The following is a 72,089-nucleotide window of genomic DNA, read 5'->3' as shown; positions in this document are numbered from 1 at the left end:
GTCATTCAAATAAATGTATAATGTTAGGTTTAAAGCAGATTCCCCACAAATACTCAGTTAATTTTCTTTTTACAAAACTGTATTAGGGCAATGTAATACTTCATAAACATTATTACCAGCTGACATTTATTGGACTTTTAAAGAAAATTTTAATCACTAGCTCTGTACATAATTATAAAACTGAAAAAGTTGAGAATGAGAAAACTTTTCATTGTGACTAAATCATTAAGTGAAAAAATTACTGTCTCCTATCAACTGTTCCATATTAATCTGTTTTGATTCCCCAAAGCCATTTGCCATTTCCTTAGACTACCAGCTGCTACAGCCATGTATCTGTCACATGTCCCAAGATAGTCTAATACCCAAAACAAATAGATGGAACAGACGATTTAGGCACAAAAACAAAAGCCCAAAAGGGGGTCAATCAGAGAGCTATCATTATACATTTTGTAATATGCAAGCATGAAAAATATTGCATTCAAGGGTTTCAAATGAAAAATAAAGAGAAATTTAGAGAATAATGAAAGCTATTTCCAAGATTAAAACCATCAGATCTCTGCCAACTCTTTCTCTTACACTAAAGTAAGTTTTCATGAGACTGTGTATCTCTGTGTGTGTTTCTGTGTGATGTGGTGCCATGTGGTGTAGCTTGGTGTGGTGTGTGTCTACTGTGTAGGAGACTGTCTTATATCCATGTATTTGTATCTCTGAGTGCATGTCTGTATGTCAGTGTTGGTGTATCTGTTGTGTCTTGGGGCAGGATCCAGGAAGCGGGATTTATAGTGGTATAAAAGAAAGAAAGGAATCCGTTTCTACTGGAATCCGTCTTCCATTGGATAAGAAAAGAGAGGTATATATTTATTACCAAACCCCCCACCCCGGACATTAGGTGAAATAACTGAATAATTTTATGCCTATAAGTTTTATACTTTTTAATAAAAATTTATTACAAAAGAAATGCATGTTCATTATTTTGTTTCAAATAAACACCCATTGATAACCACTATATATATGTCCTTCCAGATTTTTTATGTATATATACATTTTTTCAAGGTGGAATTATCCTAAATAAACCATTTTTTAGCAATATGGCAGGAAGTCAATAAATACTTACTCATTCTATCCCCAACACATAGCAAAATGTAGGGTATATGGAAGGCATTCAGAAAATAGCTGTTAAGTAAATGGAGGACTCCTTTGTGGTTGTCTTTGCCAATATTTTTTCTTTTGGCACGTATATATTTATTTATGAATTCGATATGAATTGAAGATTTTAGCCCTTTGTTATATATGTTACAAATGCTGTTTTCCCCTATTTTACTTAATTTTAATTTTCTTTTTCCAAAAAGTAGAAAATAACATTCAGTTTAATTTAATTGAATAAAAAAGTCATCTGATTTAATACAACTGGTGCTTTATTGAGACTTCTAAGTAAATAAATAAATGCAATATACAGGAGCAAAATGCTGAATGCTCCCTAACAGAAATTCTGTTGTTTATATAAGTAAAGATATGGGAATGATTTATAGATATTAGCATAGAATATGCCTGAAAGCAGTAAATGTTTGCGTCAGACAGACTTGGTCCTTATCTCATTTCTGCCTCTCAGCAGCTGTGTGGTAGGGGAAAATCACTTAAGGCCTCTGAGCATCCGTAAATTGGGAATATTCAGGCCTCCCTCCCTGAGTTAGTAGCATTCCTCGCTTGATGGGTATTTCCAAAATGGATACTTATTCTTAAATATGAGAGTAAACTAGATCTACAGCCCAAATTGGGTTCAGGTTCTCTGCCAAAAATTTATATGTGCAGTAAAAAAGTAAAACTTTACACTTATTGGAGAGAAGTTTTTTGTTTTTTTTTTTTCTCTACCAACTCTGTTGATTAAAAGCAAACACTTTGTGTTCGTAAGTTTTCCCTTGAGAGAATCTTGGTACCATGAAATTGGAACTACTAGTACAGTTTTAAATGGAACAAGCTACTGAACAATTCTTTAAGAATTTAAATTACTCCATTAACTTTAGTCCAGTGAAAGTAACATCATGAAGTGCTTTAGTTCACTGTTTTTTTCCTAGAACATTACTGAATTAGAAATCTAACTTGACTGCTGTGTTTTGCCATCAATACGTAAAACATAGGAAGTCTGTCAAGCTTTCTAATGTGACCACTGTACAAAGTCTATATCTCATGGCCATTTTTACAAAGTGGTGTTTACTCAGCCTACAAATATTTACTTTAACCCTGAGCTTCCTTACATGGATCTTCTACTAACACTTTTGCCTAAGCACAAAATCTTTTACTATTTTTGTGAAATCAATTACAGATCTTTTTGGGAGGGATAAAGGGGATCCAGTTTACAAATATTAATTTTCTTGGTAGTTGGTCTAATACTATTGTCTTCCTAAACAGAGGAGGCCTCCCACTTGTCTGGCCCAGGTCAGAGTATCACAAATTTTGATGATGTTTTAGTTAAATTATTATTAAAAATAAGCAGGTAACAAATATTTTTATTCAAAAATATGTTTTTGAACAATTATTAGTTTATTCTCCTATTACCTAATATATGCAAGCCCTTCTGAGGCAGCAGCCACATGTGGAAGCTATGTTAAAATCTTTCAAGCTAATAGGGTCTTATTTACAATAAGACAACGATGAACTGCCCCACTGGTCACCTGTCTGATAAGGTATGAGACTGACCCTGACTCAAAAGAATTAATGCAGTAATCTCAAGTTTCTGCTTTATGTCATGAGAACAAGTGATCTTAGAATTTTAAAATTGTAGAACTGCAGGGTTATAAAGGACTTCAGAAATCATAACGCACATTTTACTGATACAGAACTTGGGGAACTGTGAGTGACTGGCTAAAGGTCTCAGAAGAATCTGGCTCAATATATTCAACAGTGTAAAATATTTACAAGTTCCTTGCTAATTAAATGTTTTAAAAATCTTTATGATCTTTGCTATCCTTGGCTGTTTGAACATTAGGGAATATCAGTAAACTACCAAAAAATGCTTTAAAAAAATTTCTGTGGTGTGGATTCTTCAAGTTACATAAGTAACTGGAATGAGGAAAAAGAAAAAAATTTTAACAATTGATGAAATACGACATGAATCCATACATGGTGTAATAACATGGCATAGCATTATACACATATAGACACACAAATGAGTGCATGTAAACCTGGTGAGATCTGAATAAAGTCAGTGGATTATACTGACTCCACTTTACTGGTTTTCATATTGTACTATAGCTATGTAAGACGTAGTCATTAGGGGAAACTGGGTGAAGGGCAAATGGAACCTTTCTACTATTTTTGCAAATTCCTGTGAATCTATGATTATTCCAAGATAAAGAGTTTAAAAAATATGAACAGCTACTATAGAACTCCTTTTTTTGTTCATAATTAAATATTTATAAACTGTAGATGGTTAAAATTTAATATAAAAATAATTACAACATGTGATCCTGATTATTTCTCACCCATAGGCCATTTCTTCTGTCTCCTTAACTGTGAATATACCCAGAAATTATCTCCTCTTGACGCACTCCATTAGAAAGTTGATTAATACTCATGGTTTCAGGGAATAGCTTTATGATAAAGGCCCCCAAGTCTGTCTGTCTGGCCCAGATGTCCCATTTAAACTCCAACTCTTTACCAGGTTGTTCTCCTTAGAGCCTAGCATGGTGTCTGAATCTAATTAGCCTCTCAAGACAGATGAATAAATAAATAAATGACTTTCCAAATATCTATAGGATATTTGCACTTGGAAGTCCCACTGTCACCTAAATTTGAAATGTAACAAAACAAATATTTTCTTCCCACCACTCTTATTCACCCAATCATGCTCATTGTGCCATGGCTCTATTCCATTTCTATTATTCTCCCATCTAACCAAGCTTTAAAAATTTAAGCTGCTTTTGACTCTTCCTTCTCCTTTATTTACCATATTATATCTAAGCAGGTACTTCTTACATTCATTTTCCTCTCAAATATCCCTTATATTTGTCTATTCACCTCTTTTTCATCCCTATGTTTACCACTCTAGCCTCATTTTATTATTCAATGTTCCTAATTTTTCTCCCGGATTCTAATCTTGACTCACTTTCAATCTATCTCACATGCTAATAGCTGGTAAATTTTTCTAAAATAGTATTTTTGGTCACTACACTGACTAAGATCATGATGATCGATTCACTTTGTTATAAAGCAGAAACTAACACACCACTGTAAAGCAATTATACTCTAATAAAGATGTTTTTTAAAAATTTAGTGATAAAAGACTCTGGCTTCTGTGTTGCTTGCTCTGGTGGAAGCCACCTGTCACATTGTGAGCTACCCTACGGAGAGGCCCACATGGCAAGGAACTGAGGGCCACCTTTGACTAACAGAGAGCAAAGAACTGAGGATCACAATCCAACAGCCCATCAGGAACTGAAGTCTGCTACAAGAAGTGAGCTTGGAAGGAGAGACTTTCTCAATCAAGCTTTGAGCTGAAGCAGCCTAAGCTCACATCTTTATGTAATCTCATGAGGGACTGTGAGCCAGGGGACCCAGAGATGCCACCCCTAGATTCCTCGCCCATAGACACTGTGATACTAAATGTTGTTGTTTAAAGCCGCAAAGTTTGGGGGTAACTTGTTACACAGTAGTAGATCACTATACACATAGCCGAAAAGGGGGGAATTTTTTTGGCTCACTTAACTGAAAAGTCCGGGAGTAGAGTTTGTTTCAGGTCGGGCTGGATCCAAATGCTCAGAGGTCAACAGGAGATAGGGATTGACATATATACACTAATATGTATAAAATAGATAACTAATAAGAGCCTGCTGTGTAGCACAGGGAATTCTACTTCACTTTGCTGTACAGTAGAAACTAACACAGTGTTGTAAAACAACTATACTCCAATTAAAAAAAAAGATCATAATCATTGCTACCATTTATTGAGGGCTCACTATGTACCAGGCGCTGTGTTATGGCACCTGTATTATCTCCTTCACTCTTCACCACAACCCTGTGAGGTAGGCATTACTTATTTTCATTTTATAGATGAAGAAACTGAGAGTTCAAGAGATTAACAATGTCACATTTTTTAAGTAGCAGAGCTAGGATGTGAACTCTGGGTAGCCTGGTTCCAATCTCTCTGAAAACACCATTTTCCTAAACATAAATACATCTTGGCCATTCATTGAAACATGGCCAGCAGAACCTCAGCCTGCAAAAATAAGTGCTCAATAAATAGTTATTGTAACCACTTCGTTACAGGAGGTGAACTTAGTAGGGTGCAAGCTGAAAGCAACTATGTCCACTGTCCTTCAAACTTGCCCTGTCAATTTGTGCCAGCTCACTGTGCTCCACCTCTACTCCCTTGAATTCTCAGGTAGATTTTTAGTTTTGTGTTTGCTCTCAGGTAATAATAGTCTCTTTTTAGTAATTAGAGTCCGGTCCAGGATAAGAATCCAAACTCTAATCTCATTCCATTTAAAACTTCTTCCCTTTCGTACCTGTTTTGTGCCAGGCTTGGAAATCGACAGTGGAGAAGGGAGGCAGCTGTGATAAGCTGCGCTTCCTCTTCTCAGTACCCCTTTTCTCTCATCGGTTGCTGGTTTTGGCCCTTTCAAAGATGCAAGAGGGAAGGAGAAAAGATAAGATGGGGAAAAGCTCTTATTTAAGTGTATGGTTTTGACTAGCATTGGTGCCCTCAGGAGTGGGAAATAGAATAGTCAAAGGTGATTCTGTGTCTCATGGAAGCCTGCTGGGACCCTCCCGCTGCATTTCCCAGTAGATAACAATCCTGAGAAGCCCTTGGACTTCCAATAGTCCTCCTCTCACACTGCCCCTTCAGGTGGGGTCTATTTTATGAGGCTATCAGGCTGTTTCCCTTCACAGGTGCCTATATCAAGTCCACAGCTTACTCCCAAATTAGCCTTCTTTCCCTTTGTTCTTGAACATGACATGCTCATCTCATTCCAGTCCCACTGTTTTGCTTATTTCCCTCTCCCACCTTTCCTCCCCACTGCCAGTCTTAAAGTAGCTCCCACCCAATGTCAATATACACCTTTTTCCTTGAAACTTTTCTTGATTTACCTGCTCCTACGATGATTTTCCTAGTCAGAAGTTCTGAGTAGCCTAGTCCGTACCCCGCCAAAAGTCAGTTTTACCTAAGATGAAGCAATAAAAATGATTAATTTTATTAAATATTTACCCTTGAGTATACATCATTTTAATATTTTGTGTGATTTAATAGGAATTATGCATAAAGCTTTTCTGTGCATACTGAAATATATGATCGCCCCAAGGAAAAGCAATAGTATACTTGCTGGAGTTGTGAGCTAAAGTTGCTGCTTTCTCACAGAAGATCATTTTCACTTGAAAGAATGACTGACAGAAAAACTATGGTTATATAGAGTTGAGTGTTTGGCAAGATATTTTCTCAAAAATGAAAGAAGCCTGTCATTTCGAGAAAAACAACTGACAGTGTTTGTTGCCAATGATAAGCTTGAGCTTTAAAGGAAAAATTATAATTTGGGAGGAACTTGCATCCGGCATCATGAGTTTGGCAACTTGTGGTGGTTTTGTTGCTATGTCTCCACATTCTTTGATCCAGCTCCCCTCAAGAGGTGGAGCTTAGCTTCCCTCCCGTTGAGTTTGGCCTGGACCATTTCTAGTGAACAGAACGTGGCTGAAATGATGAGCTATCATATTGACACTAGTCTATGAAATGACTGTGACTTCTGTCTTGGGTTGGCTCTCTTATTCTCTCTCTCTCCGTGTGTGTGTGTGTGTGTGTGTGTGTGTGTGTGTGTGTGTGTCTCTTTTATCCCTGGGAAAGGGAAGCCAGCTGCCCTGTCATAAGGAGACTCAAGCAGACCATGGAAAGGCCCACATGGCAAGGAACTGAGGCTTACAAGTAACCATGTGAATGAACTTGGAAGTAGATCTTCTGAAGCCTGCCAAGCAGCATGTTGAATGAGTTTGTAAGTAGATTGTCTCTCAGTTGCACTTTTAAATGACTGCAGCCCAGCCAACAGCTTGACTGCAACCTCTTGAAAGACTTGGAGGCAAACCACCCAGCTATGCCACTCCTAGATTCCTGACCCACTGAAACTGTGAAATAATAAAAGTTTGTTGTTTTAAGTTGCTAACTTGGGATAATTTGCTATGCAATAGTAGATAACTAATACAACAAGCCCCCCAAACTTAAAGGCTTTTCTGGTAAGAATGGTGGTGATATTAACAAAGTTTTTTTTTTCTTTTTTTAGTGGGAGGCAGGGAGGTTGTTGTATAATGAAACTAATGCAATGTATCAATGGAAGATTTGCATAACTCAGAGAACCAATATTACTCAAATGATCAATACATGATGTTACAAAGTCATGCATTAGTAAATGATTGATTCAAAGTGCAAGACAGACCAATAAATTTTAATGTAACAAGAGTATATGGTTTCTACATTGAAACTCACCTTTAAGAAATTATCACTTGCTGAATGCTGGTATAAGACTAAAGAAGAATATCCACAGTTATCAGGAAAGACTATTAAAATACTCCCTCCACAACTACATGTCTGGGTAAGGCTAGGTTTTCTTCATGTATGTCAACCAAAACAATGTACTGCAACAGGTTAAATTCAGAAGCAGATATGAGACATCAGATGTCTTCTATGAAACTAGATATTAGGGAGATTTGAAAACAATACCACTCATCTCACTACATTTTTCTTTTTGGGAAAGAGTTATTTTTCATAGAATATGTTATTATTGTTATTTTAAGATGAATTGTATTAGTTATATGTTGCTGTGTAACAAATTGCCCCCAAATTTAGCAGCTTAAAACAATAAATATTATCTCAACATATCTTGGGTCAGGAATCCAGGTGTGGCTTAGTTGGGTACCTCTGGCTTAGGGTCTCTCACAAAGCTATAATCAGGATGTCAGCAGGGCTGCAGTAATCTTAAGGCTTGACTGGGAGGGGGATCTTCTCAGCTCACCTATGTAGCTATTGACAGAACCCAGTTCCTCACTGCTGTTGGCCAAAGATATCAATTCCTTGCCACATGGATCTCTTCATAGGACAACTTACAACATGGCAGCTGGCTTCCCTCAGAGAGATTGAGGGAGAGAGAACAAGCAAGGCAGAAGCCACAGTCTTTTCGTAACCTAATCCTGGAAGTGACATCCCATCATTTCAGCTGTACTCTGTGTTTTGAAAGGAGTCAATAAATCCAGGCTGCAAATCAAGGGGAGGGAATTTCACAAGGGCATGACTTTTCACAAGGGCATGACTATCAGGAGGTAGGGATCATTGTGGGCCATCTTAGAGGCTGCCTACCATATGAATTAATAAATATTTTATAAACGTATCAGTATTAATTTCTAGTAAAGTATTATCAGTAGGTACAACTCACATAAACAAAAGCTATCTGGGGTCTTCAATAATTTGTAAGAGTGTAAACAGGTTTTTAATAATTTGTTAGAGTGTAAACAGGTGTGTGTTACTACTGTTCTAGTAGTACAAACATTGGCTTCCCACGTGGTAAAGATTCAGGGCATTATTCAGGAGTTGATGATACATGTCTTATTTTTATTATTATGCATAGCTATAAACTCTTTTCCCCCAAACAATAGTATTTATAATAGCATTACAAGATACACAAATGCATATTGAAATATGCACATGCCTTTGTCACATGTATCTACACACTGGGTGTGATAAGACTAAAAAGTACTCAATATACTGTATATTAATCACATATCTGTGAATACTTCATTTTTGAAAATTTAATAATATTTATTCAATATATTAAGTGCTTAGATTTGTCAGCATTCAATAATTGGTGATTTTATTATTATTTTGTTCAGTAGGTATTTTGAAAACCCTGAACAGAGAATAGTATCAGAGTTAGGGATTTGTGAAGTTTCTACCAAGAAATAATAATTTAAGCCAATGTTCAGATGTGATTGCCATGGAAAAGAGTTTAATGAAAAAAAGGATAAAGTAGGAGACTTTGGAGTGTGGAGAAAAAGGGAGAGGAAGAAGGGAGAGAAGACACAGAGAATATCTAAGTAAATAAAATAGGAAATTATCTTATGAAGGAAAAAGGCTATCTTAAGAATTATGGGCGATCAACAGCATCAGCTACTATAAAGCTTGAAAAGGGTGAAGACTGAGAAAAGGCTTAGAGGTGGTGAGGAGACTTTATAAAGAAAATCCCCCACAGGGCCAGAATGCAAAGGATTAATCTAAAGAGGAAGTAAGAAAGCTGAGAAAGTAAAGGGAAGAGAAAACTTTGGCTAGTAACAAAAGAAAGTTGCAAGATCTAAGGAACAGGGAGATCTAAATATCTGTCTTCTTCCTGTTTGCTACTTTAAGCATTGAAGAATTTTAGCAACAGCCTGCTTTCTGTGTACAAACCAAGAATGGCCGGTTTCTAAATGTATTCGTTTTTATATTTTTAAAACCGTATGGTTTAATGAACTAAACTTTAGAGATTTTGCTTTGACTGAGAATTGTTTTGTTTTTTTTTCTTGCCAATATTTTATAGGTACGTCCTTATTTTCCCTGCACTGTGCCCTAATTTTTGGTTTTCATTCTGGGGAAGTTACAGCTACAAAAACATGTAGTCATTATCTGTGATAATGTATCAGAGTTGCTAAGGTCAGACACTCAAAATTTTGAAGACCTCTATTTCGACTCCCTCACTTTACTGATTAATAAGTTTGAGCTGAGGGATTAAGTGACTGGTAGTTCCTACAGGTAGTCAGATCAAGCCTGACACTAATATCCCAGGGTCTCTTGACTTCTAATCCTGGGGTCCCTTATTCACATCACATCATACTACATTATTTTTTTAATGACTTTTCCAAAATTATTACTGGTGTAATTTAACAAAAACTTGATACTTTAGGTTAGGGAGTGGATTGAGGGTGAAGAAACCTCTGAAAAAGGTTATTGGGTTGACAAAAATTAGTGTTAAGTCTTGGATTTAAATCTTTCTACTGATACTATTCTTGGGCTTTCTCCCTAAAACTATCATCCATTTTCTTCAAAATGATGTATGGCAGGACCCCTATCACTAGAGCCCGCGTTTTCATCGCAAATGAATCAACCGCAGTCAGCACCATTTGCTCTTCTCCACAGGCAGTTCCAAACCCCTGGGGCCTAAGTGTCTCTGATTTTAGGCAGAAGTGCAGTTCTCTGGGTTGGCATTTCAGTCTCCAAGGGCATGCAAAGTTCGGGGAGGGGTGAAGTGGAGGAGAAGCCAAGACAACCGATCGGTGCCTGCACCATAACAGGCCCTGGGGGTACGTTTGGACAGGCGCAGAGTGCGGCAACACCGAGGCCAGCGGTTCGCGAACCTCCGGGGTCCGGCGCCTGAAATCTATCCCAGGCTTCCTCACCCTATGCCCGGCTTTGCTACGCCCTGTGTGTGACGCGTTGACGTCACACGTCAGGGCACGTGCCGCGGGGCCTATGAGAACAGGCCCAAAGTTCTCCGTCACAGATAAGTGGTAGTAGTCAGGAGTGAGTGTGCCCATTTGCAGCTGGGTGAAAGAGGCTGCGGTGGAGGCGAAGGCTGAAACCCCGAGGCCAGCGAGGGCCCCGGGGAGATGCAGCAGTAGTGGCTGAACGCCAGTGTGAGTTGGTGGCCTCCGCCTGCCAACCTGCCCACTTGCCCGTGCTGGAGGTGCACCGGGAGCACAGCAGCCTCATCGGAACCTGCACTTCCCGGAGAGCTGGCCAAGGTGAGGACAGCCCTCAGTGCAGTGAGCACCAGGCCGCTGCTGGGGCCAGCCTAGCTGAGAGCAGCCCTGTTGATTGGGAAAAAACCGAGATTTTTCTTCTTTTTTATACTGAGGAAGGATGAAAATTGAATCAAGAGATTTTGAGCTACGGAGAAGTTATGCTATTAGGCTGAAGGTAAACTGTGTAGAATAAAGGTGCTGAGTTTTTATTTTATTTTATTAATTTATTTTTAAATTTTATTTTTTTTTTAGGCAGCGTTGGGTCTTCGTTGCTGCACACGGGCTGTCTCTAGTTGTGCCAGCGGGGGCAACTCTTCGTTGCAGTGAACGGGCTTGTTATTGCCGTGGCTTCTCTTGTTGCAGAGCATGGGCTCTAGGCACGCGGGCTCAGTAGTTGTGGCTTGCGGGCTCTAGAGTGCAGGCTAAGTAGTTGTGGCACACGGGCTTAGTTGCTCAGCAGCATGTGGGATCTTCCCGAATCAGGGCAAACCCGTGTCGCCTGCATTGCCAGGTGGATTCTTTTTTGCATTCTCTCATTTGCTTTATTTACTTATTAACATCTTTATTGGAGTATAATTGCTTTACAATGGTGTGTTAGTTGCTGCTGTATAACAAAGTGAATCAGCTATAAATATACATATATCCCCATATCTCCTCCCTCTTGAGTCTCCCTCCTACCCTCCCTGTCCCACCCCTCTAGGTGGACACAAAGCACCGAGCTGATCTCCCTGTGCTATGTGGCTGCTTCCCACTACCTATCTATTTTACATTTGGTAGTGTATATATATGTCCATGCCACTCTCCCACTTCGTCCCAGTTTACCCTTCCCCCTCCCTGTGTGCTCAAGTCCATTCTCTACGTCTGCATCTTTATTCTTGTCCCACCCCTAGGTTCTTCATGACATTTTTTTTCTTAGATTCCATGTATATGTGTTAGCATACGGTATTTGTCTTTCTCTTTCTGACTTACTTCACTCTGTATGACAGACTCTAGGTCCATCCACCTCACTACAAATAACTCAATTTCGTTTCTTTTTACGGCTGAGTAATATTCCATTGTATATATGTGCCACAACTTCTTTATCCATTCATCTGTTGATGGACACTTAGGTTGCTTCCATGTCCTGGCTATTGTAAATAGTGCTGCAGCGAACATTGTGGTACATGACTCTTTTTGAATTTTGGTTTTCTCAGGGTATATGCCCAGTAGTGGGATTGCTGGGTCATATGGTAGTTCTATTTTTAGTTTTATAAGGAACCTCCATACTGTTCTCCATAGTGGCTGTACCAATTCACATTCCCACCAGCAGTGCAAGAGGGTTCCCTTTTTTCCACACCCTCTCCAGCATTTATTGTTTGTAGTTCTTTTTTTTTCTCTTGTATGAATACTTTCTTGACTAGCAGCCGTATGTACTCTTTACTGCCCCCCCGATCAGTTTCAGAAATGTTATTTTTTAAATTTTTTTAAATTTTTTTATACAGCAGGTTCTTATTAGTCATCAATTTTATACACATCAGTGTATACATGTCAATCCCAATTGCCCAATTCATCACACCACCATCCCCACCCCCCACCGCCCCACAGTTTTCCCCCCTTGGTGTACATATGTTTAATCTCTACATCTGTGTCTCAGTTTCTGCTCTGCAAACCGGTTCATCTGTACCATTTTTCTAGGTTCCACATATATATGTTAATATACGATGTTTTTCCCTTTCTAACTTACTTCATTCTGTATCACAGTCTCTAGATCCATCAACGTCTCAACAAATGACCCAATTTCGTTCCTTTTTATGTCTGAGTAGTATTCCATTGTATATATGTACCACACCTTCTTTATCCATTCGTCTGTAGATGGGCATTTAGGTTGCTTCCATGACCTGGCTATTGTAAATAGTGCTGCAATGAACATTGGGGTGCATGGGTCTTTTTTTTTTTTTTTTTACATGTTTATTGCAGTATAATTGCTTTACAATGGTGTGTTAGTTTCTGCTTTATAAAAAAGTGAATCAGTTATACATATACATATGTTCCCATATCTCTTCTCTCTTGCGTCTCCCTCCCTCCCACCCTCCCTATCGCACCCCTCTAGGTGGTCACAAAGCACCGAGTTGATCTGCCTGTGCAATGTGGTTGCTTCCCACTAGCTATCTATTTTACGTTTGGTAGTGTATATATGTCCGTGCAACTCTCTCACTTTGTCACAGCTTACCCTTCCCCCTCCCCATATCCTCAAGTCCATTCTCTAGTAGGTCTGTGTCTTTATTCCTGTCTTACCCCTAGGTTCTTCATGACATTTTTTTTCTTAGATTCCATGTATATGTGTTAGCATACGGTATTTGTCTTTCTCTTTCTGACTTACTTCACTCTGTATGACAGACTCTAGGTCCATCCACCTCACTACAAATAACTCAATTTCGTTTCTTTTTATGGCTGAGGAATATTCCATTGTATATATGTGCCAGATCTTCCTTATCCATTCATCCAGCGATGGACACTTAGGTTGTTTCCATCTCCTGGCTATTGTAAATAGAGCTGCAATGAACATTTTGGTACATGACTCTTTTTGAATTATGGTTTTCTCAGGGTACATGCCCAGTAGTGGGATTGCTGGGTCATATGGTAGTTCTATTTTTAGTTTTTTAAGGAAACTCCATACTGTTCTCCATAGTGGCTGTACCAATTCACATTCCCACTAGCAGTGCAAGAGTGTTCCCTTTTCTCCACACCCTCTCCAGCATTTATTGTTTCTAGATTTTTTGATGATGGCCATTCTGACTGGTGTGTGATGATATCTCATTGTAGTTTTGATTTGCATTTCTCTAATGATTAAAGATGTTGAGCATTCTTTCATGTGTTTGTTGGCAGTCTGTATATCTTCTTTGGAGAAATGTCTATTTAGGTCTTCTGCCCATTTCTGGATTGGGTTGTTTGTTTTTTGGTTATTGAGCTGCATGAGCTGCTTGTAAATTTTGGAGATTAATCCTTTGTCAGGTGCTTCATTTGCAAATATTTTCTCCCATTCTGAGGGTTGTCTTTTGGTCTTGTTTATGGTTTCCTTTGCTGTGCAAAAGCTTTGAAGTTTCATTAGGTCCCATTTGTTTATTTTTGTTTTTATTTCCATTTCTCTAGGAGGTGGGTCAAAAAGGATCTGGTTGTGATTTATGTCATAGAGTGTTCTGCCTATGTTTTCCTCTAAGAGTTTTATAGTGTCTGGCCTTACATTTAGGTCTTTAATCCATTTTGAGCTTATTTTTGAGTATGGTGTTAGGGAGTGTTCTAATCTCATACTTTTACATGTACCTGTCCAGTTTTCCCAGCACCACTTATTGAAGAGGCTGTCCTTTCTCCACTGTACATTCCTGCCTCCTTTATCAAAGATAAGGTGACCGTATGTGGGTGGGTTTATCTCTGGGCTTTCTATCCTGTTCCATTGATCTATCTTTCTGTTTTTGTGCCAGTACCATACTGTCTTGATTACTGTAGCTTTGTAGTATAGTCTGAAGTCAGGGAGCCTGATTCCTCCAGCTCTGTTTTTTGTTCTCAATATTGCTTTAGCTATTTGGGGTCTTTTGTGTTTCCATACAAATTGTGAAATTTTTTGTTCTAGTTCTGTGAAAAATGCCAGTGGTAGTTTGATAGGGATTGCATTGCATCTGTAGATTGCTTTGGGTAGTAGAGTCATTTTCACAATGTTGATTCTTCCAATCCAAGAACATGGTATATCTCTCCATCTATTTGTATCATCTTCAATTTCTTTCATCAGTGTCTTGTAATTTTCTGCATACAGGTCTTTTGTCTCCTTAGGTAGGTTTATTCCTAGGTATTTTATTCTTTTTGTTGCAGTGGTAAATGGGAGTGTTTTCTTGATTTCACTTTCAGATTTTTCATCATTAGTGTATAGGAATGCTAGAGATTTCTGTGCATTAATTTTGTATCCTGCTGCTTTACCAAATTCATTGATTAGCTCTAGTAGTTTTCTGTTGGCATCTTTAGGATTCTCTGTGCATAGTATCATGTCATCTGCAAACAGTGACAGTTTTACTTCTTCTTTTCCGATTTGGATTCCTTTTATTTCCTTTTCTTCTCTGATTGCTGTAGCTAAAACTTCCAAAACTATGTTGAATAAGAGTGGTGAGAGTGGGCAACCTTGTCTTGTTCCTGATCTTAGTGGAAATGCTTTCAGTTTTTCACCATTGAGGATGATGTTGGCTGTGGGTTTGTCATATATGGCTTTTATTATGTTGAGGAAAGTTCCCTCTATGCCTACTTTCTGCAGGGTTTTTACTATAAATTGGTGTTGAATTTTGTCAAAAGCTTTCTCTACATCTATTGAGATGACCATATGGTTTTTCTCCTTCAATTTGTTAATATGGTATATCACATTGATTGATTTGCGTATATTGAAGAATCCTTGCATTCCTGGAATAAACCCCACTTGATCATGGTGTATGATCCTCTTTATGTGCTGTTGGATTGTGTTTGCTAGTGTTTTGTTGAGGATTTTTGCATCTATGTTCATCAGTGATATTGGCCTGTAGTTTTCTTTCTTTGTGACATCCTTGTCTGGTTTTGGTATCAGGGTGATGGTGGCCTCGTAGAATGAGTTTGGGAGTGTTCCTCCCTCTGCTATATTTTGGAACAGTTTGAGAAGGGTAGGTGTTAGATCTTCTCTAAATGTTTGATAGAATTCGCCTGTGAAGCCATCTGGTCCTGGGCTTTTGTTTGTTGGAAGATTTTTAATCACAGTTTCAATTTCAGTGCTTGTGATTGGTCTGTTCATATTTTCTATTTCTTCCTGATTCAGTCTTGGCACGTTGTACATTTCTAAGAATTTGTCCATTTCTTCCAGGTTGTCCATTTTATTGGCATAGAGTTGCTTGTAGTAATCTCTCGTGATCTTTTGTATTTCTGCAGTGTCAGTTGTTACTTCTCCTTTTTCATTTCTAATTCTATTGATTTGAGTCTTCTCCCTTTTTTTCTTGATGAGTCTGGCTAATGGTTTATCAGTTTTGTTTATCTTCTCAAAGAACCAGCTTTTAGTTTTATTGATCTTTGCTATCGTTTCCTTCATTTCTTTTTCATTTATTTCTGATCTGATCTTTATGATTTCTTTCCTTCTGCTAACTTTGGGGTTTTTTTGTTCTTCTTTCTCTAATTGCTTTAGGTGCAAGTTTAGATTGTTTATTCGAGATGTTTCCTGTTTCTTAAGGTAGGATTGTTTTGCTATAAACTTCCCTCTTAGAACTTCTTTTGATGCATCCCATAGGTTTTGGGTCGTCGTGTCTCCATTGTCATTTGTTTCTAGGTATTTTTTGATTTCCTCTTTGATTTCTTCAGTGATCCCTTGGTTATTTAGTAACGTAGTGTTTAGCCTCCATGTGTTTGTGTTTTTTACGTTTTTTTCCCTGTAATTGATTTCTAATCTCATAGTGTGGTCAGAAAATATGCTTGATATGATTTCAATTTTTTAAATTTACTGAGGCTTGATTTGTGACCCAAGATGCGATCTATCCTGGAGAATGTTCCGTGTGCACTTGAGAAGAAAGTGTAATCTGCTGTTTTTGGGTGGAATGTTCTATAAATATCAATTGAATCTATATGGTCTATTGTGGCATTTAAAGCTTGTGTTTCATTATTAATTTTCTGTTTGGATGATCCGTCCATTGGTGTAAGTGAGGTGTTAACGTCCCCCACTATTATTGTGTTACTGTCGATTTCCTGTTTTTTAGCTGTTAGCAGTTGCCTTATGTATTGAGGTGCTCCTATTTATGGTGCATATATTTTTATAATTGTTATATCTTCTTCTCGGATTGATCCCTTGATCATTATGTAGTGTCCTTCCTTGTCTCTTGTAGCATTCTTTATCTGAAAGTCTATTTTATCTGATATGAGTATGGCTACTCCAGCTTTCTTTTGATTTCCATTTGCATGGAATATCTTTTTCCACCCCTTCACTTTCAGTCTGTATGTGTCCCTAGGTCTGAAGTGGGTCACTTGTAAACTGCATATATACGAGTCTTGTTTTTGTATCCATTCAGCCAGTCTGTGTCTTTTGGTTGGAGCATTTAATCCATTCATGTTCAAGGTAATTATCGATATGTATGTTCCTTTTACCATTTTCTTAATTGTTTTGGGTTTGTTTTTGTATGTCCTTTTGTTCTCTTGTATTTCCCACTTAGAGAAGTTCCTTTAGCATTTGTTGTAGAGCTGGTTTGGTGGTGCTGAATTCTCTTAGCTTTTGCTTGTCTATAAAGCTTTTGATTTCTCCATGGAATCTGAATGAGATCCTTGCCGGGTGGAGAAATCTTGGTTGTACGTTCTTCCCTTTCATCACTTTAAGTATATCATGGCACTCCGTTTGGCTTGTAGTGTTTCTGCTGAGAAATCATCTGTTAACCTTATGGGAGTTCCCTTGTATGTTATTTGTCATTTTTCCCTTGCTGCTTTCAATAATTTTTCTTTGTCTTTAATTTTTGCCAGCTTGATTACTATGTGTCTCGGCATGTTTCTCCTTGGGTTTATCCTATATGGGACTCTCTGCGCTTCCTGGACTTGGGTGGCTATTTCCTTTCCCATATTAGGGAAGTTTTCGACTATAATCTCCTCAAATATTTTCTTGGGTCCTTTCTCTCTCTCTTCTCCTTCTGGGACCCCTATAATGTAAATGTTGTTGCGTTTGATGTTGTCCCAGAGGTCTCTTAGGCTGTCTTCATTGCTTTTCATTCTTTTTTCTTTATTCTGTTCCACAGCAGTGAATTCCACCATTCTGTCTTCCAGGTCACTTATCCGTTCTTCTGCCTCAGTTATTCTGCTATTGATTCCTTCTAGTGTAGTTTTCATTTCAGTTATTGTATTCATCTCTGTTTGTTTGTTCTTTAATTCCTCTAGGTCTTTGTTAAACATTTCTTGCATCTTCTCGATCTTTGCCTCCATTCGTTTTCTGAGGTCCTGGATCACCTTCACTATCATTATTCTGAATTCTTTTTCTAGAAGGTTGCCTATCTCCACTTCATTTAGTTGTTTTTCTGGGGTTTTATCTTATTTCTTCATCTGGTATATAGCCCTGTGCCTTTTCATCTTGTCTATCTTTCTGTGAATGTGGGTTTTGTTCCACAGGCTGCAGGATTGTAGTTCTTGCTTCTGCTGTCTGCCCTCTGGTGGATGAGGCTATCTAAGAGGCTTGTGCAGGTTTTCTGATGGGAGGGACTGGTGGTGGGTAGAGCTGGCTGTTGCTCTGGTGGCCAGGGCTCAGTAAAACTTTAATGCACTTGACTGCTGATGGGTGGGGCTGGGTTCCCTCCCTGTTGGTTGTTTGGCCTGAGGCAACCCAACACTGGAGCATACCCGCGCTCTTTGATGGGGCTAATGGCAGACTCTGGGAGGGCTCACACCAAGGAGTACTTCCCAGAACTTCTGCTGCCAGTGTCCTTGTCGTCAGGGTGAGACAGAGCCATCCTCCACCTCCTCAGTAGACCATCCTACACTAGCAGGTAATTCTGGTTCAGTTTCCTATGGGGTCACTGCTCCTTCCCCTGGGTTCCGATGCGCAGACTACTTTGTGTGTGCCCTCCAAGAGTGGAGTCTCTGTTTCCGCCAGTCCTGTCAAAGTCCTGCAATCAAATCCTGCTAGCCTTCAAGGTCTGATTCTCTAGGAATTCTTCCTCCTGTTGCTGGATCCCCATGTTTGGAAGCCTGACGTGGAGCTCAGAACCTTCACTCCAGTAGGTGGGCTTCTGTGGTGTAAGTGTTCTCCAGTTTGTGAGTCACCCACCCGGCAGTTATGGGATTTGATTTTATTGTGATTGCGCCCCTCCTGCCATCTCACTGTGGCTTCTCCTTTGTCTTTGGACGTGAGGTATCTTTTTTGGTGAGTTCCAGTGTCTTCCTGTTGATGATTGTTCAGCAGTTAGTTGTGATTCTGTTGTTCTTGCAAGAGGGAGTGAGAGCACGTCCTTCTACCAAACCCACATGGGCAGGCAGATTCTTAACCACTGCGCCACCAGGGAAGTCCCAGTGCTGATTTTTTAAAAACTTAATGATTTTGCCCCAGAGGTTAAGTGATAACGATTGGTAGCAGCATACACCCCTGACTTCTCAGGTGTTTCTCGTTGTCTCAAATGTTCTTCCTTGACATTCCAACTAAAGTGGTGGCCCAGTTGTCTCTATATGTTGCTCAATTTCCATTATGGCATTTATTACTACATGGAGTGACCTCATTTATTTGCTGTCTCTTCTCCTACTGTAATGCAAGCTCCATGAGAGTGACAATACCATCTGTTTTATTTATCACTGTCCCCAGTTTCTTGCACAGTGTCTGACGTGTTTCTCAAATAAAATCTTTTCAGACTTTGGCCACCCAAAGTTGGCGCCCTTTCTCTTGCTTGCATAGAGCACTTTGTGTTACTGCTTTTATAATATTTTATTGTAATTTTATTTGAAAGTGTTTGTTTTATATTGCCTGGTCCTTTATTTCGATCAAGGACTTTTTCTGTTCATTTTTGTGTCCAGGTCCCTGGTATACAGTGGACACTCAGATTTTGATTGAGAAGGTGAAAGCCTTCCATAATAGAATTTCTGATCATCTGAACCTTTTTCTAAATTTCTTAGACCATTTTAGAGTATTTCACCTGTTGTTATTCTCTCATTTTTCTTTCTGCTCTTGAAAGTCACTCACTCCATCTAAGAGAGGCCATATGCTGGTAAGGAGAATTCAAAATTTTGAAAGGGAATCTAGACAAGAGTCCTTGCTCTGCCACTTCCTGGTTTGGGGATACTTTCTAAATTCCTCAGAGCCTGGTTCGTCATTTGTAGAGAGATAGTAATACTCATGTACGGTCCACAAAACCATCCTGTTTTCTTAACATAAATAGAATCTGAAAAAATAATCTGGCTTTACTACATCCGTTAAAAGAAAAACAAAGCTTGATTTCCCAATCTTCTAATTGCCTAGATAACGCATATTAGACATGTTTAGTTTTGGGCTTTATCGACTTGTTTGTGTGAAAATTGAATACTAACTACAAATTAGGCAGAGGCAATGTAAATCATTGGTCAAGAGGACTTCATTTTAAAATAAAGGGCATTGTTATTATAATTGAATAATTTGTCACACTTTTAACTTGTAAGAATATTTTTGTACAAATACCTTAGAAATACTTAAGAGGATTGGTTGGTACTGGCTGAACATAAATGTAGTCTCATGGTAAGTTTACATAAATGTGCACGTGGTAAATTATATCTTGTCTGGGCTCAGCTTTAAAGACGTGTCATCAACTTGCTGTCAAAGTGTTGGGTCAAAGAAAGAGTGGACTGCATCCTTCAGTGTTTTCATTTTTTGCTCCTTTGAGTGAACATAACAATTTTCTTTTTTATAATTATATAGAATTATTTGGAATTCACCGGTTTTCTTTTTCATTATGTTTGAATATTATTGGTTTGACCAGGGAGAGCCGCTTAAGTATCTAGGCAATTAAGCTATACATTCTATGTCTATAAGGGAAAGGACCGAAATACAAAATCCATATTTTTAGTCATGCCTGGCAGAGGTTACAGCATAAAGTAGATAAGTCTGAGACCCTAACCAAAGGCCATAAAAATATGTGGACTATGGATACTTAAATGTGTTTAATATTGCTTTTCTTGAAAGGCTTCAATTATAGATTGCCTGTTTCCAAAGTGGAGATGTCTATCAGAAGATATGTAGCTGCTCAAAAACTCTTATTTCTGGTTATCACTACAGATTTGATGAGGGAGGTGTAAGAAAAGAAAGATTTTCATCTAAAACATAGATTTGTAACATAAACTTTTCTAAGGCTAAAATAAGATTTTGTCAATCAGAAGAATGTTTTATATCAATATATAGTTAGTTTTTTCATATTATGTAGAATATAGTTGTGAAACATTCACCTCAAAATCTGAGCAAGTTACTAATGAAAGAAATGGCTTTTCTAGGTCCATAGAAAATAGCAAATAGTTTGATTCTGTTCCACTGGATGTAAGTTCCAGTAGAGCAAGGGTTTTTGTCTATTTTATTCACTACCCTATTCCCAGTGCTGAACAGTGATGACACATAGTAGGTGCTCAGTAAATATCGAATGAATGAAAAAAGTCCCTTTACCGTTATTACTGGAATAGCTTTTAATGACAATTTTTTAACCAAAGTTTTTACAGCAATTTGTTCATCAGGTTATTTCCTTTCATTGTTTTTATTAAATATTGAGAAGATATATTTATATATCGTTGTAAGGGATAAAGATTATAGTCCTTCGGTACCCATACACATGATTAAGTTTTAGAAAAATTACACTACCATTACCTTCAAAATCCTTATGTGGCCTTGTCCAACCCCACCTCTTCATTCTTCTCTCAGAAGTAGTAACCACTATCCTGAATTTTATGTTTATGGTTCCCTTGGTTTTTTTCTCTATTTTGCCACGTATATGTGTACTCCTAATATATTGCTTAGTTTTGAGTGTTTTTGAACTTCATATAACTGAAATCATGCTCTGCTTTTTTTTCTGTATCTTGCTTTTTCTCATTCAAAATTATTATATTACTGAGATTTATTCACGATGTTGCATGTAGCTATAATTCGTTCATGTTTACTGCTGTAGAGTAACCATTATGGGTATATTATAATTGATTTATTAATTCTGTAGTTGAAGAATGGATGTTTGGGTTGCTTACAATTTCTTGATATTACGATTAGTGCAGCAGTGAACATTCACATGGCCTGAGTCTTCCATTGTAAAGGAGGCCTTTGTAGCTCCTTCCAGCTGCCTTCTGTGTCCTCCTAATAGGACCCCATTAATCTTCAAAAAGCTTTCTTCCTTTCTGTCCTGAGATCTCCCTGCTTCATCTTGTACTTCTGCTGCTGCAGACTGATGTCAGCTATTTCTTCAAGGAGTCCTGGCTCATGGTAGGGGAGAATTATATTAAAGCCCAAAGGGACTTCCCTGGTGGTGCAGTAGTTAAGAATCCAAATGCCAATGCAGGGGACATGGGTTCGAGCCCTGGTCCGGGAAGATCCCATATGCCGTGGAGCAGCTAAGCCCGTGTGCCACAACTACTGAGCCTGCACTCTAGAGCCTACAACTAATGAAGCCCATGTGCCTAGAGCCCATGCTCCACAACAAGAGAAGCCACCGCAATGAGAAGCCTGCACACCACAACGAAGAGTAACCCCTGCTCACCGCAACTAGAGAAAGCCTGCATGCAGCAACAAAGACCCAACACAGCCATAAATAAATAAATTAATTAATTAATTAATTAATTAAAAAAAAAAGAGTCCCAGAATCTGGGTGCTAGGGGTGCTCTTTTCTACTGAGTTGGCAATGTTTCTTGTTATTTCATTCTGTACAGCTAGAAAAAATGTATTTTTGAAAATCGTGAGTTTATGATGATATAGTCAATTCTGTTTAACATTACAGTGTTTTACTCTGTCCTTTGATTTTATAATTAGGTGGTTTTTTCTCTTATCCTGAAATTCTTGATGCCTAACATTATTAACCCCAAAATGTGTTTATACTGCATTATGAGGAAAATAATTTCAAATAACAAAACCAATATCAATACTTCCAAGGAAATGACTGAATGAAATCTAAAATGGCTTTTCTAGTTCTTTTTGTCCTTGGAATGTTCTGAACTGTGTTCTAAAGTCACTCAAAAAACTTCTAATTCGAAAAGATACATGCACCCCAATGTTCATAGCAGTACTATTTACAGTAGCCAAGACATGGAAACAACATAAATGCCCATCGACAGATGACTAGATTAGGAAGACGTGCTATATACCTACAATAGAATATTACTCAGCCATATGAACGAACGAGTATTGAGTTCCCTGTGCCATACAGTAGGTCCTTATGAGTTATATATTTTATATATAGTAGTATGTATTACAGGTATATTCTTTTGATCTCTACTGCATCATATATTTTCATTTACTCATGTTTTTATCAGTACTAAATCCATGAACTTGCTACACTTTTATTTTCTATCCTCAAATATATAGAATAATAGGCTGCAATTAATCTACTCAGTATTATCTAGCTAAAAAAGTGTAAAGAAAAATCAAAGACATGTTCTCTATTTGTGTATCTACTTGCTAGTTCTTACTGAGCTCATCTTGAATTAATTCAGTTAATTATTTAGGTTATGTCACTGTCATGGGTAAAATAAATTAAAATGTAGTGCTTTGTGTGTGGGGAAAAAAGTTTTCTTCCCATAGTGTTTGATAAACATTATGTGTGTGTATGTATATGTAATGTGTCTTGTTTTGCATTTACATATAATTTAATTGATTCCACGATGAATTTGTTAATGATAAAAATTTTCATCCTGCCTAAGACATAGGTAACAAATACGATTATATTCTTCCAGGAAATATTTTTGTAAAATTGTAAAAGCATTATCTACATATTGGGAATATAGCCTTGAGCCAACCAAAGACCCTGAGCTCATGAAGTTTATATTGTGATACAGGAAACAGACAACAACAAATCTGCTTCCCAGCTTCCTACCATCTAATGAACCTCAGCAGTTCCCAAAGTTCAGTAGCAATGCCAATGTTGTTAATTCTGTTCCCTGTGTGGCCTGTCATTTTACTGTAACTATTTGAGGACTTCCATCGGTCTTTTCATCCATTAATATGGTTGGGTACCATACTAATGGTATCCAACTGGAGTTGTAGAATATAGTTATTAAATAATTTTTAAGGAGAAGCAAAATGTTATATGTATTTTGAAACATCTTTGAAAATCTGTATTTACAAGATACATAGCAGGTATTTATTTTTCGTGGGAAAAAGATGGTTATTTACCTTATAGAAGAATTTATCTAGGGTTAGTTACTTTTAAAGAATAAGTTCCCTTAGTACATTTCAAATGATTCAATTTTCAAACATCCTACATACAAACTGCCTCAGATTCTTATTAGAATTTATTTTGTAAGTATGGAGCACTCAGTTATGAGTTGTAAAGAATAACAATTAAAGATAGCCATTGACATTATTTCATCTAACTTCATCTGTAATAATGTAAGATGTGTAAGGATATAGGTATAAGATATGATTAAATAAAAACCAAAACATTATCAGATATGGTCACAAATGTTAAGTGTGGCAAGGTGGAATTTTTTTTTTTTTGCGGTACGCGGACCTCTCACTGTTGTGGCCTCTCCCGTTGCAGAGCACAGGCTCCGGACGCGCAGGCTCAGCGGCCATGGCTCACGGGCCCAGCCACTCCGTGGCATGTGGGATCTTCCCAGACCAGGGCACGAACCCGTGTCCCCTGCATCGGCAAGCAGACTCTCAACCACTGCGCCACCAGGGAAGCCCAAGGTGGAATTTTTTTACTTATCACCCCCTGCCTTTTTCTACCATTCCCCATCCTGAGAGGGGGTCATTAAGAAAGAAAAGACAAAAAGAATTTTGTTAGAATAATTAACAAAGAGTCAGTTAAGCTTGAAGTGTGAGAAATATTAACATGATATGTTTTTCTTGTAGATTTGTTAGTTTTGTAGGATGCCTAGGAGGGTGAGAATGGATGAAAAGAAAACTGAGTGAAACAACTGGGAGCTAGGACATTGAGGGTGGGCAGATGGAAAAAAGAATTAGGGAGTTGATGGGAGTGGAGAACATAGAATAAGACCAGAGAGAGCAGATCCTAACAGGTGTTACTCTGGTAGACTCTGGTAGCCAAGTTATCTTAATAGGACAAATAAAGTTTTCATTTTCTTATAGGCTCCCAGTTTGTGTTTTCATCATTGTCTAATAATTCTTTCTGGCAATAGATTTCACTTTCCAAATGTTAGGTGTATAATTATCTTAAGCATTAGATTTATGATGGAGGAAAGCGGGATCTGTTAAGGTTCAGAGAGGTGGTTGTGCTGTGATGGAGAGTATTCTCAGGCGGATAAGGACTAAGGACAAAGTGAAAGCTGGGGATCTGGCAGGCTTCACAATCTAGAGGAATCCTTTGATGAACATTTCTCTTTCCTGGACAGTTCCCTAAATAGACCTCCAGCAGCCAGTTTTGTGCTTGCCGAAGAAATCCATCTAGCTGCAGTTAAATATAAAGGCTTCAAATTAAAATGGGATTTGAGGGCTTCCCTGGTAGCGCAGTGGTTAAGAATCTGCCTACCAATGCAGGGGACACGGGTTCGAGCCCTGGCCCAGGAAGATCCCACATGCCGCGGAGCAGCTAAGCCCATGTGCCACAACTACTGAGCCTGCGCTCTACAGCCAAAGCAAGTAAGCCTATGCGCCACAACTACTGAGCCTGCACTCTAGAGCCTGCGAGCCACAACTGCTGAGCCTGTGTGCCACAACTACTGTAGCCCATGTGGCTAGAGCCCGTGCTCCCCAACAGTAGAAGCCACCGCAATGAGAAGCCCGCGCACTGCACCCAAGTATAGCCCCTGCTTGCTGCAACTAGAGAAAGCCGCACACAGCAACAAAGGCCCAATGCAGCCAAAAATAAATAAAATAAATAAATTTATTTTTAAAAAATAATAAATAAATAAAATGGGATTTGAGTTAACCAACTCAGCTCATCCACACTAAAATATAACCAGGTAGTCAATCAAGTCTGCATAATATGCAGTTCTTCCCATGTTTGATAAGAGGAGAATAATGGTCCTCTGAAGTGGGAGAGTGCTAGAAGAGACAAAGATGAAGAAGAAAAAAAGGTTGAGATTTTAAAGAAGGCAAACCAAAGACTTCACGATTTTGCCTGGGTCTGACCTAGTGATCCTCATTTGGGTGAAGGAAAAACAACCTGTTCAGAAGTCTTTCTGAGTTAACTGCTGGTGTTTCTTTTCCACGTGGCATCAAGTGTGAAGCATTTCTTTTAAAGCGTATGCCAGCTTTTTTCAAAGGGAGCTTTGTTCTCAGGTGATCCAGTAATTGAAGTATCACTGCAGAAATTGGGGCAAAATTCAATTCATATTGCAGAACTCCTTAGTGTGCTTCACTTTCCAATCCCATTTCTCCTCCCCTTGTGCCTCCAAACACACTCTTCCTGCTCACTGCCAGAGTGATTTCAGAGGATTCTGTAACAAGTTCTCAGAGGCCCATTGTGAAGTAACAAAGAATCCCTGCAGTGAGCTGCAGGTTCTGTCCTTGCCTGTGTTCCTGAGTGGAAGGCTGCCATCATCCCTCACTAATGGTAGAGTAGGACAAGCAGTGCCCAGGCCTGTAAGCTTGCCTCGAACTAGGAACCCAAGCAAGAACTCAACATGCCAGTCAAACCTGTTGGGTGGATATGTGGGCAGGTGTTGAAGAACTTCTCTGGAGGAAGTATGCACAGTCTTCCTGTAAAGGGGATACGGGTGTGGAAACTGGGAATTAAATCCCCAAGGTGGACCCAGTGTTCCATGATCTTTTAAATTATGTTTAGGGGATTTTTAGTTAAGCTTTTTTTTTTAACCCCCTAACTTCTTTTTGTCTTAGTCGAGGGGATCCAGAAAGCAATCATGGTCATTAAAGATAAGTTTAAAGATGAATTCCCTACCGTCCTAAGATTATCACAGTCTAATCAGGTAATGTGATTTTATAACTTTGAAAGGATTATAAAAAGTATATTGTATTTTTAGTACCAATTATTTAATTTGTGATTTTGAGATCAGTATTTTAAGCTTAGGAAAACATTACTTTCACCTCAGAAAAACACCATTTCAACTCTTACTCATTGCGAGGGGTATATGGAAAACAGAAGGACTGTGGACAAGGAAGTGAGGTAGAAAGATAAAGTTTAAGGACAGTCACTCTACCATTAGATTGGAAATCTAGAACTTTCTCGTAGATACAATTGCAATGTAGTTTACTTAAGATTTGCTTAATATAAAGTCAGAAAAATATCTAGATGTACTTTAAAATCTGTGGCAATTAAGTCAGTGAAAAAACATAATTGATATGTTATAACAATGGAAAGATAAATATGGCATGGGTGTGTGTTTTAATATGGAAAGAAAATAGTGATATCAATTTAAACAAAGTACATATGCGTATGTTTTAAACATCTGTTGCAAAAAGGTTTTAGATATAATATTGGGAGTGGAAGGAGATAGGTAGAGAATCATAAAGACATTTAGTTAGGAAAAAGTAACATCTTGTTTAGGGGACACAGGTAACCTGATTTACTCAAAAGTACACAACTCATTTTTTTAAAATATTTATTTGGCTAAACCGGGTCTTAGTTGGGGCATGTGGGATCTTTGTTGTGGCATGCAGGATCTTCGTTGTGGCATGCAAGATCTTCATTGTGGCACGTGGGATCTTTAGTTGCAGCATGCAAACTCTTAGTTGTGGCATGTGGGGTCTAGTTTCCTGACCAGGGATCGAACCCGGGCCCCCTTGCATTGGAAGCACAGAGTCTTAGCCACTGGACCACCATGGAAGTCCCAAAAGTACGCAACTCTTAATGGGAAAGTGCTGTTTTAGTCATTTTGGCCACAGTTAGAATAGAATATGTTGTAAAGTTATATGGTACAGTAACAACTTACTTATCCAGAAATCAGACTTTTGGCAATGTCAACATGAGGAACATAGCTAAAACCTGGAAGTAAACAAAAAAGCGCTGTGAATAACATAGTAATCACAAAGTCTGTATATTTTATTCCAAAGGAGAGGTAGAGCTACCTTTAGCCATTCATCCAGATAACCAGGCATTAGACACTTAATAAATACTTTGCCTGGAACTGGGAAGAAGGAATACAGAGATGAAACAAGGCAGGGTTCCTTCAGTCAGTGAGCTTAATCTCATGGAGACACAGTCATAAACAAGTAATTGCCATGGAATATGGTAAGAGGCATATACAATTTAGAGGAAGGAATGACTCTACATAGGGTAGTCAGAGAAGACTTCATGGAGGAAAGATGCTTAGACTGGGTCTCAGAGGATGAATAAGGAAAAATATTCCAAAGGAAGCAGTGTCATGCCAATAAAGTATGAAACATCATAGCATGTTTCCAGAATGTTAAGTAAATTTGAAAAAATGGCGTCAGTCGTGGGTCTAGACTTTAGGAATGGGTGATACTGAAATGTAACTATCTGGATGCACAGTGGTAAGGTGGTATCTAGGTGGTGGCTCGCTAAGTAGGAGAGGATAAGCCTTAAAAGCTCTAGAGGGCAAAATGTATTTTGTCATTCCATATCTTAACCTTGGTGTCTAGTTGCTTCCTCTTTTTGTATTCCCCTAGTCTTGGTATAAATTCTTTTGAAACGTGAGAGATTTTTCTTGGCTATGCTCTGGAGTATTAAGGAAAGAGATGCTTGGTCTAGGATGTAAAATGGTTAAGGCCAGCACAGTAGTGTCAGTAATTATTGAGAAAACCTCAAGGTAAAGCCAAGGAAGCCTAGACCTGGAAAGCCCTGTTGTCCTTCCAAGTTGTGATTCTCCCACCATTGCCAACATTAGAGGAACTGGGTTTTATTTAATCGAAGTTGCAACTTTCTTTACAACTTCCTTCATCTCTTCCTACCCTCTGCATAGCCTCGTTATCACTAGAGCCATAAGTATGCTTTATGTGAAATAGATTGATATTCTGATCCCCAAAGAAATCTAAGTTCCTATTTCCAAATCCCTGAAGTCGTTCACTTATAAGAACTATACCCCACCCAAGTGAAGAATATAAACATAAAGTTACTTTATTTCTCATTTTCAAAACCTTTACATTGTTCTTTTTCCACCATTTACTTTGAAGAAAGTGTTGCTGAGATTGGCAGGAAACCTGAGTATTTAGGGGATATTATAACACATTGAAGTTATTTGCTCTTCAAAAATAAATTATCCAGAAAACAATGCTAATACTCTGTTCTTAACTAGATTATTTTTAAAGGTCAGATTATAAATGTTGCAGATTTTATTATTTCTAGTGTGGCCCATAATTCCCAGACATACTGAAAAGAATGGTTTTAAGACTACTTAGAGGGCTTTATTAATTGGGTTGTATTTTAAATCTCTACGTTTTGTGATTGGCATTTAATTTTATTTATTTAGGAAAAAGCCATGTTGCTGGCCTGGAATAAAAAAAAAAAAAGATTTAGAGATTTGGTGGGAGTGATGGTGGTGGAATTTTTATAGAGGAATACACCAAGAATACTGGTTATTAAATAGTTCTTCATGGCTAAAGATTTTGAAGGACATTTTTTTTCTGGGGCTGGGGAAAGTTAATTTTAGAATTTTGACTTGAGGTCCTGGCTTCTGAGGTCTTGTACTCTCCACTCCCTCCCTTCCAAGCAGCCCAGACCCCAATACGCTCAGTATCCACATCTTTTAGTAAAAGTAACTTTTTAACGTTTACACTTGCAAATTGCAAATGATTTCCATATGAGGACTTTAAAATATTAAACTTTTAAATTTGAACGAATGAAAAGATGCATGCTACAATTAGGGAATTAAAATTTTTTAATTCAGATGATCTTTACTTGAATGAGAGAAATATTTTATGGTAAATAGGGTCAATTTTGTGGGTTTTAATTATGAAAAGTGGTTTGTATTTTATTCTGTAATTATCTTGCACTTAACTGTATACTACAAAATTGAGGATTGTAGACAGAGCATAACAGAATCCATGCAAAATTTTGGCCTTTACATATGTAGATACATTTTTCTGAATTCTCTATGCTTTCTTTTTTTTTTTAAAACATGTGGGACAAAAACTGCTGGTGTTACCAAACCAGGTTTCTTTGTCCGACATGCAGAAAGCCTAATGCTGAGACGCTGAGGTTTGCAGCAGAGAAAGGGTTTATTCAAGAGGCAGCCAAGTGAGGAAACAGGAGAGCAAATCTCTGATCCACCTCCCCAAAGGCAAGGGGCTTGGATTGTTTGTGCGTGAAGAGTATAGCGTAGTCAGAGAGGCCCGTGAAGGTGTTTGGAGGCAGGAAAAAGGTGAGGTAATGTCTGCTCTTTGCAGGCATATCTGAGTTACGTGCTTCTTCACAGGATGTATGTTCAGAAAATGTGGGTGTTAGCATGATCTGGGGGTGGAACTTTTGGCCCTCAGATGTCAAAAGGTCACCCATTGCACACTTGAGCAGGCTCAGTTGAATGGTCAAGTGGTCTTGACCAGTTTGAACTGGGCAAGATTAGCTCCATGTTTCTGAAGCAGCCATTACTGTAGCGACCCATATGTCAGAGGTGTTATCTATAGGGGGTGGTTAAAGGAGTCTTGTGATATACAGTATTTGTCTAAGCTATGTGAAGCTTGGAAGGTACGCAATTTGCAGGAACAATTAAGGCAAGTTTGATCAGTGGAGGCAGATTACAAGCATAGGGCTTTTTAACAAGACTCTCCCTTATCTGCTGTTCTGTAAGACAAGCTAAAGAATTGCTGTCAGTCGCCAGTTTCTGTTAACCCTATGTGGCACAGGTTCAGAATGAGCTTTTTAACCTTGTGGGGCACGGTTTCACTGGGGATGCACCAGTGATGTCTGGAAATTACTTGTATTGGCATTGGGGTTTCTAAATATAATGAGAGTAGAACTGTAACTAGAGTGTTCTATAATTCAGTTGTATATTTGTCTTTGGTGAGTTGTTTCTTGTGGGACACTATCATTGTGAAAATTTGCAGAGCGCGTTGTGCACTGAAATCTTTCTGGGTAGTTTCTAATTTAATATTTGTTATATTTTTCCAATATTTATCTATACTAACTTGTTATATTTTTCTGATTTTTTCATTCATTCACTGAAATGAATATATTTATAGAGCACCCACTATGTACCAGACACTATTCTAGGCACTGGGGAAAGATCAGTGAGCCAGATGGACATAGAACACTGCTGCCGTAAAACTTATGTCCTAAAAAAAAACCCCAAACTTATATCCTAGTCAAATAGAAAACCAATAAACAAGGAAAATAAACTACATATTATATTAATGGTAGGTCTTAAGGGGAAGAAAGCATGTAGCAGAGAAAGGATATGAAGTAGGGGTAGGGATAGGGAGAACAATTGATGGGAAAGGTACCTGTGCCCCAAGAGGGTCTTAGTGAGAAAGTGATTCTTGAATTAAGACTTAAAGGAAGTATCCACCTCCTAGAGCAATGAAAATAAAAACAAAAATAAACAAATGGGATCTAATTAACACATTATTGACCCAGAGGATTTTTGCAGAAACTAACGCCTGTGGCGGTAATACGTCTCCCGTCAAAAGTGTGTTAAACTTAAAAGCTTTTGCACAGCAAAGGAAACCATAAACAAAACAAAACCCTCAGACTAGGAGAAAATATTTGCAAATGAAGCAACCGACAAGGGATTAATCTCCAAAATATACAAATAGCTCATGTAGCTCAATATCAAAAAAACATACAACCCAATCAAAAAAGGGGGGAAGATCTAAATAGACATTTCTCCAAAGATGACATACAGATGGCCAAGAAGCACATGGAAAGATGTTCAACGTCGCTAATTATTAGAGAAACGCAATTCAAAACTACAATGAGGTATTACCTCACACCAGTCAGAAAAATCTACAAACAACAAATGCTGGAGAGGGTGTGAAGAACAGGGAACCCTCCTACAGTGTTGGTGGGAATGTAAACTGGTGCAGCCACTATGGAGAACAGTATGGAGGTTCCTTTAAAAACAAAAAATAGAACTACCATATGACCCAGAAATCCCACTCCTGGGCATATACCCGGAGGAAATCATAATACAAAAAGATACATGCACCCCAGTGTTCATTGCAGCACTATCTACAATAGCCAGGTCATGAAAGCAACCTATGTCCATCAACAGAGGAATGGATAAAGAAGATGTGATACATATATACCACATGGAATATTACTTAGCAATAAAAAAAGAACAAAATAATGCCATCTGCAGCAACATGGATGGACGTAGACATTGTCATACTGAGTGAAGTAAGTCAGACACAGAAAGACAAATATATGATATTGCTTATATATGGAATCTAAAATAAAGGGGGAGTACAATTGAACTTACTTACAAAAATAGAAGTAGAGTCATGGATATAGAAAACAAACTGATGGTTACCAGGGGATAAGGGAGGGAGGAGGGATAAATTGTGAGATTGGGACTGACATATACACACAACTAAATATAAAATAGATAACTAATAGGAACCTACTGTATAGCACAGGGAACTCTACTCAATACTTTGTAATGGCCTATATGGAAAAAGAATCTAAAAAAAAAAAGAGTGGATATATGTATATGTATAACTGATTCACTTTGTACACCTGAAACTAATACATTATAAATCAACTATATTCCAATAAAAATTTAAAAAAGAAAAAGACTTGAAGGAATGAGGGAGCAAACCTTGGCGTCCTTGAGAATCAAATGGCATAGTTAGTTCAAAGTCCCTGAGATGGGAGTATACCTAACAAGTTCAATAAATAATGAAGGAGGAAAAGGGAGAGAAAAAGACTGTGAGGCCAGGGAGGTAAAGAAGAGGCAGCCTTTGTAGGACCTTGTAGACCATTGTATGTACTTTGGCTTTTACACTGAGTGCACCAGGAGGCCACTGAAGTGGTTGAGCAGAAAAGCAAGATCTGATGTGATCTAATTTTTAATTGTGTCTCTTTGGCTGATGTGTTGAGGAACAGAATGAAAGTAGGGAAGGGTGGAAGCAGGGAGGCCATTGATGAGGCTAATTTTCAAGTCTGGAGACGAGATGACAGTGGTATATAGATAAAGTGGACTGAGTGTTGGTACTGGGGCTAGTGAGGAGTGGTCAAATTCTGGGACTATTCAGAGAAAGAACTGAATAAGATTTGCTGACAGGCTGGTTTTATAGATGTACAGTAGTAAAAAGCTTGTGTTACTAGAAATTGGAGTTCAGCATTAAAACTGCTGATGATAGAAAAATGGGCATGGCTCTGGAAAAAAGAAAAGTAATGGGGAAAGCAGGATATATATTCAAAGAATGGAGCTCAAATAGAGAAACATGGAGCAGGATTCTTGAATAAATCTGATTAAATGATGCTAAGTTTGTTTTGGCAAATGGTCTTTAAGTACCTTTGTTTATCTCTGAGGTGTTGGTGGTGGTTGGGAGTTGGACTTTCTTTTCTGACATTTGCTGAGATGATGAACATATGACAAAAAATATCATCTGAATTTGCACCCTTTGCCCCTGACTCCAGGATGTTTAGGCCAAGGGTCAAAAAGTTAAAAAGGGAAAAAGAAGGAAATGAGGACTTCTTAATTTCAGTTCAACATTTAAATTTACACATATGGTTTGGTAGGAAAATACATGGCATAGAGAGTAGACAAAAAGGAAAAGCTGGTACCTCAGAGAGGAAAAACCTTTTATTTAAAAATTTTCTGTTAGAGCTAATTTAAAAAAATAACTCATTGAAAGTAAGAGTGAATTGGAACCATCATCATAAACTGGTGACTGTTTATTTAAAAAAGAAGAACGTCTCCTTCTGCATCTTAAGGAATGTAAGTAGCCTTTCCCTGCTGTCACCTTTGTATTCCCAGAGCCACGAAGAACCATTGACGATGCACCCCCAAGCCCAGATTTGGTTTCTAATATACTATTCTTCTTTAAAGCAATAATGGTCTTCTTGGGAACAAATTTATTTCATGTTTTGTGGCAGGGAAAATAAAAGGGGTCAGAAACATATTTTGTTGTTAGAAATAATTCTTTCAGTTATCTAGGAAAGTATCAAAAAAGGAAGGCATTTTAAAAGGGAAATGCAGTCGTCATATTGTAACCATTTAAGCCTTAAAGGGAAACAAAAATATTAATTAGGAACAAGTTGAGTCTGTTGGAAAAAGCCATAAACTCACGAGGATACTAAAATGAGAAAGATAACACAAAATGCGCTAAAGCATTATTATAATGCACTCGAATTTTTAAAAATATTGTCTATAATAAATGCTGTATTTTGGTGAACACATTATATGAACCTTGCAGGAGAATTTTTATTAATAGATTATTTATTACAAATAGGCTTATTTTTCTACAGAGATAAAAATTTAGAATTTCTGAAAGAGAGGAAAGTTGAATGGATCAATCTAGTATAATGTTTGGGGGAATGCATCAATACTGGTTAATAGAAATACATGTGTAAAGTCAGTGAATCCAGGCCAACACGTACAGATCACTAAGATTTTGTGAAGGAGCTCACAAAATCAGAAGAGGGAAACTACAGAATGTTGTTTTGCAACTGAAGAAATGAAGGGTCCCTAAAACACTGAATGACCACATAGACAAGGTTTCACTAAAGGTGGAACTGCACATATCCAACTCCTGTTTGCCCTGGCAATGTGGTCCTCACCTCTGGTTACAAATTATAATGAGAGAAAACACAGTACTGTCAGCCCTTGGTATCCAGGGATTCAACCAACCTGTGATTGAAAAAAATTCCAGAAAGTTCCAAAAAGCAAAACTTAAGTTTGTTGATTTACATAGCACTTACATTGTATGAGAGTTTATAAGTAATCTAGAGATGATTTAAAGTATAAAGGAGGATATGCATAGGCTATATGCAAATACTATGCCATTTTATATAAAGAACTTAAGCATCCACGGATTTTGGTATCTTCAGGGGTTCTGGAACTAACTAATCCACATGGGATGCCTAGGGACAACTGTAAATTGTAATCAGAGGTAAAACCAAACTTATTCCAGCTGCTCCACCTTGAGGAGGAGTTAGGAGGAAGAGTCAGTGCAGCAAAGCATAACGTCACAAGAGAAATTGAATCTGTATGTGCAGGAACTTTGGATACTGCAGACAATGTGGTTTCTCTTCAAGGTGTGCATGCAACCAGCTTAGATATATCAAGTGATTGCACCTGTGTGTTCTTTTCACTTGTTCTACCTACCATGTAACTGCTTGTAAGGATTGCTGTGCTCTAAAGTGGCTTGAAATTATAGCAACTGTAGCAGCCCACAACTTAGTCCATCCTCTACTGTTCTACTGACGAGGAGGGTTGAGACCACAGGTGGGCTACTGGGACTTTTTTGCTAAAGTTAATAGATTAAGCCACGGTAGGACACCAGGTGTTGCAGAAGTACATCTTCATTGACAGGCTAGAACAGCTTTTGGTTATCTCCACTGACAAATGCTGAAGAGTAAGAGAAGTACTGAACTTTGATGACAAAAACAGCACTAATAAAATTATGACTTCAGGATAAAAGTTGAGGCATTTAAAATAAATATACAGCATGTTAGCTCTTAACCAAATATATGATGCTTATTGTAGACAAAAAAATCCAAAATATGTTTTGCACTTATATATTTGTACTCAATAATTAAATGAGATTCAAAGTTGCTTCTTTGTGTTATTAACCAACTCTTTCCCCCAAGTTATGTACTGAAAAGCCAGAATAGCTCATAAAATTACTTAAATGAATAATGGAAATTATACTTGTCTGTTGCCTGGAATGCAGTCTAACCTGTGGTTCACTTTCTGCTAGAACAGAGAAAGAACTACATGTCCTGTGTTTTAGAAATGCCAGAAATTTTTCCTGTCAGAGTGCTCATAGAAGATTTGAAGTTTTCAGAACTACAAGTTTTGTAAGCTTGTGGATTAGTATATAGGGTTTTTGTTTCATTTTTCTTTAAACAGTACAATGCAGTGTGTATATATGCTATATTTTAACATTAAAAAATTTAAAGTAAATTGTACATTATGTATATATGCTATATTTTATATATGAGGCTGTCCACCCTCACCACTTTTATTCAATGTAGTTTTGGAAGTCCTAGCCACAGCTACCAGAGAAGGAAAAAAAATCAAAGGAATCCAAATTGGAAAGGAAGAACTAAAACTGTCACTGTTTGCAGATGACATGATACTGTACATAGAAAATCCTAAAGATGCCACCAGAAAACTACTAGAGCTCATCAATGAATTTGGTAAAGTTGCAGGATACAAAAGTAATATTTAAAAATCTGTTGCATTTCTATACACTAACAACAGACTATCAGAAAGAGAAGTTAAGGAAACAATCCCATTTACCATTGCATCAAAAAGAATAAAATACCTAGGAATAAACCTACCTGTGGAGGCAAAAGACCTGTACTTGGAAAACTACAAGACACTAATGAAAGAAATTGAAGACACACAAACAGATGGAGAGGTATACCATATTCTTGGATTGGAAGAATTAGTATTGTTAAAATGACCATACCACCCAAGGCAATCTGCAGATTCAGTGCAATGCATATCAAAGTATCAATGGCATTTTTCACAGAACTAGAACAAATAATTTTAAAATTTATATGGAAACACAGAAGACCCCAAATAGCCAAAGCAATCTTGAGAAAGAAGAACAGACTGGAGGAATCAGGCTCCTGGACTTCAGATTATACTACAAAGCTATACTAATCAAAACAGTATGGTACTGGCACAAAAACAGACACATTGATCAATGGAATGGAATAGAGAGCCCAGAAATAAACCCACACACTTATGGTTAATTAATCTGTGACAAAGGAGGCAAGAATATACAATGGAGAAAAGACAGTCTCTTCAATAAGCTGTGCTGGGAAAACTGAACAGCTACTTGTAAAAGAATTAAATTAGAATGTTCTCTAGCACCACATACAAAAATAAACTCAGAATGGATTAAAGACCTAAATGTAAGACTGGATACTATAAAATTCCTGGAGGAAAACATAGGCAGAACACTCTTTGACATAAATAGCAGCAATATTTTTTTTGATCCATCTCCTAAAAAGCAAAAATAAACAAATGGGACCTAATTATACTTAAAATCACAGCAAAGGAAACCATTGACTAAACAAAAAGACAACCTACTGAATGGGAGAAGATATTTGCAAATGATATGACTGGTAAGGGGTAATGTCCAACATATATAAACAGCTCATACAACTCAACATTTAAAAATCCAACAACCTGCTTAAAAAATTGGCAGAAGAACTGAACAGACATTTTTCTAAAGAGGAAATTCAGATTGCCAACAGGCACATGAAAAGATGCTCAACATTGCTAATCATCAGGGAAATGCAAATCAGAACCACAATGAGATATCATCTCACACCTGTCAGAATGGCTATCATCAAAAAGAACACAAATAAATGTTAGTGAGGGTGTGGAGAAAAAGCAACCCTCCTACACTGTGGTTGGGAATGTAAATTGGTGTAGCCACTATGGAAAACAGTATGGAGATTTCTCAAAGAAAACTAAAAATAGAACTATCATATGACCCAGCAATCAGACTCCTGTGTATATATCCAAAAAATCAAAAACACCAATTCGAAAAGATACATGCACCCCAATGTTCATAGCAACATTATTTACAATTGCCAAGATATGGAAGCAACCTAAGTGTCCATCAACAGATGAATGGATAAAGAAGATGTGGTGTATATATACAATGGAATATTAGCCATAAAAAAGAATGAAATTTTGCAATTTGCAGCAAAATGGGTGGACTTGGAGGGCATTAAAATGAAAAAAGTCAGACAGAGAAAGACAAATACTGTATGTTATCACTTATATGTGGAATCTAAAAAATACAACAAACTAGTGAATAAAACAAAAAAGAAGCAGACTCACAGATATAGAGAACGACCTAGTGGTTACCAGTGGGGAGAGGGAAGGGGGGGTAACATAAGGTTAGGGGATTGGAAAAAAGGGGTTATTATGGGATTATATGAAATCATGTATGTTAAACTTCTGAAAATTGTAAAGCACTGTAGAATTTAAAGAACTTTTCATTCAATTAAAAAAAAACAGATGTCTCAAGTTAATGAATTTAGCACTTTTCTATGTATGGGAAGAAGCAAGAGTCTGGGATCGTTAAAATCATTCCTTTGATATGCACCTTAACTAATAAAAATTTTTTTAAGTAAATTGTACATTATGTATTATGTATATATGCTATATTTTATCATTTAAAAATTTTAAAGTAGTCTGGGAAACTATTTGTAACAGTTTTGAATAAGAATTATTATTTGAACAATTCAAACACTGAATGATATTTGAATACGAATTGTTTGCTTTTGGGACTTCCCTGGTGGTGCAGTGGTTAATACTCTGAGCTCCCAGTGCAGGGGGCCAGGGTTTGATCCCTGGTCAGGGAACTAGGTCCCACATTCATGCTGCAACTAAGAGTTCACATGCCACAACTAAGGAGCCCATGTGCCTCAACTGAGGAGCCAGAGAGCTGCAACTAAGGAGCCTGTGAGCCACAACTAAGGAGCCCATGTGCCACAACTAAGGAGCCCACCTGCACAACTAAGATCCAGTGCAACCAAATAAATAAATATTTTTTTAAAAGATTGTTTACTTTTGAAAGAGCTCTTTAAAAAAATCAATGCAAAAAGATAAATCCAGAGAGAAAAATGAAAAATTTATATCTCTAGGCTACTAACTTAATTCTGGATATTTATCCTAAGGAAAAAATCATATATTCATATAAATATTTAAATACCTGGGGTGGGGCCAATGAATTGTAAGGAGGGTGGGAGATAATTATTGGACACTTAGTATCAGGCACAGTGTACAGTTATGTGGTACTTGTCTCTGCCTGAAGTAGATTTTAAAAATGCACTGGAAACAAATGGGTGGTTGCTGGTAGGGTGAGGGGGAATGGAAGGAGGGAGCAGTGTGAGTGAAACAGGTGAAGGGGATTAAGAGGTACAAATCTCCAGTTCTATAATAAGTAATGGGAATGCAATATACAGCATAAGGAAGATGATCAATAATATTGTAATAACTTTGTATGGAGACAGATGGTTACTAGACTTGTGATATTCATTTCATACTGTTTGCAAATGTCAAATTATATAGTATACCTGAGACTAACAATACTGTACATCAACTATATTTCAAATAAAAAAATTTTTAATAAATAAATACTGCACTGGAGAATCACACATCAGTCACTTTTCAAAGGCTTATTTTCCAGAAAAGAGAACCCATGCAAAAAACATCCAAAATCAGAATGGCTGTTGCTTTAGCCAAGATCAACCGAGGAACATTAATTCGAGGATTAAACAGCATATCCAGATCCTCCAAATCAGTTGCCAGACTTCTGCAGCCTCAGCTTGCTTGCAGACCTTTAGAGTTAAGGGACATATCTCATCGTCTGCTCAAGGAAGTTAATGCACCAAAGCAACCCCTATATAACATGCAGGTAAGTAAATATTGCATTTGCACAGGCTATGGATCTTTTTTTAGGAAGTATTTTGAAATTGTAAGATTTGGAAAATGAAAATGTAGCACATTTGGTTGTCCTAGATGTAAAACAAGAATAGTTGGATAAGAGAAATAAATAGATGGGCCTTTTTTCAGTATAGTATATTCTCTTGTTTAAATAAATGTGAAAAAGGAAGTAATGCAGACTTTTTTCTCCCTTGTTATTTGATTGAACTAAATGAAACTATCAATTTCAAATGGTTCAACCTAAATATAAGCATGCAAATTACCACCTATGTCAAATCTGAAAGAAATTCTACAACAAGCCTTAAAAATGATTGTGCTTTGTGTCCTTTTCCCCATAACCTTGTTATGTTTCCAAGATAATCTTTGACATAGCATATTGAGTATATTTAGCTATAAACTCATTTCGATAGACCTGTCAGTGTCCAGGTCTATTTCAAATATGTGTTCTATGTTGTTTTATTGAGGTCCTATTATATTTTGTCAAAGTTTTTCAGGACCAGTTTCTTTTTTTCTGAACTTTATGGCACAGAACTCTGGGTTTTTCAATCTGGGCATTATTCAAAGCATTCCTTTGTTGAAGGGAGAGGTAAGCCAGAAAGGAGATGTATTAGTTCTTGTACTCGAACAATCCAGAGTTGAGAACGTTTCAGGCATAGCTGGATATAGGTACTCAAATGATACCTTCAGGATCCTGTTTCTCTCTTTTACTGATCTCTTGGCTCTGCTATCTCTGTGTTGACTCCATTCATAGACTGACTTTCCCCTCGTGGTCACAAGATGATTTGCAATTGTTCCCAGGCTACATCCTTCCAGGTTCAATTACAGCAGAAAAGAATGAGTCCTTGACCCAGCATTCCTGGCCAAGTCCTGAGGTTCACTCTAAGAGAATAGCTTACCTCTAAACCAGGGAAATGGGGGTGCATTGATTGGCCTAGGACTTGATTACCTGCTTCATTTCTAGAGTAGGGTTGGAGCCCCATCCAGACAACATGACTTAAGAATGGGGAAAGGATGAATCCTCAAACAAAAATCTGTGTTGTTTTAAGAATATGAGAAAATAGATGATGGGTCGCTAAAATAAATGAAATATTCAGTATATAGGAATCTGTTTTTAATCAAAGATTTTGACATTTCCAGAAATCATCAGATATTTCAATTATGAGTTGCCTGAGACAACATTTATAAAAGGCACCTTTATAATACCTGATGTTTGAGAAAGTAAAAAATGGTTACTGTTTGTTAACCATTGGATTTCTGAGCACTATTAAGGCTTATTCCTGTATCTTTAGATCATCAAAAAGAAACATAGCTGAACTGTATTATTTTAAATTCCCAATGAAATGTCTTTCTGAATCTAATGTTTTGCCTTGCTGTTTCTTTCCTTGCATTGTTAGACCCATAGTTTTCATAGAGAGTTGATGTAAGAAGTGTCCTTTGAAGAATATTTCTGTATTTATTATGAAATTATGTTTAAAGACACTGTCCATTATTGTTATTCAGAGTCTTTCTTTTTTCTCCTCTTTGCTAAGTTAAAACTGTGAAGGAGCTGAGATTTTACACTATTTATGAGCTAACAAGTTAGTTTGCCACAGTTATAGAAATACACAGGCACACACACTGACAGAAGAGACAAGCAAAAGCAGCAGCCAGAGCAGTGTCTTGTGTCAGTTCCCACAGGGCAATGTGGTGACAGCCAGATGTTAACTATGCGTGTATTAAGTTGCATTGCAGGAGAGGAACCTTGAAATCAGGAGACTCATCTTTTTATAGGGATCCTGGCACATCTGCCCAGCATCCGAGAGAGAAGCGGGGGGTGGGGGGGAGAGGGGGAGAGAGAGAGAGAGGAGAGAGAGAGAGAAACAAATGTTTCTGGAGGGTAAGGAGAAGGTTTTATCTTTAGTGCCCTGTGACATATCTTGGGAAGTACATCTCTAGATCTCTCCAAAGGAATATACTTTCTCTAGCTTACAAAGCTGTTTGCTATTCATCCATATCAGAAGGCCCAATCTGCACAGCTGGGGATCCCCAACCCAGTTGGGAACCGGGCTGCACAGCAGGAGGTGAGCGGCGGGTGAGCAAGCGAAGCCTCTTCTGTATTTACAGCCGCTCCCCATCGCTCGCATTACCACCTGAGCTCTGCCTCCTGTCAGATCAGTGGTGGCATTAGATTCTCATAGGAGCGTGAACCCTACTGTGGACTGCGCATACGAGGGATTTAAGTTGCGTGCTCCTTATGAGAATCTAATGCCTGATGGTCTGAGGTGGAGCTGAGGAGGTGTTGCCAGTGCTGGCAGTGGCTGCAAATAACAGATTATCATTAGCAGAGAGGTTTGACTGCACAGAGACCATAATAAATCAGTTGCTTGTTGACTCATTTCAAAACCCTATCAATGGGGCTTCCCTGGTGGCGCAGTGGTTAAGAATCTGCCTGCCAATGCAGGGGCACAGGTTCGAGCCCTGGTCCAGGAAGATGCCACATGCTGCGGAGCAACTAAGTCCGCGAGCCACAGCTACAGAAGCCTGTGCACCTAGAGCCTGTGCTCCACAACAAGAAAAGCCACCACAGTGAGAAGCCTGCACACTGCAATGAAGAGTAGCCCCTGCTCACCACAACTAGAGAAAGCCCGAGTGCAGCAATGAAGACCCAACGCAGCAAAAAATAAAATAAATAAACAAACCAAAAACCCTATCAGTGAGTGGCAAGTGAAAACAAGCTCAGGGCTCCCACTGATTCTGCATTGTGGTGAGTTGTATAATTATTTCATTATATATTACAATGTAATAATAATAGAAATAAAGTGCACAATAAATGTAATGCACTTGAATCATCTGGAAACCATTGGCACCCACCCCTGGTCCATGGAAAAATTGTCTTCCACGAAACCAGTCCCTGGTGCCAAAAAGGTTGGGGACTGCTGCTGTACAGGAATGAGAGATATCTATGGGGAATTGTCTCACAATACTCATGAAAGTTCAGTGGCAGGAAGATAATCTCCCTTTCCAGTGGAATCTGTTTCCTTCTATCCAATAATGAGAACTAAAAAACACAATGTGCTTGCCTTTTGCCTTGCCTGACAGTGAGTTTCCACAGGTGAAGTTAGAGCTCATTTGTGATAACTTATTCCAGGAAATGAGGTGAAGGAACCAGGTTGAGGGACTAAGTGATTTGTCCAGGGTCCATATACTGTCTCTTTTGACATCAATACAGAATCAACACCTATGAAATATCTTCTCCTTTGCTCTTGTTCTAATTGTCTTAGGAGCTAGCTTTAATTTTTTAAATTCTTATCAATAAAATATTTCAAAATATATAAAAAATAGTTTATCAGAAGTCCCACCCAAATTTAAACTGGTAGTAATATTTTGCCATATTGCCTTTAGATATCTGTTTTATAAAAAGAAATATAATTAACCACGCTCCGATCCCTTCCTTTTTTTTTCTACCAAAGGTAATCATTATCCTGAAGTTGATGTAAGCATTTTCATGCATGTTTTATATTTTAACTACATTTGTATACATCTGTCATCCTATGCATATTTAAAATTTATATAAATGATATGATACTGTACTTACTCTTCTGAAACTTCCTTTTTCACTCAACATTTTTGATATATATAGCTATGGTTCTATGGTTTATTACTTTAACTTCTTTGCGGTATTCCATTATAAGAAAAAGTAATCCACAGTTTATCTGTTACTGAACAGATGGACAATTTAGTTTCCAAAATTTTTGTATTACAAACAGTGCTTCACTGAACACTCTTGTAAATGACTCCTCGTCCATATGTATGAGACATTTCTCCAGGTATATATCTACAAGGGGGATTGCTGGGTCATGAGGGATACACATCTTCAGTTGTTTTTTTTTTTTTTTGCGGTACGCGGGCCTCTCACTGTGTGGCCTCTCTCATTGCAGAGCACAGGCTCCAGACGCGCAGGCTCAGCGGCCATGGCTCACGGGCCTAGCCGCTCCGCGGCATGTGGGATCTTCCCGGTCTGGGGCACGAACCTGTGTCCTCTGCATCGGCAGGCGGACTCTCAACCACTGCACCATCAGGGAAGCGCCACATCTTCAGTTTTATTAGCTGTTGTCAAAATGCTTTTTGGAATGGGTACATATTCTTGGGAGCCTTTGCGATTTTTGAATTTGAGGATAATTTCAATTCTGGAAAACTCTTAGCCATTATCTCTTCAAGTATTGCCTCTTTCTCACTTTATCTAATCTCATCTGCTGGAATGCCTACTAAACATTCTTTGGACCTTCTCATTTTATTCTTTATGTCCACTTACCTTCTTCATATTTTCCTTTTCTTTATCTCTTTTTGATACATCCTGAATAACTTCCTCTGATCTGTCTTCCAGTTAACCAGCTCTCTCCAGCTGTATCTAATATGCTCTTTTACTTATTAAATGTATTTTAAATTTCAAACATTATATTATCTCTAGAAATTCTATTTGGTGTTTTCCCCCAAATTTCCACTTCTTTCAAAGTGTCCTTTTATAGGTTTATTTCTTTTTAAAAATCTATTTTAAAAATACTTATTTATGGTCTTTTAAAATATTATTCTTTGAGATTTTGGGGGGATGCTAATCTTTCTGACTATTGTGATCTATATTGTGTCTCCTCATTATTTCTTTGTTTTTGTTTTGTTTTAAAGTTTTTCTCCAATAAGGATTTTTAAAAAATAGAAATCCCTTCTGGCCTTGGTAGTAGAACTGTTCCTCTAGAGGATTTTGCTTGTGCTCTGGAGATATCGGTCCCTGGTGGAGACCAGCTTCCTCACCTTCTTTTTGGACTGGTGGGTGCAGTTTTTCTATTCCCCCTTTCACTGAGATTGCAGCTCTGCAAAGGCCTGATCCTCACCTCATGTGCATCCAAGTCTCATCTCCAGGATCTTTATTAAAACTCAAGCCCCCAGCCATTTCAGGATCCAGTAGCAACCCCAGTGTTCCTGGGACATAATCTCACACACTTACTGCTTGGCTTTTAGTTCCCTCTTCTTTCCTGGCATAGGAGGACTTCTTCCTTCCTTCCTCTCCTCTCCCTCCCTCCCTCCCTTCTTTCTTTCCTTCCACTTTTTGTGAACTCTGTCTTGTATTAAATTTTTGGAGTTTGATTTTATATAGAATTTCTAGATTTTTTTATGTGCGAGGTTCCCCACTAGCTCAGTCTGCCACGTTACTGGAACTAGATGTCCTTCAGCTTTACTTCTTAATATCTTTTACATGTTATAAGATGGTTAAATTTCTTCTTGGAAGTAAATGAGGTGTAATTCTACTTTTTCATTCACTTGGTAAACATTATTTTTATTGAAAACCTGACATGTAAAATCAAGAGTTTAGGTACTAGGGATTCATAGATGTCCCATGGACTCTAGGGATGATAGGCAAAGAAGCAATGTCAGTGGAGTGTACTGAGTGCATGATTAAAGTGTGCAAAGTGTACTATGGAAGCATCAACAAGGAGTGTATAATTCCTAAGTGTAATCAGTGTAGGCTTTCTAGAAGCTGATACTGGATCTGAGGCTTGAAGGAAGGGAAATTAGCCCAGTGAAGAAGTAGGCGAATCATTCAAGGAAGCGAACAGTGTATATTAAGAAGCTGAGGCAAGAGAGAGCACGACTTATGTAGGAAATGTAGATAGTTCCGTATGGCTGAAGTGCGATAAGTGGGAACAATCCCAACTCAGAGCTTCTGGGGTCCTTGAGGGTTAGGAGTGAGGAAGAAGCTTTTCTTGGGTAATATGTATTAGCTAGGTGGAGATTCAGGATTGCCACTGAAAGGAACCTAAGTTGTAGCAAGGAAGAAAACAAAATAGCTCAAATGTGAAAGTCTCAGTGAGGAAAGATACAGAAGTATGAATAGTGAAGATAATGACCTGGAGAATTAAAAGAACAACAATAATATATGAGGTGTGGTGGAGGTCAGTGAATTGGTCCGTGAATGGAATGTATCCATGGTGCCAGAGTGTGCTGAGAGTTAAGTGGCACAGCACAGAGTTCAGCTTACCTGGAGTAGATTCCAGCATGAATTACTTCAAGAATTGTCAGGCTGGGGCTTCCCTGGTGGCGCAGTGGTTGAGAATCCGCCTGCCAATGCAGGGGACACCGGTTCAATCCCTGGTCCAGGAAGATCCCACATGCCGCAGAGCAACTAAGCCCATGTGCCACAACTACTGAGCCTGCGTGCCACAATTACTGAAGCCTGCGTGCCTAGAGTCCGTGCTCTTCAACGAGAGAAGCTACCGCAATGAGAAGCCTGCGCACTGCAAAGAAGAGTAGCCCCCGCTCACTGCAACTAGAGAAAGCCTGCGCACAGCAACAAAGACCCAGCGCAGCCAAAAATAAATAAATAAAATTTAAAAATTAAAAAAAAAAAAAGAATTGTCAGGCTTCCTGTGTCAAGATGGAACTTTGTGGCGTGTAGAAATACAAGGAGTGAAATATGGAATTACTATGCCAGGGGATATGCTTTGTGGCTGCATGGAGGGCATCACTTTAGAAAGGTAAGCGGCCTAGTTTTAAAGATCCTCTTCATGTGCTCTGTCTCATCACTGATCTGAGGATGATGAATGATGGAAAGATGCATTTCTACCTTAAATGGTTCTACCAGAACTCTGCTGGCTATCATGTAGCTTGGAATGCCAGTCAGGCAGATTACTTCCCTCAAGAACTCTAAATAGAGGAGCATTGTCATTACTGCCTGTAACTAGGCAGTGTTTCAGCCTTTTGGTGTGGTCTGAGATGTAGCATATAGTGAAGGTCTCGTCAAGATAATTAGAGTATAGACGCTGTCACAGGAGCTCTCTTGACAATCTGTCCAGGCCTTTTGGTTGCATGCTCAGCTGTAGAGCATGTACTGTGCATTTTAGCATATTTCATGATATTGTGCCAAATATGAACTACCCAAAGACCCAACCAATATAAGTGACCTGAAGAGGTTCCAGTGGCTTGTGACATGAGCACAGAGAGTTGGGGTCAGGGCTGTCCAACTGGCCATCTTGTTAAAAGAGGCTTTCTTTGCACCTGGCTATATGGGTGCTGAGTCAGGTTGCTCCTCAAACCTTTCCCCATTCTGCTGGGCTGAGATTACAGTAGTATACCTGCCTCTTCTACAAGGGGCCTTAGAAACGGAAAACTGAGAAGTTCCTGGTGATTTTTAAGATCCCCAGCAGCAGTACTTACAGAATGCTACATCTGCTTAGCCTTGTAAGCTGCCTGGCTGAGCGAAGCTTGCAGCCTAGGCTTCAGTGACCTAGATAATTGCTTTGAATGCTGACTTCAGCCAAGACACGTCAGCTCCCAGACATAGTCGTTGACTTTGGCAGCCCAACGCAGGGCCACAGGACCAGGAGCTCTTTCTGTGATAGAATCTTCCTTATAGTGGCATTAGAGATGTCTATTTCTACTTTGTACAGACTCTGTGGAGTGGCATAGGCAAGAGATGGGCAAAGTAAAGAAAACTCTTAGCCTCAAAAGTGCGTGTGCCATAAGTGGATCCCAGTGAACTTGTGCTCCCTTTTTCAGGATGAAAGTCAGAGGCTTATCTAAGTAAAGTTTCTTCCTCACCCCCCACCCTCCAAGGTAGACTCCAGTTTGGGGTTTAAACTGGAAACCTCACAAATATCAGGAACTTCTGTAGCTCCTTGATGGGCTTGTCATGAGGCTATCTTGGGTGGTATAATTCAAAACCTGGGAAAAAAGGACAATTCCTAGAAAGTAGAAGTCTTGGAATCTTGAAGACATACTTTTGCAGGTTGGCCAAGAGGTTGGGACATTTGAGCTTTTATAGGACCACCTGATTAAGAGCTCATTCAACAGCAGTGCTCCACAGGATGTTAATACTGGGATAAATAAAGTCAGATAGCTTTCTTTTCTGTGGACTGCTAGCAGTATTTCCTGTCTTCACAAGTATTGTGGGTTGCTAAGCAAAGACATGATCATGTAGCTTTCCCAAACCTATAGGAAACACTATTTTCTGAACCTATAAAAGCAGTCAGTGCTTCTTCCAACACTTATTTGTGAATCACTGTTAGAGTTTTTTCCCCCATAACTCCCTTGATATCTCTCATCAAGATGGTTTTGGACAACATAAATTAAGTTGGACCTGGTAATTCTCCAGCCTGCAGGTTATCTGTAAGTGGGTCTCTACTTTCTAAACAGCTTATAGTTTGCTTTTTTGTGACTTATCTCATTATTAGTGAAAATAAGATGAATATAAATATTTCTTTTATGAGATAAGGCAGTCAGAATTATGTGGGAGAAGTGGAACATGAAATAATGTGGGAGAAATTTAGTTAAAGATTGAAATATCCATGTATCTTATATTTTACTATTTCCAGATTCAAAAAAGAAATATATGGGTATAATACTGATATCAAGATACTTTTAACTTAAAATGCAAATAAAATTCATGTAATTATGAGGTTAAGATAAAAATTTTTGAAATAGGCCAAGACAATCTAGACAAAGCCTTCCATTTTCCAAATTTCTCCTGTTTATCTCAGTTTTTACCATACACTGTTCCTGCTCATAGCAAACCAAAATGAAACAGTGTGGTTTATAATATGAAAAACATGTATTGCAAGTGAGTCATAAAATGGAAAAACGGCTACTTAGCCAGTAGCCACATAAATTTTGGAGGAAATATATTTTCTACAGGGCTGATTTATTACAGGAATAACAAGTATTTATTAAAAGCATTAAAATGGTGAAAAAGTGACCCTTAGGCAACATACAGGTTCATTGCTGAGAAGCATAACATATATAAAATACATATTTATTATGAAGCTCATCAATTTTAATTACTTTTAGGTGAAGGACAAAAATCTGAAAAAGAAAGATGCAGTGAAACAGAAACAGAGAGTAATTTTCCCTGCATGCAGACACCACTTTTATTTTTTATTGTTTATGGCCTACCAATTATTGACTATGGACCTTCCACTTAAACATTCATATATTCACAAACTCATGAATCTTTTACTCTACTAGGAGGCATTCTGTTGGAGTATATCTGATTTCCTTCCTGACCTCTGCTCCCTATTTATATGTTTGTCTCCTTATAGCCCAATAGTGGGATTCAATGTCAGGCTATCATTTTGATTCTTTCAGCAAGAGGGAAAGAGCAGCAGCTGCTTCCTTTCATGGAAACTCTTTCCAGGAGCCAGGAACTTCTGGGAAATTTTCCAGACTGACTTATGGAAAGAGTGGGCTAAAACTGCCCCCACCTATATACCTATGTGTAGGAGTTGGTATGGCCTGAAACGTAGGGAATAAAAAGGGAAACTCCCCTTCCCCCTCCCTCCTTACCCCACCATCTCTTAGCTACTAGGCTAGATAGTATTCTTGGCTTCGGCATCCCATAAATCACTTGAGAGAAGAAGAAAATTGTGATGGGCAGTTTTGTTCTTCATCAGTAGTGACAGCAGTAAGCAAAAACTGAGTATAGTACAACAACAAGCACTTCGAACAGGACCTGGTACACAGTGCCATATAAATGTCTGTTCAATAAAATATTATCACATGTTCTTCAGAAGCACCTTTTAAAAGGCTGCAATATACCATTGGGTGAATATAGCATAATTTACCGAGCCATTCTGCTATCATTGTTTCAGTTTTTCAGTGTTATAAATAACTTTTTAATGAACACATACATACTCTTCTTTCTAATTTGTGTGCATTTTTACTATGCATTTACATGATTTTAGGATACAGCCTGTACCTTTGGGGAGTTATTGAAGCCTCTGAGTGGCTTGGCTCTTACTGCAGAGGAGCATGGCTAACTGTCACTTCACTGCTGAATGGGAAGGGAGTGTTTTTCCTAATGTCATCATTTCATATCCTTATAGCTCAAGGCAACAGAGGTAGCCTATAAGAGAGTATAGGTCCCTTAATCTGAATATATTATACTAGTCCCTTAAACTGAATATATTATACTATTATGTTGAGGCAGGGACACCTTCTAGAAGGTAGAAACATCTGAGAGACAAATTCTCTATTGGTGTAAACGTCTACATTTCAAAAAGCATATGCTGAATATGAACACAGAGTATTTCTTGAATCTTAATGATCATCTAAGGTTAATGCCTGGCCTTCAGCATTCTCATGATTAACATTTCCAAGCAGGTCATTAATCTCCAGGAAACGCTCGGTATTTTGATTGCTGTTTGCTTAATTGAAGAGGTGAAGAATTTAGTAAAGGATGACTACATTAATTTGGACAAAGACTGTTTTTCTAACAGGCACAGAGGCACCCCCTAGTGAGCACACTTGGTAAATGTAAGAAAGTTAAAGTAATTCAGATTTTGGAAATGCAAGGTTTTTTATAGATTTGTCATAGATTTAAATTAGCAAAAGAAAGTATCTTTTTGTAAAGGAGAAAAACAATATATTTTCAGGATGTGAGAAAACTCAGATCTAAAGTAGATGACTTTATAAATATTTGAATTCTCATTTTACAATAACATTGTAAAATTTAACATTGTAACGTTGAAAATTTTTTGTTTTAATAAGAAAACTCTTTCGTTTTTTCAGGTCAGAAATGGATCTTTGTTTGAAATCATTTCTTTCTCAGCAAAGACTGCTTTAACTAGCATAATGTCTGCTTCATACGCAGCACTCATTTATTTGGTAAGTTAATAAAATTATTAGAATCTAGAAATAAATATACTTATTTTATGTAAAGATATACTGTATAAACTGTATAAACCAAGGTATTTAAATTCTCTTGTTACACAGAATAATTTTACATTAAAAAATTACATTTCTAAGGAGCCAAGTCAACCCACCAAAAACTAAGTTGCTTAGATAACTAAACTTATTTTATTTTTATAAAACGTATTACTATTTGCTCAAAACATTTTGGTTTTGCTTTCATTTAGCTACAGTTGTTTTGTTCCAGCCATTGTGCCATGGTTGGTTAAAGTTCACTATTCTGTCTTTTGAATTCCAAAAGTGTTCATTAAAAAGCATGACAAAAATATAAAGAATATTATAAATTATAAGGGTTATTTTCTTTTAATCCACTGCCATTTATACTTATCTTTAACTTTTTAAAAATGTACAACATACAAAGAGAAAAGTACACACCTTGGTGAATTATCAGAAAATTTATTAATCTATGTATCACACAGGTCAAGAAACAAAACATTATACCATCATGTTAGAAGACTCTTTCTTGCACCCCTCACAATCACTAACCTCTTTTTTTTTAATTAATTAATTTTATTTATTTATTTTTGGTTGTGTTGGGTCTTTGTTGCTGCGTGCAGGCTTTCTCTAGTTGCAGTGAGCAGGGGCTACTCTTCGTTGTGGTGTGCAGGCTTCTCACTGTGGTGGCTTCTCGTTGTGGTGCACAGGCTCTAGGCACGCGGGCTTCAGTAGTTGCAGCACACAGGCTCAGTAGTTGTGGCTCACGGGCTCTAGAGTGCAGGCTCAGTAGTTGTGGCGCACGGGCTTAGTTGCTCCATGGCATGTGGGATCTTCCTGGACCAGGGCTCAAACCCGTGTCCCCTGCATTGGCAGGCGGATTTTCAACCACTGCACCACCAAGGAAGCCCCACTAACCTCTTCTGTAAAGGCAACCACTATTTTGACTTCTAATACCATAGTCAGTTTTGAGTTGTATATAAATGAAATCATATACTATATTTTCTTTTGTATTTGTTGCTTTGCTTAACATTATCATTGTGCGATTTGTTGCCTGTAACAGTAGTTTGTTGATTGCCACTGCTGTGTAGTATTCCATTGATTGAATATATAGCTATTTATCCATTCTATTTTTGAATATTTATTTACAACTTTGTCTATTGTGAATACTGTTGCTATGAATATTCTTGTACATATGTTTTGGTGAAATTGCTGGACTGTAGAATTTGCATATGTTCATCTCTAGCAGATATTGCCAGAGTTTTCCAGAATGGTTTTAACAATTCATCCTGGCAGATTATTAATCCTAGTTGCTCTGTATCATCACTGACACTTGGTATTGTCAATCTTTTCCAGTATAGCCATTCTTGTGGGTATGTAGTACTATCACATTGTGGTTTTAATCTGCATTTTCTTGATTGTTAATGAGATTGAATACTTTTATACAGTAATTGGACATTTGGATATCCTCTTTTGTTAATTTCTGTTAGTCTCTTCTCATTTTCCTACTTGGAGTTGTCCATCGTTTTATTATCAAATTGAACTTTTAACTATATTACTAGAACAAGCCCTTTTTTGGCTGAATATGGGCAGATTTATTTTGTGAGTAGCCTTTCACTTTCAGCAATGTCTTTTAAAACAGAAGTTCTTAATTTTAATGTAGTCCAATTTATTAATCTTTATGTTAAGTGCTTTTTATGTCTTAATTAGGGAATCTTGACATACATCCGAGGTCCTGAAACTACTCCCTCTGATATATCCTGGGAGCTTTGTTATTTTGCCTTTCACTTTTAGATTACATCTGGAATTGGTATGAGGTAAGGGTAAAATTTTTCCTCCATTGGTATCCAGTTGATCCAACTCAATTTATTGGGGAAAAAAAACCCTTTTCCTATTGCCCCAGAACACCTCTTTTTTAATAAATCAAATGTCCTTAAATATGTAGGTCTGTTTATATTCTCTCTGTTCTAGTCAGTTGATCTGTTTGTCTTCTTGCACCAATTCAACACTGTATTATTTACAGGAGCTTTACAATAAGTCTTGATAACTGGTAGAATTTCTTTTTCCAATCTATGAACATGGTGTATTCCTCTATTTATTTAGATCTTCTTTAATTTCTCTTAATAATTTTATGGCTTTTTTTGTTAGAGGTCTTTTACATATTTGTTAATATTTTTGATCATATTGAAACACACAATAATAAAGATTAAAAGTTCCCCATAATCCATAGATTCAGTGCAGTCCCAATTAAAATCTGAGCAGGTGTATATGTGTACATTGACTAGTTTATTCTAAAATTTATAGGGAAATGCAAATGGTAAAGAATAGCCAAGACATCCTTGAAAAAAAAACAAAATAAAAGAACTTTTTAAACATATTTACAGTTTCAAAAACTCTGAATTTATCGAATAAAAAATGTGGCAAGTCTTTTGAATTTTTGAGAAATGCTCAGTATCTTAAATGTGAATCTCATACAGAATTGATGCAAATACATTGCAGAAAATGGGTGGGATGAAACAGCTATGGTGAAACTAAAACAAACTAGATTAAAAACCAAAATTTCTCTAATTTTTCAAAGGCTTTTGAGATCATCCTACATGATTTGTCATGCTATAAACTTTCTAAGTAGGTAATAGAAACCATTTTTTGGTGACCTCTGATAATTGGTCATATATGCATCCAAGACGTAGGAAAGGTCAGGGCTAGAATTACGGTTTTGAAGGCAAATAACATATATGTTGGAAGTTAGTGCCCCGTGAGTGGAACCATGCCAAGTGAAAAGAGTAGAAAGTTGACAGAAATGTGAAGAACAGCTTACATTTAAGGTGAGCTAAGAAGAAATCCATGAAGGAGACAAAGGACCAATAATTAGAAAAGTAGGAAGTGAATCAGGAGAAACACTGGCAAGGAAGTAGAGACTTAGGAAGTTGTGAGTGGTTAAGTGTCACATACAAGCAGAAAAAGTCAAGTAAAGTGCAGATCTGAAAAGTGTCCATTAGATCTAGTAGTAAAGATGTTGGAATTAACCATCTTGAGAACTATTTCAGTGGTGTGATGGGATAAGGAAGACAGAAATAAGCAGGAAGAGTGAAGAGATGATAAAATGGAAATCATGAATGTCGGCCCTGGTGTGATGAAGAAAAGAGTGTGTGTAGCAGTCAAGAGGGACACAGAGCCAGAGCGATTTTTAATTTTTAAATTTTAGGATAGAAGATACTTCAGCATGTTACGGGTTGCAGGGGAGGAGCTAGTCAAGAATGAGAGGTTGAAGAAGCAGGGAATAATTGATAGACAAAATGGTAGAGTATAGGTTAAAAGCAAAGATAGAGAGATGCTGACCTTGGTCAAGGCCCTTCATTTTCTGCGACTTGGACAGAATTGGTTAGAATGGGCACAGATAAAATGTTGTAAGTGAGGGAAGAAGAAATGTATCAAATAGGATAGGGCTTCCCAACCTTTTTTCACAGCACGGCATACATAGAAAATGATCATATTTGTGATAAATGGCTAAAGCTGTTTGCATCTGGAAGTGATGGACCTCAAGGTTTATAGCTCTAGATTTGGGTATACTCAGATACAAGTAACAAAAAATACCTGAGAATACCTTAATCAATACAGACATTTAAATATCTCTCTTAATTAGAAGTCTGGAGTTAGGCAGTTCCCGGGTTTGTACAGTGGATCTACAATGTCATCATGAACCCAGGGCCCTTCCATCTTTCTCTTTGGCTACCCTGTTTGTTGTTTTTGGTCCTTAGGTTTGTTGCCTCATGCTCAGGCCTTATATCCATATCAGTGTCCAAAGCAAGAGGGAGGAGATAGTAGAGGCAAAAGACAGAGTCTTTTTTATATAAAAGGAGGAAGAACTCTTCCAAAAATCCTATCTTCCTCCACAGCAGACATTTTTTTTAGTTGGCCAGAACAGGGTCACATTGCCATACAGTAACACAGGGAAGTGAAGGAAAGCATCTGGTGTCCGCCCATTCTATAGTGGGAGACAGGCAAGAAAAGAGGAGGAAGGAGGTCAGGAAAAAAAAGGCTATCCAAGCCAAGGCCCTGAATCCTTTCTCTGTTACCCTCTTCAGAAAAACCTTCTAAGCATTTATAGCCTATTATGTCACCTGGGAGGCATCTCTTTGGTAAAATAAGCTAGTTTAGGTGTTTTCATATTTTATACATTTTATGATTCTTGTTGCTTGCCTTAAATACTTGGCATCATCATCTTCATCAGTAAGCTTACAGGTTTAACAGATACAGCTCTTAGTGATTCTCAATTTTTGAAGTTATTTTTCTCTGTGTGCTTTGTTTTGACACACTAAGTACCGAATGGCATTTTTCGAGGGAAAATGGATCACAAGTTTGCTTATAAATCACTGATCCATTAACTTACTAAATTCTTACCAAAATGTTTATGCCCTTCCAATTGCATACAATTGGTATAAGCAAAGTCTAGGGGGGAAAAAGTAAAAACAAAAAACCTACTTTGAGATATTAACATGTTTGAGGACAAATTCCATCTCTCAGAAAATGTTTCAGAAAAGTTTCATTTAATTAAATCAGAGAATAAAGATGTAAAACATCTAATGAATTGGGGAAAATATAAAGCATGTCTTTATTAAAGCATACTATGTTTTAATTTTCTTTCTAGATTATGGTGTATTTATAATAAGGAATCAATCTCCTCATGTTTATCATGTGCCAGGGGTACCTGGAAGAAAGTGCTTAGATGTTTTAAAAAATATTTATTTATTTGAGTGCGCCAGGTTTTAGTTGCAGCATGCAGGATCTTCGTTGCAGCACGTGGGATCTTTAGTTGCAGCATGCGGGATCTACTTCCTTGACCAGGGATGGAACCTGGGCCCCCTGCATTGGGAGCACAGAGTCTTAACCTCTGGACCACCAGGGAAGTCCCAAAAGTGCTTCTTTCTTAGAATATACAGATTGATGACTTTATGTTAAATGTTTTATTGGATTTTTATCTGTAAGTTTAGTAGCTTAAAAAGAAACCTTACTTAAAATTTTTTATTATTATTAGACAGTCTGTGTTAATGCTGTGCTGGAGAAGGTAATGACAATTTTCCAAGAAGAAGAATCCATAAGGCAAAACAGAGGGGAGAGTGAAAATCTTAGAAAAGCCTTTTCTGAGCCTGTGCTTTCTGAGCCTCTGTTTCCTGAAGGTGAAATCAAAGCAAAACCTTACAGGTCATTACCGGAGAAGCTGGAGAATATTTCAGATCGCCCCAGACTTCCTGCTAGTAAGTTGAGGAATAAGATCCAGGTTTTACATTCTGTGTTTGACCCATCAACTGAAATGAATGAATGAGCAAATCTGAACTTAAATATCACTGAACAGAACTTAAGAGTTATCTAATGACATTGCATCTGACAAAATTAGGAAACTAGTTTTCATATTCTAACTGCTCTGCTTTGAAAAAATAAAAACGGTCGGGGGGACTACTGCTAAAATGTCATTCTCAAGTATTTATATGGTAGAGAAAATAAAATGAATTGATGTAGTATATATGACTATGGATATTTTTTAATGAACCAGAAAATTGGTGGGTTAGACTCTATGCTATGGTTTATAATATGGGCATGTTTATAATACATTTATGTTTTTATTAGAGACTCATTTAGAGTATTTCTCCAATTACTTATCTGGGAGGGGAAAAAACCCTCCCTGTTAAAATGCTACATATCTTTTTCAGAGATAATAAAAGGATATATATTTTTTCTATCTACAGGCTGTATAGTTTCAGTCTGCCTATTATCAGTTATTTTAAAACTCATCTGTAAAGTTATGAAGAACTTGTAATTCATAGATGTAAATTTATAAAACAAAATATTGTTTACAAATCTGATGAGGTCTGTATATGAGAGCAGGACAGAACATGACATTTTTAATTTCCACATCTAGAGGAACAAATTAAGAACCAGAAGCCAAGTCCATATTACTCATTGTTGCCACTGGATCCTGAGAAAAAATGCTTGTGACTGGCCCTGCAAACCAGGGTCCTGGTTTTGCCTGCAGGAGGTACTTTGGTTTCCTCCATGCATTTTAAAATCTGGACACATGTTAAGTCACTGGAGGATTAGCACCTGATATAATAGGCTGGGATGTACCCATCCCAGAGATGGCACATTTCCTGTACCTGATGAGTAGCTGCTGCCAAAAATAGTATTTATAAAAAGCCCAGCCCTGGCTCATTAGTAGTCTAATGAATAGCGAGTGTTGGAATATGGGTAGCATGTAGCAATACATCAGAAAAAAAATGTAATAATATGTAGCAAAGGGCTCTGTAAGCACAGCCTTAATGATACATACTTTATTCACTTATTTTAATAATAACCAAGGGAAAGGATCCAGGTGGGCCCCTTAGAATACTAAGCCTTAATTCAGTCCTACGTCACTAAGAAGATTACTGTGGTTTGAAACTAAGTTCCAATTTTGACAAACAGCTTTTCTCACTCCGAATTGATAATCTGTGCATCCTAGTTCCTTCTGGTCCCACCTACTCTTACATTCTACTATGTGCTGCTGAGTTTTAGATGATCAGTACCCAGGGTTTTATAGTACAGTGTGGGCACGACGCAGCCAGAACAGCGTTGGCCATAAATAACTGGCATAGAAAAAGCAAGGTGAACCAACTTAATATCAACCCTGCCTATGAACTCAGAAGACTCTGAGAAACAACACCCTATATCTCTTCTCTCTATAACATTTACATGAAACACTTAGTTGTACATACATGCACAAAATTCTATAAAAATAAAATTAAAAAAACTTTATTTGAAAATTTCATATAGGCATTCAAAGTACTTTGGTTCGCTGAAACTTTCACATCTCTTATGGCTGGGGAGCAGCTGTATCTTCCTTACTTTGAAACTGTCTGCCTTGACTGGAGAGAAACGGAGCCAAAGTTTACTTGGTTTTGATGTCAGGCAAATTAAGTTTCTTGTTTTTAAATTCAGCATGTAAACTGATCCCATTTTGGGAGGTATTTTTTAAGTGTAAATGGTCTGCTATATATTTGGAAAAACTGAACAGTTAAGATTTAAGTATTTCAGTGTGTTTAAATTTTACCTAAAAAAAATTATAACGATCAGTAGGGGAGGTGGTGAATACATGCATCAATGAAACAAGAATGGAAGAATGCTGGTAATTGTTGAAGGTGGGTGGTGGAGGTTTATTATTCTGTTTACTTTGTATACATTAAAATTTTTCCATGATAAAGTCTGCTATATCAAGTAGGGATTTTCCCCTAAATTTTTCTTAGTAGATCTAATTTTTTTAACCTTTCTTCACGTTGGTTATTCTAAATTATTTTCATCCTTCTTAAAATGCATATTCTAAACCTATAACCTTCAGGTTCCAATCAATCCAGAGGATTGGCTAAAATGTATTCTATACATCCTGATGATGATCCTTACATCACACTAAGTACATGTGCTTTGAACCTTTCATTTATATGATTGTTAAAGATAATAAATGTGCCTATTTTGGAAAAAGTTAATCATCTTTGGTATTGAAGCAAGGTTATTCTAAAAATACTTTCAAAACATACACAACATTTTTCATTGCCATAAAACTTTATCAGGAAGAACTCTGAATTACTTTGAAGATTCCAGTGGCATAAAAATCAGAGTCACACTTAAAAGGCTCATTAGAAAGAGTCACATAAATATTCCCATTGTCCACTGTCACTGTGTGAATCCTTTGCTTTATTCCTTTGGAGCACCACTTGGGTTTTGCTGATGGATCTTTAGGGTTTATAGACTGATACAGTCCTTCTCCTGTGGCCAAAGTGATTTTGTATTTATGCCAGGGGCAAACTATACATGGTCGTCCATCAAATTCCTGGGGAAAGAAATAATTGATTTTATAATATGACATTTCCAATGTTGACAATAAACCTCAGGCTCAGAACAGAATCTGCTGCAGAAGAACCAGGTTAAAAAACAGGCTTCTCTTTTTCCCTGCCATTTACCAATTATTCAGCATAAGGCAGAATCTAGTCTTAGCAGTCATCAAGTTCCTTTTGCAGCTGATAAGAAACCCAGTTTGTTAGAGCTCTATCAGAAGATAACTAGCTCAGGCAACTACACCATGTGACTGCAGTGTGTTGTTATCTGTTAGATATTAATGTCACTTTCTTGACAGAAATAGGGAAAGGGCTTCAAGTGCTTCCAAACGAATTTTCCCTAGCTGGTGGAAGAATGGTAAGCTTCAGATATAATTTCAAGAGAGGTTACTGAAGGCATAAGTGCATATGTTAACTGAAGAGCAATTTATGATCCAAAGTAGTTAATTCCCAACTTTTAACTGTCTTAAAGCACTGCTTCTAAAATTTTAAAAAGCATGGGAATCACCTGGATCTTGTTTAAAGGCAGCTCTTGTTTAAGTTCCATAGTCCAAGAGCAGGGCACAATATTCTGCATTTTTAAGACACTCCCAGGTGTCACCAGTGTTGATGGTCTATGGACCACACTTTGAGTAGCAAGGTCTTTCAGCTCTCATTATGGTCTGAAACTGAGGGAAATTCTTCCACGCTATCATCCAGATGCTTACATTTTATCTCTACACCAGAAGTGCAGAAATGCTGTTTTGTACCACCCTCCCCTGACAGAACCGTCAGCAAACAACAGTTTCATAATTCATAAATTCATTCATAATTTAAACTCACATGTTTTAACGTGAGGACAGGTGTGGAACTAGGTAGATATGAAGTGTAGAGAGAGTGGAACACTAAATTTAAGCATGTACTTTGTACCAGTCAGAGAGATAGAGATAGTGAGGGGAGAGGGAGAAGGGGAGAGAGAGAAGTTTCATGAAGTAGAAAACAGGAAATTAGGCAGCTGGTTTGAGAATGCAAGGAAGTAAGACATTGTCCCCATTCCTCAGTTAAGCCTTCACAGTGTTACTTCTTTCTTAAAATATATATTTTTATACCTTTATTAAATCATAAAAGTAATATATACACATTGGAAAAATTCAAACTATGTAGAAGTGTATAAAGTAAAAAGTGAATGTTATTTTTTATTTTTAAAAAATGGGATCTCATTAGACCTATTATTCTACAACTTGCCTTTTTCACTCAAAAATATATTGTTGACAACCCATGCCTCATTAATTTAATGGTTGTATACTATTCCATAGCATGGCTATTCATAATTTAAACTGTTTCCTATTGTTAAAACATTTAGATTTCCTTCAACTTTTCGCTATACTGAACCTCTCCTATATATGTGTGTGTGTGTGTGTGTGTGTGTGTGTGTGTGTGTGTGTGTGTGTATACTTTAGTATATATACATATACTAAAGTATATGTATATATACTTTAATATATATATAGTGTATATATATATATACTTTAGTATATATATAGGTAAGTGTATATATACTTAAACATTTGTGCAATAATATGCAGGGTAGATCTCTCGGAGTATATTTGCTAGGTCAGAAGACAGGCATATTTTTCATATTTACCTGTAAAATGGTTTTCTTTACATTGTAGTGTTGTGAATTCCTAGAATATTGGTAATTGTACTCAAAGCATTAAAATATAGTTCAAGGGCTTCCCTGGTGGTGCAGTGGTTGAGAGTCCGCCTGCCGATGCAGGGGACACGGGTTCGTGCCCCGGTCCAGGAGGATCCCACATCCACGGAGCGGCTGGGCCCGTGAGCCATGGCCGCTGAGCCGGCGCGTCCGGAGCCTGTGCTCCGCAACGGGAGAGGCCACAACAGTGAGAGGCCCACGTATCGCAAAAAAAAAAAAAAAAAAAATATATATATATAGTTCAAACCCAAATATAAATTATTTTTGAATAGAGACTGTAAATATAGTAAGAATATAAATAGGAAACATCTGAGTTTGTTGAGAATAGATTTAATTTTACATACCTCTATTTCTCCTAAATGTAAAGGTCCTCCTGAGTCTGCAAAGGAATTGAATATGACATCTAGTCACTAAAAAAAAAATGAAATTTTGAAGTTTCGTGGATAGTAAACAAATACGAGGTTTACAAATGAAAAATAAAATCTTACGGTAACAGCGAATATCCATAGCATGATATTCTCCTCTGTGGTAGAAAATGACCACTTCTCTATCGTGGACAACAGCTGTCATTCTTTCAGATTTTTTAATATCTTCTTCTCTGCCAACACAGACAGAAGAATATTTCTTCGTTTCAGGATCTTGCTCAGAGCCATCAGGATCCATGCTAGTTGAACAACAACAAACCACAAACAAAAAAAGAAAGAAAAAAAATTACAGGTGGTCTTCACTAGTTCCACTACACTTGACTCACAGAGATAATCATATCATAAGAGAAGACTTATTTCTCTGAGACTGATGGAGGTACTTTTTTGTAGCTATATAAAATAAAAAATAAATACTGGATTATAGGTAGTCATGATTGTCAGCTAGAGCTCTTAAAACTTGCCAAAATTAGGGAGGACTGCCTACTTTGAGGCTGGACTAGTACTTGATTCACTTCACTGCATTAGATATTTCAGAACAGATATTTAAGATACAGACACTAGAGTATCACCATCCTTTTATTCCCTCTCAAATTCAGTGGTAAACAACATCTGCGTATTATCCATGTTGTTTTCAGCTTCTGCTGAAGGTAGGATTTTTCAATAGTCTGAATAGTCTTGGACCCCTTGGTTGACGTGGCTCACTTGGTTTTGCCTGGAGTGGGCAGCCAGCTCTTATAGATCCACCAAGTAACTGTGTTCTAGTGGAAGGGGGTAAGTGTGAATGGATGTCTTCCATTTTCTTAACTCACACAGAAAATGTCATTACTTTCTTCTGTCTTATTTGGGCATTCAAAAAGATGACTTTCTCGTCAATTAATTTATAGAAGTATATAAATTTTAGAGAAGTTGTAGGTATTCTAAATATAATTTTTTCTTAGCACAGATATTCAGCCTATTTCTTTGAAAGCAACCCTTTCAAAGAGACTTCTGTGTACTTTAAGAACATAGCCATAGTCTGTTAATTCCATAAGAAAGAAACATCAAGATATATCATTGTCAGGCATTTAAGGCCCCATGTAGAGGATTTTCCCAAGGGCCTCCCATATGAGGGTATTTAAGTTTTTTTCCTGTGATAGTTTCTGAATAAAACTATATATCCTGTTTTGCCAAGAATTTCTATATTTGTTCTTTCTCCACTTCTAATTCGAAATCTGTCCTATTATTCCTATCCTCTTTTCATTAGGGTTGCTATCCCAAAGTTTCTAGAAACATTCCTGCTTTTTCTCCCTATCTCAGGAGACAGATTGTGGTGGTCCATAACTTTCAAAAAGTGTAAAGAACCATGTATCTTAGGATTGACAAAGAGCTTTCTCCCCTAGGCAAGAGTATATTTTGAATCTTTGCAATAAAAATCACAAGACAAAAATTGAGGCCACTCAAAGGGTTGTGCTTTTTCCTTTATCTCCTAATAATTGGAGCAAGGGTTAACAATGCAAACTTCAGTGTACAAATTTGACATCTCTGTTATTTCCTAAACCCGATTTGTGTAATGCTTTCCTTTATACATTGAATTCAAAGCTCCTTCCTCTCCCCAGTAAGAAAATTGAGTGAGGCACAAGAGGCTGGGCTCATGAACTAGAGTGAAGGAGCAACAGAAAAGAAATAAAGGATAGCTCCCAGGTTTTAGGTTTGTGCAACTACATGGTTTGTGACTGTGATTGGGAAGACTGAGAAAGGAATGATATTTTGCAGGAATGGAAGAATCAGGAACTAGTTACATTTTGCACATAGTGAGTTTGAGGTACTTAAAAGACATCCAGGGAGATATCAAGTCGAAAGTCAGATATATGAGACTAGCATTGAGAATCACTAAAGATATAAATTTGGGAGTTTTCAAATTACAGAATTCAACAGAATCACTTGGAGTGGGAGTATCAATAGGGAATAAGGTCTAATACAATTCTTGAAGTACATCCAACATTTAGATTTTCTGGGTTAGCCATGGCTGATCAGAGGCTGGATTACAACATCTCTAAATGGTTATCTGGTTTTACTTGATTTTGGCAGGTACCCAAAGTACACAAATTACTCAGGTGGTAACATTTACTCCACACTGTTGGATGTGCAGCCTTTATCACATTTTGTGACAGAACAGAGGGGCAACAATGATAAGAAAAATGGGAACAGACAGATGAACTGAAAAGAGGAGAGGGGGAAATTGGCTAAAGAATAAGAAAAATATGGACTATGAAACACATATAACTGACAAAGGACTAAGATTCAGAATATATGAAGAACTCCTATAAACAAGTAAGAACATGCCAAATAGCCATTACAAAAATAGGCAAAAGACGTGAAAAAATATTTCACAGATGAGGAAATTTGAATGGCTAGTAATCATATGTAAAGATGCTCAACCTCATTAGTAGGAAAATGCAAAAGAAATGTAAAGCAAAGTCAAAGTAGGATACTATTCTCTATCCAACAGACTGGCAAAAAAATATAACAAGTATTGGTGAGCATATGGAGCAACTGATATAGTGATGACATAAATTAGAGTTGCGACAGTCTGGCGTTACCTAGTAAAGCTGAACATATTCATGACCCAGTGATCCTACTGCAGGTGTATTCCAGAGAAGTGTGCACAGGTACACCAGGAGACATGCACAAGAATGGTTATAACAGCAAAAGACAGGAAACAACTCAAAATCCATCAACAGTAGAATGGATAATTTTTATACTCATTCAATGCAATGCTGTTTAGCAGTGAAAAATGTATGGCTATGTCAAGTTGGATTAATTTCAAAAATGTAACTTTAAATGAAAAAAATTTTAAGAATTCAGAGTATGCTTCCATTTTCATCAAATGGAAAAAGGGGCAAAACTAAATATATTATTCATGGATAAATGTATATAGGGAAAACTTACAAAGAAAAGCAAGGGGATAATAAACACAAATTTTCTTAAATGTCAATATATTACATTTAGTCTTATATTTAAAATTACTTTTTTTCAATATTTGTATCCTACTTTATATTTATGTAGTAAATGATCCAAAATCCAAGAAAAGGGATAAAATGGTACTTTCTATCCTCAGAGAATGTGCCTGTACATAGGTCATGAATGGACTATTTGAAAGTTCTGTACAGCTTATTTCAAGACTTGCCACTACAGGAGGAAATAAATGAATAGTTCTCTTACTTCTTTTTTTCCAGCCTGGAAAAGAAATACTAGTATCAAGCCAGTAACAAAACACATGAGATGTGGAGTAGCATCAGAAGTTAATTAAGTTCTACCCAACTCCCAAATATGTGAGAATCAAACATTATCCTTCCTCGTTTAAGTCTCTTAGAACATAAAGTCTTTGCAGGGTGTTCCCCCAACCGAGGAAAACTGTAGGCAACTTTGCAGGGGCTGATAAGAAATGAGCAGAGAAAGCTGGGTCTAAACGATAAAGATTTCAGAGAAATATGATTAGTTTTGCATTTTGCTTAGGAAAGTATTATCTCATCCTTCAAATAATTGTTCCCTCTAAGCATCATAGGTGGTTCTATTTATTTATGATATCTGGTGACTATTTATAATTAACACCCATATTATTCTTAAATATTGTGAATATCACAGTCCATTCATACAACAATACAACTCAGTGTGTTCACCTTAATTACTGTTATTTTGGTGCACTATTCATATGCTCCCACACATTTCCTCTGTTTTGAGTCAACTTTAAGATAGTAGACTCTTTTTTTATTATTTTTATTTTTTTATAAATTTATTTATTTATGGCTGTGTTGGGTCTTTGTTGCTGCGCATGGGCTTTCTCTAGTTGCGGCGAGCAGGGGCTACTCTTTGTTGCGGTGCGTGGGCTTCTCATTGCTGTGGCTTCTCGTGTGGAGCACAGGCTCTAGGCACACGGGCTTCACTAGCTGTGATGCGCGGGCTCAGTAGTTGTGGCTCGCAGGCTCTAGAGCACAGGCTCAGTAGTTGTGGCACATGGGCTTAGTTGCTCCGCAGCATGTGGGATGTTCCTGGACCAGGGCTTGAACCCATGTCCCCTACATTGGCAGGTGGATTCTTAACCACTGCACCACCAGGGAAGTCCCTAAGATAGTAGAATCTTAAGAGAATAAAAGGAAAGTGAAAAATTAAACGGCTTACCCAGTATGGGAGCCAGATTAAGAAAACTGCCTTCTGAAATGAGCCATTTTATTCCACAGTTCTCTTCAAGAAATATTTTTTGGTCTGTGCCTAAAATTAGGTTTCTAAAGGTGCTAACACCACATAAAATTACAAATTAGCTAAATGGATCCTCTGTCTCTATTAGATACCTTTCCAGCATAGGGAATCTATTCAGGCTGAATTTTTAAAAAGCATAACTTAAGTTTCTAGAAGGCAGTGGGACAAAAGAAACATGAAATTAAAGGAATTTGTTATTCTTCTTGAGCACAAAAGCACAAAGTAGCTTTTACTGAGTCTGGGGACTTGGCCTACACGTTATCAGAATGCATAGCTCCAGGGTGACACCCTTGCTTTTAGGTTCAGAGAAGAGAAATGCCTTAGTTTTATATTGCTTTGGATGGCAGAATAATAACAGATAAAACTAGCTATCCTTCAGTGAGTGCCAAGTGCTTGGACTCTTTGCATAGATGAATTCATTAATTCTCAGAAAAATGCCTATCTTCCAGATGAGGAAACTAAGGGTAAAGGACCTTCTTTAACAAAAGCTTGCCCAAACTCACAAAATAGCAGTGAAGATTCAAACCGAGATATTATGAATCTAAACTTTGTGCACACTGATATATAAATCTTAACATTTTATCTAAGTAGCATCCACGGATTTATAAAAATAGGTGGCCTGCGGGTAAACTATCTTGAAGGTACAAAACCTTTTAGTAAAGATATGTGTGTGTATACACCATATATATATCCGAAGATGATGGTCCTGAATTTTTTTAAATTTAGGAACGCCAATGTGCAAGAGTCGTGTCAACAAATGTTTAAAACAGAATACTTCCCTAATAATTTAGTCAAGTTGCGCAGCCGCCCTGGACCTACTGTCGTCTGTGATATTAGAGATCTTTGAGCACCAGGTGCGCTCACCTGGGTTCAAATCCCGGCTCTGCGTGACTTGGGAGAAGTCGCCTAATTTCGCTGCGCTGCAGGTGAGCAGCTATAAGAAACCCCTGCACATAGGGCGGTGGTGAGGGATAAATGCCTCTCCATAGTCAAGTGTCTAGAGTAGGGCCGGAGCGTGGGAAACTCTGCGATCACGGTAGCGGCCATTTCTAAGGGCTGCAAGCTCTGACAGCTTATGAGCGAGGACTTCAAAATGTGTTTAACGTTTGAGTAAAGACGGCCTGCAGTTCTCAGACCGACCGGCGCTGAAAAACCGCAGAGAAAGCCCGAGCGTGGCTGTCCAGATGTGGCTGATCGTTCCGCCTGCAGACTTCAGGAGACGGATAACTAGGACGGCTGGGGCTGCAGAAACCGTGGAGCAGTTTTTACGAGTGACAGCGCACAAATGCCAGGAAAGCTTGTTAAAAAAGGCCCACGGAGGCGGCAGGTCCAGGGTGCGGCTCAGACTTGACGGTGAACAAGCGCGGTGACCCCGCAGTGCACGGGCGGAAGCCTGCGCTGGGGGTTAACGGTTAAGGAACGCGGCATCGAGGCCGGCAGAGCTGCAGTGCTCAGAAGGGCCGGGAGCAAAGGCCACACTACACCCGCCTTCGCCTGCTCCAACTCGCCGCCGCCGCCGCCGGAAGCCTGAGCCCGGGCCCGCCGTCCGGCCGGAAGCAGCCCGCCTCGTGAGCCCCGCCCGGCGTCCGGCCGCCCAACCCCGCGGCCAGAACAGAACGTACCTGCCTCAAGTCACCTGCTCCACCTCCGCGAGACCCGGCTGCAGCGCCCCCGCGTGAGGCTACTGAGCCAGCCAGGGCCCCGGCCACCGCGTGGAGCTCCGCGGGGCGGGGCGGGACGAAGCTGCCCACGTGACCCGAGCGCGGGTGACCCCGCCCCCGGGAGGGCATCTGGGGTTTAGCTGGCCGACGACCCCACCTGACAGCGGCCGCCAACCACCCGCGCTCCGCCGGGACTTCCGAACTGACAGTCTTAATCGTGTTTGACAAACGTAGGTGCCATCAGTTTATTTTTAAATGTTTGTTGAGCTCACCACGTTTATCCAGACTTTAAACTCACTCAGGGGTCTTACAGGAATTTAGCTTATAAAAATATTTACCAAAGTTCGTCACGATGCATATAATCTATGTATAAAGATGTTTATTGCAAGGAAAGAGTGACAGCTCAACTGGGCATCAACAGGGAAGTGGTTAAATAAAATACAGTGTAGACATGTGAATTACTTTGTAGCCACATACTCAAGAGCACATTGGAATGTGCTTTCTTTGGTGTAAATAAAAATTATTTCTCGAGATACAAATATGTAGATATATACATAAGCTTTAAAAAAAATTAAGAGTGGTTACTTGGGGGAGATGGGTTTCACTTTCAGTTTTTGAACTTTGCAACTTTGTTTTTTCTCTTTATACTTCTCTGAGAAAAACACAAAAACAAAACAAAACCCACACACCTCATACTTGTGTTCAAAGTTGGAAGCTAGATGAGTCTCGTAGGTTTTTTAAGTTTCCTTGGCTATCTCCTAATGCAGTGGTTCTTAACTTTGGTCACACTTTAGTCACCTGGGACTCGTGATGCCCAAACCAATGAAATCTCCACGGGTCATGGGAGGAGGGGGAATCGACATATTTTTTCTAACCTCCCAAGTGATTCCAGTGTGACCTTAAGGCTGAAACCCACAATCTATATTTAATATGCTGACATACTGATCTCAGGTCCTTGAGAGGCCTAACGGGCCAGGGGCAGCTGAAGCCCCAGAGCCTTTTCATTTACCCCAGTATGCCATACAAATGCCATTTTTTTCTATGAGCCAAAACATGTAAAAGATTGAGAAGCTCAGAATAATGGATTTGTCTCCAGTGCTATTTCTATTTCTTTCAGTATAGTTTCAGGGTGACAGTCATATTTTATGGGATAATTTCCTTTTTTGACCATTTGTTTCAATGAGCCAAGTACAAATTAACCATCTAGTTTTGTTGAATCGCTTTACCAAAGTGATAATAAAATATGTTTGGATTTATTATAATTTACATTATCTCTTAGCTGTCCCAAATTATTTTATTGGCACATGGAGCGTGTTAGCAATCCTCGGCTTGTGTCATTGAAGGACTAAATAAGTTTGCCATTTTTAATGAAAAGTACTTCTTTTTTTCTTTGGCATAATTCGGGCATTAAAATAAGACACATCTTAGATCCACTGACCTTTAAATATGATTTTGAATCAATTGGAGACCTCAGTAGATAAGCACTCTTAGGTACACAAGAAGAATTAGAGAGAAATGCAGAACTTTCTTTTATCTCTACCTAAAGTATTAACGTGGTTGGTCACATGAAAATATGAAATGCTTAGAAAGCTGTCGTGGGAGGCAGAATAAACGACCCCTCTCCACTTCTGAGATTCACATGCACAATTGGGTGTGTGCCTAGCCTAGCTGGCACAGGATTGTGAGTTAACAGCAGGAACCCATAAAGTCCATTTGAAAGTCATTACAGTTCAGAATAAAATTCATGATTCCTACTGTCATTTTCCTTTTCTTTCCTTTCCTCCCTCCCTCCTTTCCTTCCTTCCTTCCTTTCTCCCTCTCCCCTTCCTTCCCCCCAACCCCTTTCTTTCTTTTCTTGGCAGTAGAACAGTTCCAGCCAGTGTGAGCAACACTTCCACAAAGTTCTACCTGAGGACATTTGGGGGCAGTTGCTACTTCTCTCCTTGGAACCAATTTTTGTGTCAGTTCCTTCCATTTGTTCTTTCAGGCTTCCCTTTCCTACTAGTGACACCTAGTGGTAGCCCTGGCAGGAGTTTTGTTCCCAGTCACCCAAAACAGCTTTCCCTCTATGATCTTGCCCCTCAATATCTTTGTCTATAAATAGTTTCAGATGGCCCGCCCCACCTTTGTGAGCCCCCTGCTCTGCTCTTAGCAGCAAGCTGTTTCTAGGCCAGCTTTTCTGAGACCAAACGTTTCCTTCAGAGAGGTTCAAAAACTGCCTTCAATCCTAAGCCAAAGTCCATCTTGTGAGCTAGTGAAAACCTTTGTATGTTGCTAGTTTCACTACAGGGAGTCTTGAAGAGTATCAGTTAATCTGGATTTCCTACTCCTTCAAACCAGAAAAGGGTGATAACATTGCCTGTATTCGGCCATTGGGATTATGATCACGAGAAAGTGATGGTGGCTTTATATACCACCTATCTGCTTACAACTCGAAAATGAAAGTCTGAACAACATTCATGTGTGTGGATGCCTACGTAATATTCCCACCTGGATATTATGACAGAAACAGTGGTGTTCATCAAACATCCCGTCTACTAGCCCACATTTCCCAGCCCCACCTACAGTCAGTTGAGGCTGTCACTCCCAGACTGAAGCATAGAAGGACAGATATGAGACCTCATCAATTGTGTCTTTTTCTGTCACAGTTGACTTTCTAGATGGTGGAGCCTCTATCAGCACCCCCAACTCACCAGCCTCTGTCAAGCCATAAAAGACATGTGACTAATGTGAGAAATAAACTTTTGTGGTGTTAAGCCACTGAAATTTTAAGGTTGTTTACAATTACAACAGCATAGTTTAACCTGATGTCTCATACACAGGTGTCTCCAATTTTATATGTTCAAAATTGAAATACTAAATTTCTCCCATAAACCTGTTCTTCCTTTGCCTTCTCCATCTCCATAAGTGACAACACTGTCTATTCACATGCTTAAGGTAGAAACCTAAATGCCATACTTGAGATCTCCCTTTTCTTCATTCTTCCTATGCAGAACAGTTAACACATCTGACCTGAGACTACTGTCCTTAAAAAGCTCTGCTGGCAAGGTTGGCCCTTAGCTGGCATCTGGGAACTCGGTTGGTAAACGTTTCCTACACTGATATAAAAATTTCCCTGAGCAATAAGGGTGACTCACTGTGCCTAAACTGTACAAACAGTATGGTTTATGCTAACCACAGCCTGCTTTCCTTCTGGGAGATTGGAACTTTGATATATGCTGGGCAGAGGTGCCTATGTGACCAGCCCCCAATAAGAACCTTAGGTGCTGAGTCTCTAATGGGCTTCCCTGGGCAGAAACATTGCATACATGTTTCTGCATTTTCATTGCTGGAGGAAGGGGGAGTTAGCTGTGTGTGACCCCTCATGAGAAGGAGCATGTATAAGGAAGCCTGCACATGGATCCTTCCATATTCCACCTGTGTTCTTTTTCCTTTGACCCAGCTGTGTATCCTTACAACATCATTGTAACTGTAATAATCTTAGCATGAGAAGAACTATATCATGAGTCCCATGAGTCCTTTTAGTGAATCCCTGAACACGAGCTGGTTTTAGGGATACCCCTAAAACCACGTGTATCTAATCCAGCACTGAGTTCTGTCAATTCTATTTCCTAAAATGTATTTCAAATGACTCTGCTTCTTATCTGCTGTCACCACTCTGGAAGGTGATTTTGTGTTGGATTTTGAGAGGACCCAATAAATAACACGTTTCTTTCCTGCCTGAGTTTGGAATCAACTGAGATACAGAAAGTGATCAAAGTGTAAGCTGTATTTATAATAAAAATCTAGATTGGAGTGGGTTAAATGTGCAGGCAAATGGACTTGCTAACAGTCTCCTGAATTAAACTGCCGCCTTCTGCCTTAGAGCTGTCCTCTTGAGAAGACAGGTGAGATTGTACTCCGCAGGCACACAGATCTGTAGAAAGGAGAAGGAAGGGGCTGAGCTGAGCGTACCAAAAAGGGAGTGAAGGTTGGAGATTTTAAGAAAAAATTAGAAGGCTTCTTGCTCACTCCTGATTTCTGTCTTCCAGGTGGAACTCCAAGTCCTGGGCATGAAGCAAACGAAACACAAGCTGGCCATAAGTGGGGTGTGGAGAAAGGAGTGTAGTCAGTGAACACCAGGGTAGTCTGCCCTGAGCCTGAAGCAAAACACCGGCCATTAGTACCGAGCCAGGCTTAGCAAATATGCACAGAGCTATGTGGGCCCAGCAAAGGCACAGCCCAGAGCGCCTTAGGTGATGTGGGCCTTAGGGTGCAGACTGCTGCTCCTTGACCTTGAACCATGTTCAGAACATATTTATTCTACCACACTGGGACTCAGCAGAGGTAGGGAGGCCACAAAGACCTCAGAAATCAGGCATAACTAAGACAAGGACTATATTATAGGAAAAATGTCTTTTGCTACATTGGCCTTTCAGACAATACTGGGTAGAATAATATTTGCTGCAGTTAGAGGCAGTGAGGTTAATGAAACTTATGCTTCAGGTCCCCTCGCATTTGTGGGCCCTTTCCAAGGTCCTAAGAGACCCTAGTAATGTGTTCACATGGTTGTCCTTTATATCATTTTAATGTAATTTGGAAACATACAAAATTACAGAAAAGTAATACAGGGAACTCTATACCCCAAACAGCCATTTGAGAATATGTTGTCCATCTGATGCCCCATCAGCCCCTAATGCTTTAGTGTGTGTTTCCTCCAACCAAAAAAAAAGGATATTCCTCTATAGAACCACAATACAACCCTCAAAATCAGGAAGTTAACACTGACATATTTCCACTATCTAATCCTCACACCTAGTTCAGAATCAAGTTCGCTTTAGTTGTCATATCTCTTTAGCTTCCTTGGCTGGGGCAGTTCCTCAGTCTCTCCTTAACATTCATGACACTGACATTTATTTTGTGGAATATCTCTCAGTTGAGGTTCGTCTGACATTTCCTCATGATTAGATTCAGGTCATGCATTTTTGGCAGGAACATCACAGAGACGACTCTGCGCCCCTGTAGGGTTGCCACTCCACTCCCTTCTCGCTCAGCACAAGCTAGACTCACTCCACCACCATGTTGACATCTACCCCACTCGTGCTTTCACCCCACTCTGAGCCACTGTGCGTCACCCCACTCCCCCAGCCAGCCAGCATGGGTCTCTACTCTGTCCCACCTGCTGGCTTTAGGACTGAATTGTTCAGGAAGGAGAAGAGGGAAAAGAATAGTGGTCATATATTTCTGTAAAATGTACAGAAGTGAGATGATTTAACTTAAATGGATTAAGGCCTTTGTCTCTTTTCCTTCTGTCACTCAGGCATTTTAGGAATTTTGCTAAGAGGTAGTTGAGTTGGAAATACATGGGTTTAGTGGGATCATTTATATGATTTGCATCCAATTCTGTGCATAGTTATGTTTTTGCTGGCTGTCCTAGCGTAGAAATGGCTTCCAAAAATACTCCCACTGTCCACTGTAATGACTCTCATTTGCTGACATGGAGGTGAGGGCTAGGGTTCTATTAACATGTGAATATGTGCTGTGCTGTCTGGCTCAGAAAGTATGGGAGTGCTGGAGGAAAAACAGAGTTTTACATGGTAGAGCCAGAAACTGCTCTATGGAAATTTCTGTTATCAGATTTTTTGTAAAATTGTAAGCATAAAATTCTGTTCTCATAGACATAGTACACATCGGATATGCTCAATAATACAGCATTTAAACTATAAATTCACCATATACCTTTCTTGATGGGAATCATATGAAACAGAATTTATCAGGATTCCTATGAGTACACAAACCTGTACTAGGACTACAAGCTGTTTTATGCTTCTTGTCAATTAAAAATGTTTAATGCAAATCAAAACCACAATGAGATATCACCTCATACCTGTCAGAATGGTTATCATCAAAAAGTATACAAATAGCAAATGTTGGCGAGGATGTGGAGAAAAGGGAACCCTCCTGCACTGTTGGTGGGAATGTAAATTGGTGCAACCAGTATGGAGAGCAGTATGGAGGTTCCTCAGAAAGCTAAAAATAGAATTACCATATGATCTAGCAATTCTACTCCTGGGTATATGTGTGAAGGAAACGAAAACACTAATTTGAAAAGATACATGCATCCCAATGTTCATAGCAGTGTTATTTACAATAGTCAAAATATGGAAGCAACCTAAGTGTCTATCGACAGATGAATGGATAAAGAAGATGTGATACATATATGCAATGGAATATTACTCAGCCATAAGAAAGAATGAAATTCTGCCATTTGCAACAACATGGATGGACCTAGAGGGTATTATGCTTAGTGAAATAAAACAGAGGAAGACGAATACTGTTACCACTTATATGTGGAATCTAAAAAAATAAAACGAATGAATATAACAAGACAGAAACAGACTCACAAATGTAGAGAAAAAAACTAGTGGTTACTAGTGGGGAGATGGAAGGGGAGAGAGCCAAGTTAGGGGTAGGGGATTAAAAAGCACAAACTACTATGTATGAAATAAATAAGCTACAAGAATATATTGTACAGCACAGGGAATACAGCCAATATTTTGTAATAACTTTAAATGGAATGCAATGTATAAAAATTTTGAATCACTGTGTTGTACACCTGAAACTTATATAATATTGTAAATCAACTATACTTCAACTAAAAAATGTTTTTAAAGATTATGCTGTAAGAAAGATTGAGTTATCTTTTTCTTTTAAATAGAAAATATTATCA

At 38.2% G+C, this 72,089-nt stretch overlaps 2 protein-coding genes across 3 annotated transcripts; one reads left to right on the top strand and one right to left on the bottom strand.

The window, feature by feature from the left end:
* Positions 1–25,824: 25,824 nt before the first annotated feature.
* SPATA9 (spermatogenesis associated 9) lies at positions 25,825–57,665 on the top strand. Of its 2 annotated transcripts, XM_029216452.1 has the most exons (6): positions 25,844–26,016; positions 26,195–26,283; positions 38,600–38,827; positions 49,390–49,485; positions 54,539–54,680; positions 57,330–57,665. In XM_029216452.1, the coding sequence occupies exons 1-6, from the start codon at positions 26,007–26,009 to the stop codon at positions 57,392–57,394; spliced, it is 630 nt and encodes a 209-aa protein (XP_029072285.1). In that variant the 5' UTR covers positions 25,844–26,006; the 3' UTR covers positions 57,395–57,665. The 2 variants fall into 2 exon arrangements, with proteins under 2 accessions (XP_029072283.1, XP_029072285.1); XM_029216450.1 differs by lacking the exon at positions 57,330–57,665 and having other exon boundaries at positions 25,825–26,041; positions 54,539–55,127.
* On the bottom strand, positions 56,315–65,444 carry RFESD (Rieske Fe-S domain containing). The gene is made up of 4 exons (XM_029216453.1): positions 65,342–65,444; positions 59,547–59,722; positions 59,403–59,437; positions 56,315–57,361 (listed from the first exon to the last, which is right to left on the bottom strand). The coding sequence occupies exons 2-4, from the start codon at positions 59,719–59,721 to the stop codon at positions 57,098–57,100; spliced, it is 474 nt and encodes a 157-aa protein (XP_029072286.1). The 5' UTR covers position 59,722; positions 65,342–65,444; the 3' UTR covers positions 56,315–57,097.
* Between the last annotated feature and the right edge of the window lie 6,645 nt (positions 65,445–72,089).

Source organism: Monodon monoceros, unplaced genomic scaffold, assembly GCF_005190385.1.
Source record: "Monodon monoceros isolate NGI ecotype Baffin Bay Population unplaced genomic scaffold, NGI_Narwhal_1 Super_Scaffold_12, whole genome shotgun sequence".
NCBI lineage: Eukaryota > Metazoa > Chordata > Mammalia > Artiodactyla > Monodontidae > Monodon > Monodon monoceros.
The sequence above is the reverse complement of the archived record's forward strand: the minus strand, read 5'-3'. Positions and strand labels throughout refer to the sequence as shown.

Coding starts and splice junctions, on each gene's coding strand:
- SPATA9 (XM_029216450.1), top strand. CDS start 25,981: ATGCCAGTCAAACCTGTTGGGTGGATATGTGGGCAGGTGTTGAAGAAC. Junction 26,042..26,194: donor GAAGAACTTCTCTGGAGGAA/GTATGCACAGTC, acceptor TTTTTGTCTTAG/TCGAGGGGATCCAGAAAGCA. Junction 38,828..49,389: donor AACCCCTATATAACATGCAG/GTAAGTAAATAT, acceptor TCGTTTTTTCAG/GTCAGAAATGGATCTTTGTT.
- RFESD (XM_029216453.1), bottom strand. CDS start 59,721: ATGGATCCTGATGGCTCTGAGCAAGATCCTGAAACGAAGAAATATTCT. Junction 59,438..59,546: donor TATGGATATTCGCTGTTACC/GTAAGATTTTAT, acceptor ATTCCTTTGCAG/ACTCAGGAGGACCTTTACAT. Junction 57,362..59,402: donor TACATTTAGGAGAAATAGAG/GTATGTAAAATT, acceptor TTCTTTCCCCAG/GAATTTGATGGACGACCATG.